Source organism: Phocoena phocoena, chromosome 8, assembly GCF_963924675.1.
Source record: "Phocoena phocoena chromosome 8, mPhoPho1.1, whole genome shotgun sequence".
Classification (NCBI taxonomy): domain Eukaryota; kingdom Metazoa; phylum Chordata; class Mammalia; order Artiodactyla; family Phocoenidae; genus Phocoena; species Phocoena phocoena.
In genome coordinates this window covers 101,279,641-101,349,874 of record NC_089226.1, presented here as the reverse complement: position 1 = coordinate 101,349,874, position 70,234 = coordinate 101,279,641, and the positions used below count along the sequence as shown (strand labels likewise).

Sequence of the window (70,234 nt, the reverse complement as noted above, 5' to 3'; positions counted from 1 at the left end):
CGCGCAGGCTCAGCGGCCATGGCTCACGGGCCCAGCCGCTCCGCGGCATGTGGGATCTTCGCAGACTGGGGCACGAACCCATGTCCCCTGCATCGGCAGGTGGACTCTCAACCACTGCGCCACCAGGGAAGCCCTCTCTTCTTTTAAGGGCACTAATCCCATCATGAGGGCCCCACCCTCATGACCTCATCTAACTCTAATTACCTCCCAAAGGCCCCACCTCCTAGTACCATCACATTGGGGGTTACAATGCAGTCTATAGCAAGTCCTGTCCTTGGAAATACCACATGTGTATCTATATGTCCCGTCATGCGTGTGAGCACTTGACTAGATAAGCCCAGAGTGGCTGCAGACGGAAGCTAGGGCTCCTCCAATCCCGACCTCCTTCTCCTTGCTCACCCTGAGTCTCTGATCCATGTCCCAACCCTGTGCCCACCAGGCAGCTTTGTCTCCTATTTAACTGAGAAAACTGCAACCGTAACTGAACATTGTCGACGTCTGCCACCATGTTTCCTAAGTTTCCCCCAATCACAGCAGAAAGTCCAGTCCTCCCACTGGGGCTCTGCATCCAGCCTCTCCCACCAGCAGCCATCTGCCTTCTCCTTGGGTCTCTGCCCCTTCCCTCTCTCCTGGCTCCTTCCCATCACCAGTTAAATAAACCCAAGTCTCTCCTATCTTAACACAAACCAACCAACCAACCTTCCTTGGAGGCCACGTCTCCTTCCAGGGCCACACTGTCTCTTTCTCCACTTCACAGCCAAACTTCACAAAGCTCCTGTCTGCCTCCCCTGCCTCCACTCTCTAACCTCATCCAAACTGCGCTCTGGCTCCCACCCTTCTCTGAAATTGTTTTCACCAACAACACTCATGAGCCCCTGTGCCATTGGTTTCTGAGCTGCCACGTGCTTACAGCTCCCTCCCACACTCTGGCTTCTCCTTCTCAGTATCCTTTGGGGTTTCCTGTAAAATGCTATGATGATCACTTTGTCCTGCACCCACACCTTCCTCAAGGGTCTACGTTCCCCAGAACCTGCTAACTGAACAGTTAACATGACCCTGCACCTCTGGTCATGACTGACTGGACCAGAGGGCACTTCAGATCCAAATCTCGTTAATCACATGTTCCCTCCGGGCTGGAATTTGGGTCATGGAGGTTCTAGTCCATCTCTTGTTTCTTGTCCTGAGAAGGCAAGTTAGCAGGAAGGTGGGCTGGCCCAGGTAAAAGTAGAGCAGAGAAAATCAGTTGCAGAGAAAGAATGAAGCAGGTGCACAGAGGGGGAAAAAAAAAAGACATGGGCTCAGATAAACAGATAAGCAAATGGTGAGACCATTTGCATTTATTCTTTTTTTTAAATTTATTTTTGGCTGCTTTGGGTCTTTGTTGCTGCGTGTGGGCTTTCTCTAGTTGTGGCGAGCAGGGAATACTCTTCATTGCAATACGCGGGCTTCCCATTGCGGTAGCCCACGCGGGCTCTTGTTGCGGAGCATGGGCTCTAGGCATGCGGGCTTCAGTAGTTGCAGCATTCAGGCTCAGTAGTTGTGGCGCACGGGCTTAGTTGCTCTGCAGCATGTGAGATCTTCCCCTACCAGGGCTCGAACCCATGTCCCCTGCATTGGCAGGCAGATTCTTAACCACTGTGCCACCAGGGAAGTCCCTGCGTTGATTCTTAATGGATTCCATGTCCCAATTCTCTCTCAGCCCTGGATGCACTTTCTGCCCCTGGGTTCTATCAACTATTTTGACTTCTCTGAATAAACTCCTTTTTCTCAAAGATAAACTCAAGTGTTTCTGTTCCTTATAACCAAACAATTCCAAAAGCAATTCCTTTATCAGCTCTTAATGATCATCTCTCAAAACTCTTCCTAGGACCTCTTCCTCTAGGATTCTTTACCAGCACTGTCCAGTGAAAATATAATGCAAGCCACTTGTGTAATTTTAAAATTCCTAGTAACTATTAAAAAGATGAAATTAGGGCTTCCCTGGTGGTGCAGTGGTTGGGAGTCCGCCTGCCGATGCAGGGGACAAGGGTTCGTGCCCTGGTCCGGGAGGATCCCACATGCCGTGGAGCGGCTGGGCCCGTGAGCCATGGCTGCTGAGCCTGTGTGTCTGGAGCCTGTGCTCCGCAACGGGAGAGGCCGCAACAGTGAGAGGCCCACGTACTGCAAAAAAAAAAAAAAAAAGATGAAATTAATTTTAATACTATAGTAATCTTTTTATTTAACCCAATATATCCATATATTACCATCCCAACATGTAATCAATAGAAAAGTTATCAATGAGATATTTTATAGCCTTTAATTCATACTGAGTCTTCAAAATCCATATGTATTTTACCCTAACAGTGTATCTCCTTTAGGATTAGCTCAGTTCAGACGCCCAGTAGTAGCTAGTGGCTACCATACTGGACAACTCAGACACACAGCGGGGCTTCAATTATCAGCCACGGAGCTAATTACTCTCAAGTTTGTATTTAGATATTTGTGAGAGAGTACTTAATAAACATGAACTAAATCATATTGCCCCCACGCTTCAATTTTTTGGTAATGTCCCATCGGGATGAAGTCTAAACTCTGTTACGGGGCCCATCGTGATCAGGCTCCAACCTGCCCCAATGGCTTCAGTTTTTAACACCCTCTACCTTGCACCCTGAAATCTAGCCTCATTTCACTTCTTTCAGTTCCTAGACTGCAACAGCTCCTCTTATGCCTGCCCCTCATCCCTGCCCGGCACCTGACTTCTCTCCATCCCACCTCCACAACATTTGACTTAGGGTCAGCTGACAATGGGACCACCAATGTCTCCCCTTGGCTTGAGTGGGTCTCAACCTGCAGGGAGAAGAATTGGGTTCAGTGAAGAACACTGGCACTCTCACCCACCCCCATCTTTCAGTTGTCCAGAATTCAGGGTGGCTCCCGAGATGTCCTAGCTCTTCCTGTGCTGTATCCAGGGGTTTACTGCAAAGACACACAGGAAGGTAAGGGAAGATGCCCAGGAAAGCAGCTCCTAGTCACATGTTCAGGACTCCTGGTGACCTGGGATGCTGGTGTCAGGTTGTACTGACCGCCCCCCCCCCCATATATGCCATTCCTCTGGCCATTCCCAACTCCCCATCTGGATTCCACCCTCTCTCCATGTCTACTCGTTCCTCCACAACTCCAGCTCCTCCCACTTTCCCTATCTGCTTCTCTCTGTCCCTGAACTGGCTCAGTGAATTGCCACCCAATGTGGAGCACCTCACTTGGGGGGCGTCCTCAAACTGAGCCACTTCATTGGTTACTAGACTCACATCCAGCCTTTAAATGGCAGTCTTTGGATTAATTTCTAACTTATATACTACTCATTGGCCGGAGTAGCCAAGCCACAAGGCATAAAGCTCAGAGTCTGGCTCCTTGCTCCGAATGTTGTAGACCTGGCAGGTGCTTGGCGTCGGCCAGACTTCTCTCCGGGTCAATCATTGCAACTCACGCTTAGGGCCTGTGATCTGAGCAAGAGTGTTTCTTTATCTGTAAACTATTTTATTTGAAAAGTCTCACAAAATAATCAACATCACAGGTAGTCACACACCTTAAATCCCACTTATTTAATGGAATAAAATTATACAAAATCTGGATGTCTCAGAAAATCTGGGATATGTGATGGCTGCTAACATAGTAGAAAAAGCAATGGAATCAAGAGGCCTGCATTCTAGATATGCTTGCTGTGTGATCCTAGACAAATCCCTTGCCTACTCTGGGCCTTGGTCTCCTCATCTGCACAATAGAAGTTTTCACCTGTGTGATGGGGTTCATCACTAATGGCACGTGGTTCTGTGGCTCTTGGCCAGTCGGAAGTCCTCAGATTTGACCCCTTCTCGGTGAGCATGCCCAGAACTTAAGTCCACATTCCAGTGAGCACAGGGGAGTCCAACTCTGGGTGTTTAATGACCCAGAATGTTCCCTAAAGGATAGTTCCCTGCTCTACAAATCATTTGCCAAGGGAGCAATTCCATCCAGAAACTCTCCATGAGCTGAGAGGCTGGTGGGGAATCCCCTCACTAACCAGATAATTCCAGGAGCCAACCACAGTTCGGTCCCTAGAGTTTCCAGTTGAGCCTTTTCCAGACTTAGGCTGGCTTGGAGCTGGTCAGACACTAGGGAGGGAGCTCTTCTCCCAGGCAGGACTGGACACAGGATCAGAGAAGAAGGGTGCTTGTAGGGGCCCACAATCTCCCCCACTGCACTTGGCACTCCACCCACTCCCCCATGAGGGCACCAAGTCCTGGCAGGAGACTGGCCCCAGAACCCCCAAGCTGTTTGTCCAGCTGTCCTCACATCCCCAGGCCACAAGGTTCTTATGTACCTTGGCCTGGAAAATGTTGTCAGGTATCTGGACACCCATGGGGTCCCAGCCCAGAACCAACACAAGGTGGGAGGAGGGAAGCTGGGCCGAGTCTCATACCTCTCTGGGCCTCCCCTATTCTCTTCTGTACATATGAGGTCACATGGTCACCAAGAGCTCTTTAGCTGGGCAGTCCACACCTCCAGAGTACCAGTTAAGAACTTGGTTGGCTTTGAAGTTAGACAGAATAGGTTTGAACTAGCGTAAGACTTTATGTACCCAGGACTTCGATAGACAATATATACTCCCCCAACTTCATACACAAAAGTGTAGTTTGTGTAAAGTGTGCAAAGCTAACAGAGCATCTTGACTCCTTACAAGAGAAGTCAGAAGTCAAACTGCTTCCCCTCAATAAGACTTGGAGATTTGTGCCCAGAAGAATTGAGAAATGCCCCTTCCCTTCACGGCCCTTGGCATCAGCTAATTTGTACAGGGCCTGGCATACCTCCTGTAAAACTATGGAACCCTAATAATCCATTGTGTTCAGACATATGCCAACATCTCTGAAGTGGGCTAGAGGAGCAGTCAATGGGTGGCAGATTACAGAGAGGGACAGCCAGAGACCCCAAATGAAAACACACCACGAAGGGCAAAAAAGAGTCTAATATGGTAACCCAAGCCCAGCGATCGAGTTAGAACATGGTGGGAAAGGGTGTTGGCCTGGACACAGGGAGACCAGGGTCTTGATTCGGCCACTCCAGTGGCAAAACTGGCTGGGTAGGCGCAGCTAGGGGAAGACTTGCAGCACTTTGGAGCCTGCAAGTCTGCTGTTATTCTGGGGAGGCAGAGGAGTTCTCATGTTCACCTTGCAAACATTTGCCCATTCACATAAGCATGTGGGGATTCTTAGAAATATGTCGGTAGGAGTCATCCGTCTGACTGCACTGCCCTTTGCCAAGCAGGTATGGGATTGATCACTATACAAAAGAAGTTTGAGGACATCTTCTAGGGTAGGGTTTCTTAGCACTATTGACATTTTAGCTCCAGAAAATTATTGGTTATGGAGACCTGTCCTGTGCACTGTAGGATGTTGGGTAGCATCCCTGGAACTCTACCCACTAGATGCCAGTGGTACCACCACCCCCAGTGGTGACAACCAAAAATGTCTACAGATGTCCCCAGGGGAAAAATCTCCCCCAATCGGGAATCACAGTTCTGAGGGTAAGATGTGCCTAGGCACATTTTCTCTCTAAAAATCAGTGTGATAGTGTCACCTTTTTACCAGAAACAAACAATAAGAACAGCTCATGATCACTGAGCCACAGGGCAGGGACCACCTTAAGATCTTTACCTGTATTTGTTCTTTTAACCCTCCAAAAACCCAATGAGGCATACACAACCGTTATCCCCATCTTGCAAACAAGAACACTGAGATACAGAAAGTTCAGCAACTTGCCCATGGCCAGCAAGTGTGGAGTGAGGATTTGGATCCAAGTAAGCTGACTCCAGAGTCCATGGTTTATATAATATACACTATGCAAAGTAAAAGCAAGAAGCTGTAATCCACTCTGTTGACCTCCCCAACCCATGATCCAACCAATCAGATCCCATAGAAACACATCCAATCAGAGCTTGGCACTGCCCTGAGCAGGAGTGAACTGGACGCAGGAACCAAACCATTGGGGAAATCAAGTGAATGTCTTAGACTTGTGGCTAAAAGTAAAACAAGTTCATGCTCATTGAGAAGAAGGAGGAGAAGGAGGAGGAGGAGAAGAAGGAGGAGGAGGAGGAGGAGGAGGAGAAGGAGGAGGAGGAGGAGGGGGAGGGGAGGAGGAGGGGGAGAAGAAGAAGAAGAAGAAGAGGAAGAGGAAAAAGGAGGAGGGGAAGGGGAGGGGGAGGAGGGGGAGGAGAAGCTATAGACAGAAGACAAGACAAAGGGAAATTTTGAATCGGGATGAGGAAGAAAGTAAAAGCTGAGATACTGGAAGACTCAGTCTACATCACATAAGATGTTGGTCTTAGGTCCCACTGCTTCAAAAGCAGCCTCTGACCTCTACTGTGTCTTCCAATTGAACAAAGCCGTGGTCCTATAAGATGTAAGCTGTCCCCAGAAGACCAAAGACCGGGGTTGCCAATTTTAGCAAATAGTACAGGATAGTGGGAAGCAGCCGCATAGCACAGGGAGATCAGCTCGGTGCTTTGTGACCACCTAGAGGGGTGGGGTAGGGAGGGTGGGAGGGAGATGCAAGAGGGAGGGTTTATGGGGATATATGTATACATATAGCTAATTCACTGTGTGATACAGCAGTAACTAACACAACAATGTAAAGCAATTATACTCCAATAAAGATGTTAAGAAAAAAACAAAAGAATACAGGAAACCCAGTTAAATTTGAATTTCAGGTCAATGAGTACTTTTTTAGTAGAAGTATGTCCCATGTAAATATTAGGGACATTCTTAACACTAAAGAAAAAAATTTATTTGATGATCTGAAATTCAAGTTAACTGGGCAACCTGTATTTTCTCTGGCAACCCCTCCCCAAGACTGTCCCTTTGGATCCTGCCCACTAAAAGGGACAGAAGCCCCACAAGAGGCCAGCACACTTCCCAGAGCCCAATCCCCTCACTAAAAGGAAGACAAAAGGTCCCACATTTTCCCCTCCTGCCCCCAGGTGCCCAGTACAATCTGCTCCCATCACCCCCACTTCAGTCCACCCTCTCCTGCCCTTTATACCCATGTGGAGAAATTCCACTGATACAAGGATACTTGGAGGGTTAATCCTTCTGATACCAAGTCACACTTTAACTCATTCCCTCCAGGCCAAGGATTAAATACTGCCCCTGTAGGGGTCAGGGCTACAGCAGACCCCAAAAGCTGAGAAACACCCCACACACTCACACCAAGTGAGGAGAGGCTGCCAAGGAAAGGGAGGGACGGAACAAGGAGAGAGAAGAAAGGAGGGGCTGCCTGGCCGGGCTGCTGTCCCCCCTACAGAGCCAGCTCAGATTCAGTTCCAGGAGCAGCTTGGCTGCGGAAGCAACGGCAGTCCCTCTCCACCAGGGAAGGGCAGCGGGCGGACCGGCACACAGACGGAGGGCCTGGGGCTGGAAGTCCTCAGCCCCCAGCCTCTCGGCCAGGCCTGACCCCATGGCCTTCAATGACCTCCTGCTGCAGGTGGGGGGCGCCGGCCGCTTCCAGCAGATCCAGGTCACTCTGGTGGTCCTCCCCCTGCTCCTGATGGCCTCCCACAACACCCTGCAGAACTTCACCGCCGCTGTCCCCACCCACCACTGCCGCCCGCCTGCCGACACCAACCTCAGCAAGGACGGAGAGCTGGACGCCTGGCTGCCCCGGGACAGGCAGGGGCGGCCCGAGTCCTGCCTCCGCTTCACCTCCCCCCAGCGGGGGCTGCCCTTTCCCAACGGCACAGAGACCAATGGCACGGGGGCCACAGAGCCCTGCACCCACGGCTGGATCTATGACAATAGCACCTTCCCTTCCACCATCGTGATGGAGGTGAGGAGACCTGGGCCCCTCTGTACACCATCCAGAGTGTGCTTTCCCCTCTGACACACACACACACACACACACACACACACACACACACACACACACACAGACTGTCTCAAATTCTCCAGAGGCCAAGATGGGAAAATGGAGAAAGGGGTTCAAGATGGGGGTCTCTGTAGGAAAGAGGGAGGTGGGAGTTGTAGGGGTAAAGAAAAGTCTCTCAGCTCCTGGGGCCAAAGAGAAGAGTCAGGGGAAGAGGGTGACACAGGCCTCAGAGGACCAGCCGGAAGGAGGGCAAGGGGCTGCCCTGCAGCCCAGGCTCGCCTTGGCCTGACCCTTGGCCCCTCTCCCCACAGTGGGACCTCGTGTGTTCTCGTAGGGCCTTACGCCAGCTGGCTCAGTCCTTGTACATGGTAGGGGTGCTTCTCGGAGCCATGGTATTCGGGCACCTGGCAGACAGGTCAGTCCTGGGCAGGGCCAAGGAGCCGGGCTGGGACTGGGGGCTCCTCAGCTGGGCTTGGGGGGCCTAGGTGGGAGGTTGGCATCACCAGCTGGGGCTCGTTTGAGGACCTATAGCACAGCCTCATGATCAGTCACGGGTCCTGCAAAGACCCCCACCCCAGGGACTCACCCAGGGCAAGCGCCCCTCTCCCAGCTTAGCCTGGCCCTGCTGGTCCTCAGGACCCCTGTTGCAGGTCTTCCTTCCCCCGACAGGCTGGGCCGCCGGAAGGTGCTCATCTTGAACTACCTGCAGACGGCTGTGTCAGGAACCTGCACCGCCTTTGCTCCCAGCTTCCCCGTCTACTGCGCCTTCCGGCTCCTCTCGGGCATGTCGCTGGCTGGCATTTCCCTCAACTGCATGACACTGAGTGAGGGAGGCCGGAAGGGCAGGGCAGGCCCCTACCCACTCCCTTCCGACCACCCAGCCCTGCAGCCCCTTTCCAGCCTCCTCTCCCAGCCCACCCCTCCTGCACTCAGCCTGTCCTGCCCTTCCAGCCAACATAACAGCCTTTTTCCCGGGGCTCACACCTTCCTGACCTCTCATTTAAACATGTGATTGCAAAGTCCATTGTTAGGGCCAGGTAATTCCCATAAATGACTGAAGCAGACAACAGGCCCTAGGCAGTGGTGAGGACTGTCTCTGAAAGATAGTCACATCCATCCAGACGGGCCACAGCCACTCAGCTGCTCCAGCCAAGAAGTCTCGGGGCTGTCAGATCTTCCCCCACCCTTTTTTATCAGTGTAAAATATCCCAATTTTTTTTAACATTTGCAATTAATTCTCATATTTTTAACATAGGGCAAGCCAGCATCATATAGACCAAACACATTTATGGACTGAGCATGGCCTGTCCATGAGTCATCAGTGTGCCTCCTTGGATAAGTCACCCCCCTTCTCCCTGTTTCTCAGATGAGGAACCTGAGGCTGGGGAGAAGGGAAAGGATTTACCCAAGCCCAGAGGGGAATCTAAGGATTTGGGATTCTCCAGACTAAAGGAATTAACCAGGACAAGGCTAGGGCTGGGGCAGGACACCTAGAGAATCCAGTCCCAAAGGCCAATCTAAGTCTTCAAGCCACTGCCCCAGCTGCCAAATCAGGAGCCCACAAGGAACGAAACTGGACCTCTTCAGACAGAAGCAGAGAGGTGGTCCTACTCCCACCTCAATTCTCCAGAGTGAGGAAAGCTACTGTCTCCTCTGAGTTGCTCTGGCCACTGAGGCTGAAATCCAGCCTAGACTGAGAAGGACCAGAGGGGCGGGTGCTGTTGAGAATGGAATGAGTGGTCAGAGATGCTCTGAAGGGAAAGAGGACCCTGGCCAGGACAGTAGGTTGGAGAGGAGCAAAAACACACAGCAGGGGAGTGGAGGGGACAAGTCCTGGGGATTCCAAACCTACCTCCCATCCCCACCTCCATCACAAGCCCCCCACTCCCTCTCCCATGGCCCCCAACCTCGTTTGATGTATCTTCCACTGAGCCTTGGGACAGACCAAGGTTTGAACAGAGAGAGGGGTCTTGGTGGGCTCCACGGGTCTCCACCCACCTGGCACCCAGTAAGTTCCACCACTCTGTTCTGACCCTCTTTTCAGATGTGGAGTGGATGCCCATCCACACGCGGGCCTGTGTGGGCACCCTGATTGGCTATGTCTACAGCCTGGGCCAGTTTCTCCTGGCTGGTGTGGCCTATGCTGTGCCCCACTGGCGCTACCTGCAGCTGCTGGTCTCCGTGCCCTTTTTTGCCTTCTTCATCTACTCCTGGTGCGTGGGGCCCAGAGGGATGCGAGGGACAAGACTTCCCCCAGGTGTCGCCCGCAGAATCAGAGAAGGTCAAACCCAGGCCAGTGACTCAGTGTGACCAATGGGGAAACTGAGGCTCTGGGGGGAAGGACTTGCCCCAGGGTGTCCGGTTCTTTGGCTTCCCCAGCTCCCCCCAGCTCTCCAGCCTACCTGACCTGCTCCCTATACCCAGCACCCAAGGGCTGAGCTCCCGTGTTGGGGAATAAGTCATCACCAAGCTGGGCACTGCCTTATGGTCCTAGAGATTGGGGTGTGGCAAAGTCCTGGGTTCCCAATCTTACATAAAGTCCCACTGCAGACCTCTGGAAAGCCCATGCCCTACCTCCAGCCCCAGTGACTGGAACTGAAGCCACGCCAACACCCACGCTCACCCCTGCTCCCAGGTTCTTCATCGAGTCGGCCCGCTGGTACTCCTCCTCTGGGAGGCTGGACCTCACCCTGAAGGCCCTGCAAAGAGTGGCCTGGATCAATGGGAAGCGGGAAGAGGGGGCCAGTCTAAGTATGGAGGTGAGACCCCTGAGACCTCCCATGACACTGCACCAGGGATCCATTCCTAAACCCAGGACTCACAGGGCTTCTCTGAGTGAGGAGCTAGGCTGGGAGGAGCTCCTATGGAAGTCCAAGCCCTGAGCCCGGTCCATCCCGGCAGGTGCTCCGGGCCAGTCTGCAGAAGGAGCTGACCCTGGGCAAGGGCCAGGCCTCGGCCATGGAGCTGCTGCGCTGTCCTGCCCTTCGCCGCCTCTTCCTCTGCCTCTCCATGCTGTGGTAGGCCCAGACAGACAGACTGATGGACAGACAGACAGACCAAGAGACTAAAGACTGGTTGGGGAAAGAGTGGACGCAGGGGATGGAAGAAGGGAGACAAGAGGGAGGAAGTCTGCAGACCAGCTATGAGAGGCAGGAATCCCCCACCAGAGAGAGTCTTAAAGAACCAGATGACCTCCAGCCTCAGTTTGCCTCCAATCCCCAAACTGGGCATCAATCTCTCCATATTCTTCTCCTTTTATCAGCTCTGTTCCAATATGGAAACACTTCATCGGTACTGATGGCCCGCAGAGTCAACAGAATTACATCACAAAGGCAGAGACAAGGCTGGCTTGCAAAACATTGAGAGACATCACTGGCCTTGTGGTGCCTGCCAGAAACACAGGCACAGGCAAAACTCATCTCTGAAAGTACACTCTGGCCAGGGTTGAGACCAGCCAAAAATCTTCCTTTCCCACTGCAACATCACCCATTACCCCTCTTACGTGCTACTCTCCCAACCCCATCATCATAGCAATCCCATGACAATTAAGAGAAACATGGTCAGAAGGAACAATCCTGCCAATGAATCCTTTGCTTCCAATTTGGGCTTTACTCCAGGTTGTGGGTTCTGTCCTACAACCTGAGCTTTATATTCTGGGCTCTTGACATCTTAAGAAGCACAACCACCATCCCAGGACCACGGACAGGTCCCGGAACACTGGCCTCTCCCAACATATTGGCCCTAAATATATGGCTTCGGATATCCACTCGTCCTCCCTCAGTCCAGTATCAATAGATAACATAAAGACTAAAACTGTGTAAATGCTACATGGCAACTGAGTGAAAAGTCCCTAATACACTGGGGACACTATCAGAAGACTGAGAAATCTGGGGTATCGGAGGACTACCCCAATACTTAAAGTGCATACTAAGTGACAGAAGAAACATTAGGCAAGGTAGATTCCAGGTTCTTAAACAGGGTAACCCATGCAGCTCACCCCTGTTCTGGATGAGCACGCCCCCGCCTTTAATCTTCCTAACAAACTCCATACCCCTCATCCCTTCCCCCCAGGTTTGCCACTAGCTTTGCCTACTATGGGCTGGTCATGGACCTGCAGGGTTTTGGGGTCAGCATCTACCTAATCCAGGTGATCTTTGGTGCTGTGGACCTGCCTGCCAAGCTTGTGGGCTTCCTTGTCATCAACTCTATGGGCCGCCGGCCTGCCCAGATGGCCTCACTGCTGCTGGCAGGCGTCTGCATCCTGATCAATGGGGTGGTACCCCAGGGTGAGCACCCATGAACATCTTGGCCCCTCATCCTTGGCCACACCCCCAGACATGACCCAACTTCTCAGCCCGCACTCCCAAGATCTGCTGACCCCCTCTCTTCTCTCTAGATCAGTCCATTGTCCGAACCTCCCTTGCTGTGCTGGGGAAGGGCTGCCTGGCCGCCTCCTTCAACTGCATCTTCCTGTACACTGGGGAGCTGTACCCCACAGTGATTCGGTGAGTGGGAGCTTAATGGGAGGGCCTTGGGGACAAGACATTCGTCCGCACACAGGTCAGACCCGGAGCACAGTCCAGTATGCCCCAGCCCAAGGCCCCGTCCCAGCACCTAACAGTGAAAGGGCTATATCAGCCGCTCAGTACACACCTAGGCTGCCCACTAACCTCTTACCTGACCTAAGGGGAAGATCTGAGCCACCAACTGGGACAGGGTTGGAGGCCAAGAAGACACATCTCAGAGGCAGTTAACTGAAGTCGCCCCCTTGATCTCCAAAGCACAAGTTAGACGCTGCCACAAAATCTAAATTCCATCTTTAACCAAGTAGTATGTCTAAAACCAAAGACCACAAACATGAAAGTAATTTTTTATCACAGAGCAACCACTTAATAACGGTGGTTCTGGGAGTCGTATGGATAAATACAGCACGGCTTTTTTGAGTGCCAACGTTTCAGGGAGGGGGTATTTTTGCATTAAGACACCAGAAACACATATCTATTTTAAGAATGGGATGCAAAACAACAACAACAAAAAATAGAATGGGGTGCAAAATTCATATGAGATGTCAAAGAAATGCCAGGCTTCCCTAGGCTACTTGGAATGAGAACCGCAAGGGGTCATGGTTACTGTCCTGTACCTTCAAAGGATTTCAGCTGAAAGAACGATAGTATAAAGTAGTACTATGTGCCAGGCACTGTCAAACTGTTTACAAATATCAACTCTTTTGGTCCTCATAACAAGCTTATGAGGTAGGTACTATGATAATTCCCATTTTCCAAATGAGAAAACTGAGCCTCAGAGAGGTTAAGTGCCTTGCCCAAGGTCACACAGCTTATAAGTCAGGAAGCTTAGATTTGAAAGCAAGTAGTTTATCTCCCTAGTCAAAGTTTTTAACCTCTGCTCTCACAGAGAATGTTCTTAACATGCAGAGTCCAGGTCCCTTCCCCTGGGGATTCTAATCCAACAGGTCTGTGTGGAGCTGGGGCAACTGTAAATCAAATCCCTCAGGTGATCTGAGAACAACTGGCCGAACTAAGCTAACTCAACAGTTCAGGAAACTGTCCAGAGAGGGCAAGAGACTTGCCCAAGGTCACAGAGCAAGTTAAAGGCAGAGGCAAAATTCAATCTCCTGATTCTCTGCCCAGAGCCTTTCCCAACCTGTTTTGGTTTTTTTTTTTTAATCTGCAAAATAAATGCCAGATTGGTTAGCTAATCAAATGGGGAACAGAGCATGCACCAGTGGGTCTCCTGGGGCTGGGCCTGAGCTGCCCTGGCCCCAAATCCAGCCAGAACCTCAGCATTCATGCCAGAACTCTAACCGGCACCCATCCCCCTGGGTCCCGCAGGCAGACAGGCTTGGGAATGGGCAGCACTCTGGCCCGAGTGGGCAGCATTGTGAGCCCGCTGGTGAGCATGACCGCCGAGATCTACCCCTCCGTGCCTCTCTTTATCTACGGCGCTGTCCCCGTGGCCGCCAGCGCTGCCACTGTCTTCCTGCCGGAGACCCTGGGCCAGCCACTGCCAGACACAGTGCAGGACGTGGAAAACAGGTGGGCCTCCACCCAGAGACAGCAGGGACTCTCCCCGGGTCACACATCCAGGCTGGGGTGGCATTAAGACTCAAACCCAGGCCTCCTCTTCCAGGCCAGGGCTCTTTGTCCCTGTGTCCCCAATTGGCTGAGAGTCTCCTGGAGTCCTTCCTGGGGCTCGCGGCTCCAGGGAGTGGTAGATGTTTGGGGCAGAGAGCTGGTAGCTGGGCACAGCTGAATGGAGAGCCCCCTGGGAGCCCCAGGCTGGCCTGGGGGCTGCATACCGAGGGCACCACTCTCCTGCCCACCCACCCACCCTGACCTGCTGCAGGAGGAGAGGAAAGAGGAGGCAGCAGCGACAGGAGCGAAAGCAGATGGTCCCGCTCCAGGCCTCAGCACAAGCGAAGGACGGACTCTGAGCGCTGAAAAGGAGCCTTACAGAACCCTAAAGGAAGACAGGGTCCTACAGGTCCTGGGCCACTCGCAGGAGAAGGGGGAAGGGGGAATGGTGGCCCAAGTGCTGGGGCTATGGTTCAGGGAGCACTCCCCAGGGACCCCCCTCTCTGAATAGACGCCACGAAGACCGCATATTAAAAGGTTTGTGTGCAGCATCTCCCTTTGTCTCTCCTGTCTCAAAAGTAACAGCCACTCCGCTTCAGCCAGCTTCCAGTCCAAAAGAGCGTACAATCCAGTCCCCCCACCCTCAATCCCCAGGACTTTACAAACCATCCCAGGCAACTGGAGAAGAACCTCTTACCTCGGCCCCCTCCCCTGGCTCTGCTTTCCTCCCTCTTCCCTCCTTCCTTCTCTAACCTATCTAAATATTGCTATTTCTGAGTTTTAAATCCCTTACACTCCACCCCTTCCCTATCAGGCTGGAAAATGACAAGGGACTAAAATGAAAGCAGCCAATCCGAGGCTTTGTTTCAGGATCCTCCCTCTCTGTGAAAGCTCCTGGGAACTTCTGGCAGCAAGGAGGAGAAAAGAGAGCAGCTGTGACGTCAGGGTGCTGATCCCTGCTCCTGTGGATTCCAGCAGGGTCTGGACTCAAAACCAGTTTGCCACTTCCAGCTGTGCACCTGGAGATTCAGCCTGCTAGTTATCCTGACCCTCCGCACTGCGCTTCCCGGCCTTTCTTTGCTGCTCTGCCTCCAGCGGGCCCTGGGTTGGTGGAGGGGAAGGAGGAGAAAAAGGGAGGGTGGAACCCAGCCAGAGAGCCACCTCTGAGTGCTAATTTGGTGCCAGGCACGGTCCTAAGCACTTTGCATGTATTAACGTATTCAGTCCTCCCAGGAGCCTTCTAGAGATAAGTGCTAGGATTATCCCCATTTTACAGGGAAGGAGATCAAGGCACAGAGTGGTTAAGTAACTTGCCCTAATTCACACAGCTTTTAAATTGCAGTCAGGGTTAGAAGCAGACCACGTGGAATGTGTGTGCCAGGACATCCCCCCTCCCCACAAAATGCCCCGGGGGCTGTGAGGCACTGAGACTTTGGCCTCTTCCACCCCCAGGGCTGTGCTTCTACTCCTCCCTCCTGAGCTGAAAAGAGACAGAGAAGGGGCGGTGGGGGGGTGGAGGAGACCGGATCACATGGTAGGAACCATGTGAAAGGAGGGCTAGAAGGCAGTTTAGGGATCACAGCCAGGAAAAGAGGAATATCCAGTCACCTGCATCAGCAAGGGAGCTCCCTTCAGGGAGGCTGGGGGTGGGGGGTTAGAGTGGGGAGGCCATGGGAAAAGATAGTCCTTTAACACCCACAGGTGGCAGGAAGGAGGGGGCCAGCAGTGCCCTCTAGTACATGTACTTTCTTAGTCATGCTTGTCTGCTGGCACACTGCCCCTTACTCTTTCCCCTGCAAGAGACCCAGCCGCCCAGACCCTCGTCCCCTGGAGAAAGTTCACACGCTCAAGCTGTACACATTGCCTTCCAGGTGGGACCCGAGGGCTCGAGCTGAGTCAGGGCAACCTGGAGAGGGAAGGTGGCCTGGAGCTCCCCTGAAAAAGCCACAAAGCCCTGGGAGAGCTCAAGGCAGCTCAGAAAGCCAGAGGACAGACAGACTGGGCAGAGCTGAAATCACCGTAACCCACCCCACATCCTGGAACATCTGAAACCTTGGTGTTCCCCGATGGTGCTGACATTCCCATGCTCCCCAAGAATTTCTTGGCCATTGTAGGACCCAGTAGATGCCAGCGCACCACCAGCCCCACCCCTGCCGCTATTACTCAGGCAGTGTTGCCCTCGTGGCTGATGAGGGGCACCTAGGATGGCATCTTCTGCTTCTGCAGATGTAGGGGTTCGGGGACCAGTGACTTGCCCTACCCCTGCCTCAAAACCCTGCTAGCAGCTCTGACATTCTGATTCCTGTAGGTCTGTCATCTCTGTGCTTAGATCACCTGGTACCTGCATCTGTCTCAACCAGAGCCAGTCCCTGGCCTGTCCCAGCTGCAAACACCCGCAACTGGTAAAGACCTGGTGCTGACTCAGGTGGCTTGCACCATCTGCACGGACTCCGTTTCCCCAGCTCCTGGCCTGAGACTTCCTGCACTCACCCCATGCCCTTGACCAAATGGAATTCTACCTTCCTCCCACTCTTAAGTCACCAGTAAGTGACTTCTGACCCGGTCTCCCCAAGGAGTCAGCCCCCAAACACTGGCTCACATCTCATCCTCTTGCCTTGGAAGGCCAAGTTCTAATACTGTCATGCACCACCCCAGTGGCCACAGATGCTGTCCCCAGTTTTAAACACAAGGTCCCATCTTCAGCCAGGGTAGGTAGAGCCTTTGAGGCCACCCTCAATTTCTCTGCCTACAGCCTTGAGCACTTCCTGGACAGGAAAGCACATTCAAGAGGCTCTTCACCTGCATGACGCTGGTAGAGGGCTCACGGGAAGCCACCTTCCCAGGGCCCCACCCTTGCATCCCAGGTCCCACCTCAACAACTCAAGCTTCAGTCCACACCCACACCAAGCTCCTCCATCAGGCTCTTCTCCCCACTTCCCAGGAGTTACGTGGCCCCTTGGAGAGCAGATGCCCAGCCAGTTAAGCTTTCATTTCAGGTGGTAGGCTGAATAATGCCCCCCAAAGATGTCCACATCCTGATCCTGGAACCTGTGAATATGTTACCTTACATGGTAAAAGGGACTTTGCAGATGTGAATAAGTTAAGGATCTTGAGATGGAGAGATTATCTTGGGTTACCTGGGTGGGCCTGGTGTGATCCCAATAGTGATTTTTTTAAAATAAATTTATTTATTTTATTTTATTTTTTGGCTGCTTTGGGCCTTTGTTGCTGTGCACGGGCTTTCTCTAGTTGCGGCACACGGGGGTTACTCTTCGTTGCAGTGCGCGGGCTTCTCTTCTTGTGGAGCACGGGCTCTAGGCATGCGGGCTTCAGTAGTTGTGTCACATGGGCTCAATAGTTGTGGTTCGTGGGCTCAGTAGCTGTGGTGCACAGGCTTAGTTGTTCCGCAGCATGTGGGATCTTCCCGGACCAGGGCTCAAACCCATGTCCCCTGAATTGACAGGCAGATTCTTAACCACTGCACCACCAGGGAAGTCCCAACACAATAGTCTTTTTAAGAGAGAGGCAGGAGATCAGAGTGGGTAGTGGGAGATGTGACAACAGAAACAAGAGGTCCTAGTGATACAGGAAGGGACCACAAGCCAAGAAGTGCAAGCAGCCTCTAGAAGATGAAAAAGGCAAAGAAATGAATTCTCCTCTGAAGCCTCAAGAAGGAATGTAGCCATGCCAACACATTGATTTTAGACTTCTGACCTCCAGAACTCTAAGAAAATTAATGTGCACTGTTTTAAGTCACTAAGTTTGTGGCAATGTGTTACAACAGCAGTAGGAAACGAATACACACCCCTTATTCTCAGACTCCTCCAAGAGTCTCAAACTGGCCCATAGAGCTTTTATTTTCCCATGCATTATGTTTTTGGCAGGGATAGGGCTATACTGTCCAAATCACCATAGGCCTCACCACTGCCTATTGTCTTACATCTGACAGATTCACATATTTAAGTTACCCTCTGACCCTTGTAGCCAGTTAAGTTTAGGACTCCTAGACCCCTCTCTGTTTAACCCCTACCTTACCTTCACATTTTTTAAATTGTTGAAGGAAAGATTTTTGTTATAGGTATAGAGAGCCAAAGGAAAACACTGGGTGGGCCCCATTGCCCCATTGTTCCTCCTCTTTCAAGAAAACCACTTAATGTTATTCTCTGAGATGTGACCATCTCCATGTAGTTCATGCCGTAATCATGGAACAGTAGCTGACTCCACTGCACGAAGCTGGAGTAATAAGCTAGATGACCTTGAGCCTCGGTTTCCCTGACCAGCTCTAGTAAGGTCTGCTCCTGCTTCTCCTAAATGTCTCCCCCAAGAGAAACCCACACCCCAGCAGCAAGTTCCATGTAAGCCACACCCAGAGAAGAAACCAAATAGCCTGTTCGGGCTAGATTAGATTTAGCTGACAGACAATGCTGAGTCTGGATGGGATGTCTGGAACCGTGGCAGCCTTCTTGTCACCCAAGAGGGAAATCAGAGCAAAGACGAAGGCAGCAACTAAGAGTAACCAAGTGGAAAGATGGAACTAACCTAGGGGGTTGATGGTGTCACTGAGCCACTGATTTAACCAATCCTGGAGCCACCTACATCTACTCTAATGGTAGAAGGTAAGAATTTAAATTTAAGTTCTCCTTAGCCTCTTGATTCTTTAAGCCATTGTAAGTTGGTTTTTCTGTGATTTGCAGCCAAAGACATGTTAACTAATATATTTTTACAGCTTTTTTGAAATATAATAGACAATTAGTTGCCCATATTTACAGTGTTAAATTTGATGAGTTTTGACAGATGCATATACCCATGAAACCAACACCAAAATCAAGACAATGAACATAGCCATTGCCACCAAACTTTCTTCATGTGCCTTTTTGTGTGGACATGGCTTCCATTTTTCTTGAGCAAACATTAAGGAGTGGAATGGCTGAGTAGTATGCAAGATGTATGTTTACGTTTTTAAGAAATAGACAATTTTCCAAAGTGGTTGTAACAATTCACATTCCCACCAAGTATGTGAGAGTTCCAGTTGCTCCACATCTTTGCCAACTCTTGGTGTGATACATATTTTAAATTTTAGCCATTGGAGGGAATGTGTAGTGGTATCTTACTGTAGTCTTAATTTACATTTCCCTAATGACTAATGATGTTAAGAAAATTTTATGTGCTTATTTCCATCTAGATCTCTTCTTTTGTATATGTTCAAAACTTTTTGCACATTTTTAATTCAGTTGATTTTTTATGATTGAGTTGGAAGCTGTTTTTTAGTGTATTCTAGAAACAAGAATGTACTCCTTTCATTTTAAATTTTTCAAAGTTGTTTTGGCTAGTTTAGATACTTTGTATTTCCACATAAATTTTAAAATCTTTTGCCAGTTATGTGTTTTGCAAATATTTTCTCTAAGTTTATAGCTTGTCTCTTCATTTTTCTGAGTGTCTTTTGAATAACAAAAGTTTTTAAATTTTAATGAAGTCCATTTTTTTTTCTTTTATAATTCTTTTAAATAAAATTCTTTAATTTTTTCTTTTATAATTTGTGTCTTATTTTTTAAATCTTTACCAAACCCAAGGACACTAACGTTTTCTCTTATGTTTTCTTATTGAAAGTTTATAGTTTTAACTCATATTCAGGTCTATGATCCATTTTGAGTTAGTTTTGTAAAGAGGGTTGTGGTTCATTGTTTTCTGCATATGGTAACCAATTATTCCAGCACTATTTGTTGAAAATTTTTCTTTTCCTCATTGAATTGCCTAGGTATCTTGGTCAAAGGTAAACTGGCTATGTGTGTGGCTCTATTTCTGGACTCTATTTCTATACCATTGATCTGTTTATGTGTCTTTACATGAATATCACACTGTCTTAATAACTATAACTTCATAACTAGTCTTGAACTCAGTGTAGATCCTTTAATTTTAACTTTTTCAAAGTTGTTTTGGCTACTCTAGATCGTATGCATTTCCATATAAATTTTTAAATCAACTTGTAAATTTTTACCTAAAAATCTACTGAAATTTTGGGCTTCCCTGGTGGCGCAGTGGTTGAGTCTGCCTGCCGATGCAGGGGACACAGGTTCGTGCCCCAGTCCGGGAAGATCTCACATGCCGCGGAGCAGCTGGGCCTGTGAGCCATGGCCGCTGAGCCTGCATGTTTGGAGCCTGTGCTCCACAATGGTAGAGGCCACAACAGTGAGAGGCCCACATAACTGCAAAAAAAAAGAAAACTGAAGGAAATGTGAAAAACTATAGTCAGCCTTTGAACAACAGGCCATGGAGATTTGTAATTTCTTTGATAATAGAAACAAATGATGTGAGACCTACCTATCATCACCCAGGCTTTCTTCCTGGAAGCAGTTTCCAGACTTTAGTGTAGAGAAGTGGACTCCAAAGAAGCCTGGCAATCTCATTGAGTTGAGGAGGACAGAAAAGTTGAGTGGCCAAGGCAGCTAGAATTTGCAGGACAAACTTCTGGAGAGGAGAGAGCTATGCAAACATAGTTCCACAAATCTGTAGTGTATATAAAGACGTTCACAACTCAATAAAAAGTAGTCAACTACTCCAATTCAAAAATGGGCAAAAAAAAAAAATTTGAACGTGCGCTTTTTTTTTTAAATTTTATTTATTCATCTTTGGCTGTATTGTGTCTTCGTTGCTGTGCACAGGCTTTCTCTAGTTGTGTCAAGCAAGGGCTTCTCATTGCGGTGGCATTGTCGTGGAACATGGGCTCTAGGCGTGCAGGCTTCAGTACTTGTGGCATACAGGCCCAGTAGTTGTGGCTCACGGGCTCTAGAGTGCAAGCTCAGGAGTTGTGGTGCACGGGCTTAGTTGCTCTGTGGCATATGGGATCTTCCTGGACCAGGAATCAAACCCATGTCCCCTGCATTGGCAGGCGGATTCTCAACAACTGTGCCACCAGGGACGTCCCTGAACATACGTTTTACCACAGAAAATAAATGGAATGGCCAATAAGCAAATGAAAAGAAGTTCACCATCATTAGTCATGCAGAAAATGCAAACTAGGCCATGAGATATTACTACACATCCTACTAAAAATGGCTAAAATTCAAAAGATGGACCATACAAAGTGTTGGAAAGAACATGAAGTAACTGGAACTTTCACACATTGCAGATGGAAATATATAATTTGGAAACTCTTTGGAAAACAATTTGACAGTTTCTGACGAACTTAAATATACACTTACCATATGACCCAGCAATTCTACCTCTAGACATTTACCCAAGAGAAATTAAAACGTATGTCCACACATTGTACACAAATGATCGAAGCAGCTTTATTTGCAGCAGCCCAAAGCTGGAAACAACACAAATGTTCATCAACAGGTGAATGAATAGACAAATTGTGGTGTGCCCACATGCTGAACCACCACTCAGCACTAAAAAGAATGAACTATTGGTACACTACAACATGGACGGATCTCAGAAACATTGGGCTCAATAAAAGAAGCCAGATGCGGACTTCCCTGGTGGCGCAGTGGTTGAGAGTCCGCCTGCCGATGCAGGGGACGCGGGTTCGTGCCCCGGTCCGGGAGGATCCCACATGCCGCGGAGCGGCTGGGCCCGTAAGCCATGGCCGCTGAGCCTGCGCGTCCGGAGCCTGCGCTCCGCAACGGGAGAGGCCACGGCAGTGAGAGGCCCGCGTACCGCAAAAAATAAAAAATAAAATAAAAGAAGCCAGTTTCATTTGAAACTCTAGAAAAGACAAATCTATTGCCTAAGACTAGGTAGAGCTATCTGGAGTATGGTACCGGGAAATTTGGAGGTGATAAAAATGTTCTATATAGTGGTTACATGGGTGTATAAATTTGTCAAAACTTGTTGAAATGAGCCCCCCAAATTGAAGCATTTTATTATATATATATATATTTTTTTGGCCGCATGTCATGCTTGTTGGATCTTAGTTCCCCACACCAGGGATTGAACCTGGCCCCCGACAGTGAAAGTGCCGAGTCCGAACCACTGGACCACCAGAGAATTCCCAGTCTTCACTCTTTGAGTGGAGGTTAAGCTGTGGCTTAGCTGAAGGCCCAGGTTCTGGGATTAACACAGAGGCAGTGCTCACAGGTTGGGGGGTGCTGACAACCACAGCACAATGGCATTTCTATGTGAGCTCTTCAGAGATTTTACCCAACTCCATGTGGCCCAAGTGGCCTTGAGAAAAGGGAATTCAGCTGGGGCTTTGTGCTCAAACCAGCCTGGGCCTCCCTCTGCTCTTTCCTATCTCCTCCAAGAAGGAGGTCGCTTGCTCTGGCCTGGGGTGGGGAGAGTCATACCACCAAACTTTGGGGCGTCACGCATATCCCTCCTTCACAAGAAGGTGGTTTCTTCCACCCCATCCAACTTTACCTGCCCTTTAGATCCCCTTGAACAAATCACTGACCCGTTGAGTCTTAATACTTGAACGTCTTACTTTCAAGTCACAGTTTAACTTGGTGCCTCGAAAAAAGTTATAAACACTAGTCTTTAGCTCAGGTGACTTAGGGCCACAGCAGACCCAGGAACTGATGAGCTGAGGAGGCAAAGGGCAGTCTGTCTCCTCCCCCTGCACCGAAAGACAGGAAACAGGTGTGGGAGGGAGAGCCCTCAGCTCCAGTGCCCCTGCGAGACCCCGCCCCATGGCTTTCAGTGACTTCCTGCTGCAGGCTGGGGCGCATGGGCCGCTTCCAGCAGATCCAGACCACTCTGTCGATCGTGACCCTGCTCCTAAAGGTTTTGCACAACACCCTGCAGAAGTTCACCACTGCCATCCCCACCCACCCCTGCCGCTCACCTGCCGACACCAACCTCAGCAAGGACGAGGAGCTGGACGCCTGGCTGCCCCGGGACGGGCAGGGGCGGCCCAAGGTCTGCCTCCTCTTCACCTCCCCCTCAGCAGGGACCATCCTTTCCCAATGGCACAGAGATCAACGGCACGGGGGCCACAGAGCCCTGCACCCACGGCTGGATCTATGACAATAGCACCTTCCCTTCTACCATCGTGACTGACGTGAGGAGACCTGGACCTCCTCCTTCCAACCCCTGTGTCCCCATCTTACCATCCCCCCCACACACACACACACGCACACAGACTGTGTGAACCTGACCTGAGTTTGTCTGAAGACCCTGGAGCTATGAAGAGCTCTGCCTAAATGCAGGTAAGAGAACATGGGTTGGAGTTGAGGTCTTCCTGGTAGAGGAGGTTATGGAACTCCTTGCAGAAAGCTGCTCCCTGCCCCTCCACCTCCACCAGAGAGAGAGATACTATTACTGGAGTTTGATATTCTACTTTGGTTTCCCTGAGAGGTTGCAATTCCACAGGGTAGGGAGGTGGGGCGGTGGTTCAGAGGAAGCTAGAAAGGAGGCATGCAGATAGTGGAGGGCAAGGAGGGTGTTCCTGAGCAGGGGATTCTGGGCTCAGAGTCCTAGAGACAAAAACAATTTCCTGACTTCATCTAGAAATAGCTCTCGGCAGCTGGGGCCAGGAGATGGAGAGCAGCCAAGGAACTAAGACGGGAAAGAGAACAGGGTTATGGGAGGGTCCTTTCATCTCTAGTGATTTAACACCCCTCCCCCGAAACACACACACAGTCGACTGTAGAGTCTCCCTGGCCTGCTAAGTGGTTCATCCGGCTGAATTCTGCACTTTGTAGCTGTCACATGGCTCGTGCTCTTAACATCTGTTCTTGTCAATGATCTTTTGGTTGCAAGGAAGAGAAGCTCTCTCAAGTCAGCTCACGAGAAAAGGGATTTCAGGGAATGCAAGGGCAGGAAGCAAAGTGTGTCCAGGCCTCATGGAAACTGGAACCAGGGATTGGAGCACCAGAGACATCCTTATACACTTACTCTGTAACTCTCTCCTCACCCCATTTCGTCTGTGTGCCCATTTGCAAGACAGCCACTGGTCCCAGCTCTGATCCGTTACCCCTCAGATTTAGGGCCTACCACCAACCAGAACATTTCTGTGAATCTTAATTCAGAAAAGGCTTCAATTGGCTCAGCTCAATACACTGGTGAGCAGCCCCATCCCCAGCCCAGCAACCGGCTCAGGTGTCCACGCTTCATCTAATCACCGTGCCAACGGACAATATAGTGGGATTACGTGGCCCCTTGTCCTTTAGTCAGGGCTCTGCAGAAAAGATGCCTTGAGAAGAGGCTGTGGTTGAGCAGGGCCCCCAAACTCGCCTGATGCAGGATCTGTCTGAAAGTGATAAAAGTTAAGCCATACTTCCCACTAGACAGACCCAAGCTGCCGAAGCAGAAGGTGACAAAGGATGGCTAGTCCTCCCTCTGGGCATGCAGGCATCACAAGCCATCCCCTCCCTGCAGAGCTGGGGAAAAACCTTCTTCATTATTCTCCAGCCTCAACCCAAATCCTGAGACATTCCCCTCCACCCACCTTCACGTGTGGCTTCCAATTCTGCTTTTCCATTTCCCTTCTTAAAACTCTACGCTCCGCTCTCCAAGTCTGACAATACTCCGGGAACTATCAACCTGGCTGCTGTTCTTCTGTTCAAAACAGCAGGCAGTTTGATCCGAAGCTCAAATTTCTCGCCCTCTGGAACAAAGAATCTGGGTACATGTGCACCTTAGCTCTCCTTCTAGATGGAGGCTTGGTAGTAATCTCATCATTTTTGGTTTCAATAACTGACAAAGCCAGATGCACACAATTTTCCTGAGTTGTGGGGAGATGCCAAGAATAATCCAATCCTCTTCCAACAGGCACTGTGAATGGGACCATTCTCCACCACCACACACGGACATAGGGCACTGAAAGGCCTATTTCATAAACACAACCGGGATACTTCTTCCTTGGGCCAATAATGCCAAAGGCTGCACCGGAGAGCATTTCATTAGGATAATAGGCAGCTTACATGCATAACCTAACGTGAGGCTGGGCCTTCTGAGTTGTGAAGCAAACGAAACGGCTCACAAGTTATCAGGGGTTGCATAAGCAAGAAGCTTAGTTGCAGTGAAGATACTCCACCCAGGCCACATGGCTGTATCTGGTAGGCACAATGGCACGGGTCACCTGAGAAAGATACGTCTCAGTCTGCCTCTTGGAAAGAACTCCCAAATGGCCCAGTATCCCAAAGGGATGCTTCTGCACTCTAAATGCAAAGCAAAAAATAAATACATATAATAAGAAAAAGACGCTACCTCTGGGTTCCAATAAAAACTCTGTCTGAGCTCTTCTTCTTTTCTTCTGAATTAAGGTATCCTTAGTAATAACCAGCAGCTTCTATCTGAACTATATTAGTCAAGACTCTTGTTTGCAAGTGGCTGCCATTCAACTCAAGCTAATCTGAGCATGAAGAGAGGGTATAAAGGCTCCCGTAACCAAACCACGAGATGAGCAGAGGCAGGGCTTGCTCTAGGAGCTGTGGGAACCAGGGCCATGCGAGCAGGACCCTTGCTGGCTCTCATCTTTACTTTCCTTCGCATGCTGGGCATGTGACTCTGCCACGGATCCTTCACAATGTGGCCATTGACCATTCTGGGCTCACTCCTAATAACTGTCTCTCCGCTTCAACTTTGAAAAATTCTAGGAAAGACTTATTTGCTGGCCTGGGTCAGGTGCCCACCCCTGGGTCCAATGACTATAGGGCAGGGAGGGCATGAGTTGTTATGAATGACCGGCCTGAGTCTCCCGTTCACTTCTGTCCTGCAGATGAACGACAGTTACCATTTCACTGCTCTAATTCCTGGTGCCACTGTCATTCGTTTTCTCTTCTTCTCTTTTTCTTTCCCCTGAGGCCAGTCTCACAGCATCTGTCGTTTATCACAGCCTTTATCAAGTTAGCAGTGCAGAGCTTTCCGAGGCAGCAGTTCTCTGAGTCTCCTTCAAATCCACCACCGCCTATTCCTAGACTATGGTTCCTGTTACTGAGAAAGTAATTCTATATACATGAGGCCCAGGAGCACACAAATATACGATCCTCAAGTCTCAGGTGCACATGAAGAGAATATATATAGTAAAAGCCAGTGCTAAACCTAAGGTGATGTAAGCCCCATCCAACTGTTGCTTTTACAGATGACAAGCTCCTTAGGGCAGAACAGAGGCAGAAAAATTCTTTCTGAGTACATATTGTATACTCATTTATCAATTTCTATTCTGGACTACACCCAGATTTCATCACCAGACTGCATACAGATTTTGTTCTCTTTGCACGCCTTGGTTCTTTTTTTTTTTTTTAACAAATCCTTATTTTTCCATTTTCTCTAAAATCGATACACCTATTTTTTAAAATTTTATTGATGTATAGTTGATATACAATGTTGTGTTAACTTCTGCTGTACGACAGAGTGATTCAGTTACACATGTGTATATTCCGTTTCATATTCTTTTCCATGATGGTTTATCACAGGTTATTGAATATCGTTCCCTGTGCTACACAGTAGGACCTTGTTGTTCATCTGTCCTCTATACAATGGTTTGCATCTGCCAATCCCACACTCCCAGTCCGTCCCTCCTCCAGCGCTCCTCTGACCTCTTACCTCTTTCCTACACCTCTTGCTTCTCATCTTTCCCTTCCTCAGTTCTGGTCTATCATATCCCTAACTCCACGCTACAGTGTGTCCCATATGCATCTCCACGGTAGTATTTCATTCACAAGTTTCCATTAAAGTACTGTTAAAAATGAATTCCCAGTCTGACACAGCCCCAAAACCTTTTTAAAATAAAAATTATATCAGATAACACAGAGAACTACAGAATAGCAGTTATTTGAATAAAGAAGCAATAAAGTCCATTGCTCTTCGGAGAAAGTGTTCAAATGCCAACCACCCAAATTTTACATCATATGGCGTGTGCACAGGGTATTAAAAGTCTGCCTGTAATAAGGCATATAAGATAAGGATTTCTCTCCAATCAAATCAAGATTATCAAGTAATTCCACTTGAAGGATGAATTCATTTGGATATATATTAACACATCTTAGGGAGCATTCCCTAAACGTCCTGGTCATCCCTGCCCCCTTTCCTTTTTCTTCTGTTAACAAAAGAAATGAGTTTTAAAATCCACTCAAAAGTATACAAAAATTCGCTTTTATGTAAAGGAAATACCACACCTAGTTGTCATTTTGATTTAAGTCACATCCTTCAAGTCACATCCGTCAGTGTGACTTTTGATTTCAGTATGATTTTCCTGCAGGCTGTGGAGCTGTTTTACTCCACCTAGAAAGGAAGTCCTTTTAAAAGGAGAATTTTTTTTCTTATATTCATTAAAAAGAGCAACAGAATTTAAACTATTAGTTGAGGTATCCAATTGCCACTTATTCAGGATTGCAAATAACTACACCCCTCTCAAATTTGCTTATGGAAAGTTAATGGAAGGATGCAAAGGTATTTCCCAGAACCCAAGGTCAAGAACTTGAGCCCAGGCTTATGAAAGACTGGGATTAGGTGGTTGAGGAAAACCAGAAGAGCTGAACTCTCTATCTTCACCTCTCGGGCACTAAGATCTCACCTCCACTTCCCTCTGACTAAATTACTGCATTCTTTTCCCCTATGCCCCTCCTTCCCTCCCCTTCCCCCCTCCCTCCTTCTCCCCCTCCCTCATCTTTTTCTCCCTCTCCCTCTCCTTCTCCCTTTCCCACTCTCTCTCTGTCTCATGATTTCTCAGCTCCCCTTCCGCGTCATTCCAAACTTGGTCCTCCCACCCCAACTTTGGGTGTCCTTACCAAGCTTGCTTCTCTGAGTCGCTTTTCCAAATTTGTAAGAAAACGAACCTGGGGACTTCCCTGGTGGTCCTGTGGCTAAGGCGCAGTGTTTCCAATGCTGGGGGCCCCGGGTTCAATCCCTGGTCAGGGAACTAGATCCCACACACCTCAACTAAGACCCGGCACAGCTAAATAAATAAATATTTTAAAAAAAAAACAAAAAACTAATTAGCTCTGTCCAGCTCCAGGGTCGGTTTTCTTCAGCTGCACCCGGGGAGGGACAGGTTAAACAGCCCTGAAAGAGGGTGAGGGGTTAGTGTTCAGAAAAGGGCGAGTAGTCTGAGCTGTCATCCCAAAAGATACCTCTGACATGTTTTGAAATAACTTGAATCATTCTCACCAGGAGAAGATGATGAGAAAGATTGTGTGACTTAGGGAGGCAAGCCCTCCTTATGTGCCTGTCCTAATCCAAGACCCTCAGCCCACCAGGAGAGAGGGAATGGGCTGCTGTGGGGCCGGCCCAACTCTCCTTGACCCCAGTTCTTCCTTCCTCACAGTGGGACCTCTTGTGCACACACAAGACCTTGCCACAGCTGAGTCAGTCCATCGTCATGGCAGGAGAACTGGTCGGAAGCTTGACGTTGGGGATCATGGCAGACAGGTCAGTGGTGAACAAAGCTGGATCAAGGAGCAAAGGCATAAGCCCTCTAGGCTGGACACAGAGGGGAGACTGGCATCCCTGAGAATCCAGAGAGGGACACAGGACGGATCCACCCAAGCCTGACCACGTCTGGAAAGTCTGTAGGAATCACACAACCGTCCATCAGCACTTTCCAGGTCTTGCCTCATTTCAATTCCTCCTCACAATACCTTGTGAAGCCAGCATGAATGGTACCATTAACTGCATTTTACCAATGAGGACACTTAGGTTCAGGGATGTTGGATAACTTGCCCAAACTGCCTAGAAGGAACCCAAGAAAATGATGTCGTTAATTCTGAGGAGTGGAATTGAAAAGAAGAGAACTTTTCACTTTTCATTACTATATTATTTGAACTTTAATGATAATTCATTACCTTTATAATTGTATAACGTAAATAGTTAATGTTTACTTTTTTAAAAAGTACAGTCACACAGCTAATAAGTGGTCAAAGCAGGACAAGAATCCCGATTTTCCGACATCCTGAAGAAGTCACCTCCCACCACTCTGCCTTGTATGTGACATGTGGGTGTCACAGAAACAAAGACCTAGGAACCAATAACAGCTAGAGACAAGTCTCAGATCAGCCACAACTGTGTGCCCATGAGGAGGTTATACAAACTCTCTTAGACTTGGTTTTTCCATCTATAAAATAGGGGTTATGGTGAGGGTTAAATTAGTAGCTGCAACTCAGTGTTAATACCCTAACCTTGATTATCTTCCAAGACCATAAAAAGATCATGGGATGAATAACAGGAGGCAATTTTCTAAAGAATAATATCTAAAAATATTATAAACGTCACAGCAGACATTTCAGCAGACACAATCGGCTTTATTATTCATAAAATACAAGCCACAATCATATGCATTTTGCAAAATTATAAGGCTTGCATAGGTTTCCCAGAAATAAAAATCACATAAACCAAGCTCATAGATACAGAGAACAGATAGGTAGTTGCTAGAGACAGGGAGTAAGGGGTGGGCAAAATGAATGAAAGGGGTCAAAAAGTCCAAATTCCAGTTATAAGCTAAATAAGTCATGGGAATATAATGTACAGCGTGGTGACTATTACTGTATTGCGTGTTTGAAAGTCGCTGAGAGAGTAGATCTTAAGTGTTCTCATCACACACACACACACAAATTGTTGTAACTACATATGGTGGTGTATTTTAAGTAGACTTACTGTGGTGATCATTTCACAATATATACAAATATAGAATCATTATGCTATATACCTAAAACTATTATACTGTTGTATGTTGATTATACCTCAATGTTTTTTAAAAAACTCACAAAAGGCTGTCTCCTAACTGGAGTCACCATCGACCAACTTTCAAACAATCAACCACACCCCAGAGCAGTAGTTCCCAAACCTTGGGAGCTTGTTAAAAATCAGGTTTCTAGGGCTTCTCCGGTGGCGCAGTGGTTGAGAGTCGGCCTGCCGATGCAGGCGATACGGGTTCGTGCCCCGGTCCGGGAAGATCCCACATGCCGCGGAGCGGCTGGGCCCGTGAGCCATGGCCGCTGAGCCTGCGCGTCCGGAGCCTGTGCTCCGCGACGGGAGAGGCCACAACAGTGAGAGGCCCACGTACCGCAAAAAAAAAAAAAAAAAAAAAAAAAAAAAAATTCAAGTTTCTAGCTTACCTTCCAGATATCCAACAGGCCTTAAGTGGGGCTCTGGTATGTGGATTGTTTTCAACACACCCTCTATGATACTGATGAAGGCGCGTGGCTCTCTCCACAGAGGTATGCTTGGATGCGTCAGGACCCTGGACAGCAGCAACCCGAGGATCCTCCCAACACCAGGTCCCCTAGATGCCAGCCCTCACCCAATTATTCCCTATCTCCCATCTCAGCATCTACCTGATGGGCACAGGTGGGCAGCCTTACAAGCAGCTGTTAGATTGCCCAGGGAACCAAGGATGAGACAGCCAGGGACATGGGGCAGGGGAGCAAGCAATGTGCTCTCCAGACCCAGGTTTCCCCTCCTTTCACAGGCTGGGCTGTCAGAAGGTGCTGATCTGGAGCTACCTGCAGTTAGCAGTCTCCGGGACCTGTGCTGCCTTCGCACTCAACTTCCCAACCTACTGCGCTTTCCATTTCCTCTCAGGCATGGCTGTCAGGCGCCAGCAGCGCTTCCATGACTTTGAGTGAGAGGGAACCCAGGAGGGCCAGGCTCGTGGGGACTCCTCAATCACAGGGATCCAGTGAACCAGCAGACCTGACAAATTTAAACCTCAGTTCCTTCCCTGAGTACAAAGTGGAGTCTACCTGTTCCAGCCGATCCTGACCTATCTGGGCCTCTCCTGGAGTAGGCAGTGCCCCGGGCAGAAAAAAAAGATAAGATCATGACCTCTTTGGTAGCTCTGATTATTGGGGGCTGGAATTCATCCTAGATATTTAGGGATCATTGTAAGGATAAACTAAATAAAGGCTCAGAGATTGGAGTGGGGTTGCTTAGAGAAGCCAGTCACACAGGGAGTCTTTAATTCAACATTTCTTTATTCAATACAGTTTTTTTTTTTTTTTTTGCGGTACGCGGGCCTCTCACTGTTGTGGCTTTTCCCGTTGCGGAGCACAGGCTCCGGACGCGCAGGCTCAGCGGCCATGGCTCATGGGCTCAGCCGCTCCGCGGCATGTGGGATCTTCCCGGACCGGGGCACGAACCCGTGTCCCCTGCATCGGCAGGCGGACTCTCAACCACTGCGCCACCAGGGAAGCCCATTCAATACAGTCTTGAAAGGCGTTTAATTTGTGTAACATCCTGCACTGGGAATACACAAGTGAACAAGAGGACACTACCCATGGCCTCAAAGAGTTAATAGTTGACTGGAGAGAGTGCCAAGCAGTTACAAATTGGTTTGCTAAAGGCTAGGATCAGGGCCATCCTGGGTGATGTGGGAGTTCAGAAGTGGAGTGTTCAATCAGGACTTGGGGAACCAGGAACTCTCCCCAGAAGAGGTGACAGCTAAGCTCAGAACTGAACGAAAAGTGAGACAGAAAGAAAGGAGTAAGGTTCTGGGGCAGAGTTCTAGACAAAAAGAATAGGGAATTCCCTGGCATTCCAGTGGTTAGGAGTCCAAGCTTCCATTGCAGGGGGCCTGGGTTTGATCCCTGGTCAGGGAACTAAGATCCCACAAGCCAAGCAGAGCGGCCAAATAAATTAATTAATTATTTTTAAAAAGAATATACAAGGCCCAGAGGCCAGAGAGTGACCCATTGGAAGAAACGACAGTGGTGCAGAATGGCCTGAGGGTAAGGCTCATTCATCTCTATTTCCCAGGTCAAGCAAAGGGCATGGCACAGAGTCGTCACCTCTAAATAACTGCTGAATTAAAATGAGTTGAAAAGGGAACACTCTTGCACTGTTGGTGAGAATGTAAATTGATACAGCCACTATGGAGAACAGTATGGAGGTTCCTTAAAAAACTAAAAATAGAACTACCGTACAACCCAGCAATCCCACTGCAGGGCATATACCCTGAGCAAACCATAATTCAAAAAGAGTCATGTACCAATATGTTCATTGCAGCTCTATGTACAATAGCCAGGACATGGAAGCAACCTAAGTGTCCATCAACAGACGAATGGATAAAGAAGATGTGGCCCATATATACAATGGAATATTACTCAGCCATAAAAAGAAATGAAATTGAGTTATTTGTAGTGAGGTGGATGGACCTAGAGTCAGTCATACAGAGTGAAGTAAGTCAGAAAGAGAAAAACAAATACCGTATGCTAACACATATATATGGAATCTAAGAAGAAAAAAAAAAAGGTCATGAAGAACCTAGGGGTAAGATGGGAATAAAGACACAGACCTACTAGAGAATGGACTTGAGGATATGCGGAGGGGGAAGGGTAAGCTGTGACAAAGTGAGAGAGAGGCATGGACATATATACACTACCAAACGTAAAATAGATAGCTAGTGGGAAGCAGCCGCATAGCACAGGGAGATCAGCTCGGTGCTTTGTGATCACCTAGAGGGGTGGGATACGGAGGTTGGGAGGGAGGGAGACGCAAGAGGGAAGAGATGTGGGAACATATGTATATGTATAACTGATTCACTTTGTTATAAAGCAGAAACTAACACACCACTGTAAAGCAATTATACTCCAATAAAGATGTTAAAAAGAAAAAAAAGAGCGTGAGAAGACAACCACAGAATGGGAGAAAACATTCGCAAATAATATATCTGAGAATGCCTTAATATGCAGAATATATGAAGAACTCTTACAGTTCAGCAACAGAAGACAATGCAATTAAAACATAGGCAAGGAACTTGAAAAGGTATTTCTCCAAATAAGATATATAAATGGTAATAAGCCCATGAAAAGATGCTCAATATCATTGGTCACTAGGGAAATGCAAATCAAAACCACAAGTTACTACTTCACACCCATTAGGATGGCTATTATAAAAAGCAAAGCAAAATGAACACAGAAACAAAACAAAACAAGAAAACAGGAAATCACAAGTGTTGACAAGGATGTGGAGGAACTGGAACCCTCATGCACTGCTAGTGGGAATGTAAAATGGTGTGGCTGCTATGGAAAACAGTTTAGCAGCTCCTCAAAGAGTTAAAGGTAGAATTACAATATGATTCAGCAATACCACTCCAACATATAAACCTGAAAGAAATGAAAGCAGGGACTCAAACAGATACTTGTACTCCAGTGTTCATAGCAGCATTACTCACAATAGCCAAAAGGTAGAAACAACTCAAGTGTTCATCAACATATGAATGGATAAACAAAAATATTATTCAGTCATAAAAAGGAATGAACGTGTGAGATATGCTATAACATGGATGAACCTTGAAAACATAATGTTAAGTAACATAATCTAGAGACAAAAGGACAAAAAGTGTATGATTCCTTGTGACCACCTAGAGGGGTGGGATAGGGAGGGTGGGAGGGAGACGCAAGAGGGAGGAGATATGGGGATATATGTATATGTATAGCTGATTCACTTTGTTATAAAGCAGAAACTAACACACCACTGTAAAGCAGTTATACTCCAATAAAGATGTTTAAAAAAAAAAAAAAATGAGTTGAAGGAGGTGCAGAGGGAGTGGCTGTAGGCCATTCAAAAGAGGTTTGGGAGAAGTGAGGAAACATGAATGTTGGGGTTGGGGACACTGAACAGGAGCATGCCTGGGAATTCGGAGTCTTCTAGCCCATTCCTGTCTCCACACACACGGAACCTAACCAGAGATCAAACCACCCTTGCTTTACCCTGTGAGGGACCTAGGGGTGCAGAGTAGGACTGAGCTCAAGAGAAGAGCCCTTCTACTCCAAAGTGAGGATCGTCCTCCTTCTGGAAGTGACAACCACCCCCAAATACACATGTACTCACACAGCCCTGACTTCAACCTAAGCTCTGCTCTTCTCCCCAGATCTGGAGTGGCTGCCCATCCGTGCCCGGCCAGGTCTGGGCCTCTTATTTGGATTTGTCCCCACTGTAGGCCAGCTCTTCCTGGCTGGCATGGCTTATGCTGTGCCCCACTGGTGCCACCTGCAGCCGTTGGTCTCTCTGCCCCTCTTTGTCATCCTCAACTACTCCAGGTGCGTGGGACCTCAGGGTAGGGTAGAGGGTTCAAAATAAGTCACAGATGGGCATAGCATCTCCTAGAACACCTAGAACACCCACTACCTTCCCCCACTAGGAGTAACCCAAACTTTCCTGGCTGGCACCCTTATCTTATACTGTTTGTGGACTATTCAGTTCCATGGACTTGTCTGTCTATTCTGGTGCCAATAATATTGTTTAATTCTTAATTCATTTCAGTGTAGCTCATATAAGATTGTCTTCTATGGACAGCTTCTCACTGTGCCCTTTACCAACCTTGAGACAGGACACTGTACCTCGGCACATCTCTAAGGAGAAAAATGCCCTAAAAAGTGTCACTAAACATTGTTGATTTTATGAAGACTCCTTGGGGGATGGAAGAGATGCTTATATCACATACCACACAGCCAAAACACTTAATAGGCATTTCTGTTGTCCCTCAAATCCATTCTTGGCTAACAGTCACTTATTCTTCTCCTCTTTCTCTCTCCTGATACTTCCTCCACATAACTGCTAAAATCTTCTCCTAGGAATTCATCTCTGGCTGTATATCTGCATACATCACTCAGCAAAGCAAAACTCTTGGCATTAATGAATGCTTCTTTCTTATAATTCATCAATTGTTACTTAAGCCTCCCCATGAGGAGGGGTCTCTCCAAAACACCCTCTCCCAGTGCAAACAACTAATCAAAGTATGCGCCTATCAAAAGCAGGTCCCTTAGGGCAGGGAATTGGAAGGAGGGGAAGAGGACCTATTGCAAGGTAAAAACATTGTTTTCTCCTAGGGGGGTTGGGGAGGAGTCCTGGAATGGAACAATGAGGTCCTAGAGCCAAAAGGTTTCCAGCCAGAAAGGACACAAAGGTCAATCAATTATTTTTTAAGGCAACAAAGGAGAACAAAAACATACAGAAATTAGAACAAATTAAAGACAAAAAGTAAGATGGTATCAATAACTCAAAATATATGTCACAACAATAGATATAAATAGATTAAACCGACCAGTTAAAAGGCAGAGATGGTCCAAGTTGATTTTATTTAAGTCTAGTTCATGAAGTTTACAAGAGACCCATTTAAAATGTTAGACCATGAAAATCTTAAATGTGGAGAAATAGAAAAGGTTATACTAGACAAATGTTAACCAGAAGAAAGGTAGATATAGAAGCCGAAATAGACTTTAAGACCAGAAAAAGTACAATGGTTAAGAATATGGCTCAGAATTCCCCAGCAGTCCAGTGGTTAGGACTCGGCGCTTTCACTGCTGGGACCCAGGTTCAATCCCTGGTTGGGGAACTAAGATCCCACAAGCCGCAGGGCATGGCCAAAAAAAAAAAAAAGAATATGGCTCTGGTATAAAAGGTAACTAGTCCAAATTCTCAGTCATCTTATCTATAAAACACAATAACAATAGTACCAGAAACAGATTAAATAGAAAACAAATGTATAAAAAAGAGGGTCAACAAAACAAAAAGTCAATCTTTGAAAATATCAGTGAAATGGACAAATGCCTAGTAATAATAATTAAAAAAATAAAAAACTGGACACAAATAAATATTAGGAATTTAAAAAAACTGAACTATAGATCTAGAGAAATTAAGATGCAAATTTTTAATTAAGTAATTAAAGACGCAAAAAACTATAAACCAGTCTATACTGATAATTTTTTTTTTTTTTTTGGCTGCATCGGGGTCCTCGTTGTGGCTCAGGCTTCTCTCTGGTTGTGGCGTGTGGGTTTTCTCTCTCTGGTTGGGCCACACAGGCTCCAGAGCATGTGGGCTCTGCAGTTTGCAGCATGCGGGCTCCCTCACTGAGACGCATTAGCTCAGTAGTTGAGGCTGTGGGCTTAGTTGCCCCATGGCATGTGGGATTCTAGTTCCCCAACCAAGGATGGAACCCGCGTTCCTTGCATTGGAAAGCGGATTCTTTACCACTGGACCACCAGGGAAGCCCTGATAAATTTTAAATTTAGATGAAATTGACAAATTCCTAAAAAAAATAATATAGGAAAACTGATTCTAGAATAAATAAAAATTCTGGGGGCTTCCCTGGTGGCACAGTGATTGAGAGTCCACCTGCCGATGCAGGGGACACAGGTTCGTGCCCCGGTACGGGAAGATCCCACATGCCATGGAGTGGCTGGGCCCGTGAGCCATGGCCGCTGAGCCTGCGCGTCCGGAGCCTGTACTCCACGACGGGAGAGGCCACAACAGTGAGAGGCCCGCGTACCGCAAAAAAAAAAAAAAAGAAAGAAAAAGAAAAAAAAATTCTGAAGAGTAAACTTTAAAATCTTGCCTCAAAGAAAACACCAGACCCAGATATTAATACAGATGAGTTCCACCACACTTTTAAGGAACAAATCTTCCAATGTTATACAAACGCTTCCCCAAAAAAGAGAAAAAGGGAAATTATGTCAAATACATTCTGTGAGGTCAGGTGACCCTGAAACCAAAAGAGGATAGTTGTGAAATAAAATTACAGGCCAATATTACTCATAAACAGATACAAAAATCTTAAACAAAATATTAGAAAAATGAATCCAGTGATGTATAAAAAATGATAATACATTATGACCAAGGAGAGCTGACTTAGGAAAGCAAGGGTAGTTTTACTTTAGAAAATATATTAATATCACAAAAACTAAAATATATTAATATAGATCTATTAATCTATATTAATAGATTATCATCCCAATAAAAACAAAAAATATTTAATAAAAATTAGCATCCATTAAAAATAGTCTTAGTAAAACAACAATAGAAGGAAATTTAAGTTGATATGGAACATCTACCAAAAATCCACAGCAAATATTATTTCTTGATGGTGAAACATTAGAAGCACTGTCTCTTTTTTTTTTGTATTTTTTAAATTTATTTTATTTATTTTTGGCTGCGTTGGGTCTTCATTGCTGCGCGCAGGCTTTCTCTAGTTGCGGAGAGCGGGGATTACTCTTCGTTGCGGTGCATGGGCTTCTCATTGCAGTGGCTTCTCTTGTTGCAGAGCACAGGCTCTGGGGTGCGTGGGCTTCAGTAGTTGTGGCACACGGGCTCAGTAGTTGTGGTTCGCAGGCTCTAGAGCGCAGGCTCAGTAGTTGTGGTGCATGGGCTTAGTTGCTCCGCGGCATGTGGGATCTTCCAGGGCCAAGGCTTGAACCCGTGTCCCCTGCATTGGCAGGCGGATTCTTTACCACTGCACCACCAGGGAAGCCCTAGAAACATTCTCTTTAAACTTGGGAATATGACCAATGTGCCTGCTGTCTCCTCCTCTATTCAACATTATCCTGGAGAGTGTGGTCAATGCCTAGGATAAGAATAACAACAGAAATAGGACTGGAAAGGGAAAATCAAAACTATCACTATTTAGAGAGGATATAACTGTCTGTATATAAAATAGATAACTAATAAGAATCTACTGTATAGCACAGGGAACTCTACTCAATACTCTGTAATGACCTATGTGGGAAAAGAATCCAAAAAAGAGTGGATATATATACAGGTATAACTTTACTGATTTACTTTGCTGTACAGCAGAAACTAACACAACATTGTAAATCAACTGCACTCCAATAAAAATTAATTTTAAAAATCTATATAAAAATCTAAAATTATTAGAAATAGTAAAGTTTGGCAAGGTGGCTAGATACAAGGTCAATAAACAAAAGATCAACTGCATTCTCTACTCTTCTAAAAATTAGACCTTTTTCAAGAAAAATTTTAAATTATATTAAAAGGTATTAAAGAAAATGTAAATAAATGTATTATGTGCATGGAGAGGAAATCTCATAATATATCAACTCATAATTGACATAAGATGATATTAAAATGTTAGTGATTCCAAGATTGATTTATAAATTCAATGCAATTTTGATCAAAATCCCAATAGATAGGACTTCCCTGGTGGTGCAGTGGTTGAGAGTCCGCCTGCCGATGCAGGGGACACGGGTTCGTGCCCCGGTCCGGGAAGATCCCACATGCCGCGGAGCGGCTGGGCCCATGAGCCATGGCCGCTGAGCCTGCGCATCCGGAGCCTGTGGTCCGCAACGGGAGAGGGCACAGCAGTGAGAGGCCAGCGTACTGAAAAAAAAAAAAAAAATCCCAACAGATATTTTCAAGAAACTAGCAAGCAAATTCTAAAATGTATATAAAAGTGCTGTGGACCAAGTATAACCAAGGTACTTTTTTAAAAAGGACAGAGGGGAAGGACTTGCCCTACCAGAAATCAAGGCATATTATAAAGTCTTATTATAAAATTGTAGTAATTAAGATAGTGGATGCTGGAGCAGGAAAGAACAAATTGTCCGATGGAAAAGAATAGCAAGCTCCAAAACAGACCCACACGTAGGAAAACTTGCAGAGGAAGCACTGCAGATGATAGAATAAAACGTGGCCTATTTAACAACTAGTACCAGGACATCTACTAACCCATTTGGGAAATAAATAAAATGCAATCATATTTCAACCTTAAAGAAAAGTTAATTTCTGCTGAAGAGGGGAGGATTTCTGAAGACATAAAGAAAAAAAGGCTAACCAAAAACGGCACATTGATAAAGTTTTCTACTTTGGATTTTTTTTTAATCCTGGTCATTTGTTTCACTATAAACAAGGTGAAAAGAGAAAAAGAAGGCATTTACAGGGATTTGTATGCAGCGTTTATAAAGAACTTCTGGAAATCTATTAGAAAAAATGGACTTCTATTTCCATTAAAATAAAAAAATAACATTGACAATAACCCCCAAAAAGTATAAAGTACTTTTAAATATCCTTAAAGTATTTTTAAATGTCCACCAAAGAGCTGGAATAAGAGTCAGGGAAAACTAGGCCAACCATCTAAGGGAAATTGGGAGCCCAGAGAGTTAAGCAGAGCACCTGAACAAACACTGTACATAATGAAGAAAGTCATGTGCATTCTCTTTGATCTTAGAATCAACTGTTTAACACAGTACTGGGGGTCCTGGACGGCACAGCTCTACTGGGAAGGAAATAAGCAGTTTAAAAGACAAGCGTTTAAAACATCATTATTTAGAGAGTATAAGATCATTGACCTAGATAAACCAATAAAATCAATAAGCAATTAAAACTAATAAAAGAGTTCAGCAGGATGCTGGATACAAAATCAAATTACCAAAATGTCAATAGCAATAATCTAGAGAAATAATCCAGAAAATAACATAGAAAATCTTTGAAAATGAAGACACCATTCAGAATAACACCAAAAGCTAGATATTATCAGGAAATTAACAGAGGACAGCCAAGACTTCCATGGAGAAAATTTCTGAAACATTTTTAAGATCACAAAGATTATTTTAGTAAGTAGAGAGACATTCCACACTCTTGTTTAGAATGACATAATAAAGATGTCCATCCTCTCGAAGTTAACTTTTAGAAATTTATAGAAATTCAACAGAATCTAATCAGAATTTCAATGAGATCATTTTTTAGGAACTCCAAAAACTTACTCTAAAATTTATATGAAAGAAAAAAGACCACAATTGCTAGTCAATTCTGAAACAGAAAAGCAAAGAAGAGAGTCTCACTCTACCATCTATTAAGACATACAACAAAGCCATGGCATGTCTATGGCTTTCTTGGTGCAAGAAGAGACAAGCAGAATTGAAGAGAGGGCTTGGAGATAGACAGATAGAGATGGAGATGCAGACGCAGATGGAGATGGAGATGGAGATGGAGGGGAGCAGGGAGCGGGGAAAGGAGGGGGAAAGAAAGGGAGAGGGAGGAAGAGGAAGAAAAAAACATGGTAGCTATATCAATTTCATTATATCAAAAAGGACTTCTGCTTATTGAAGGACACAACGGACAAATTTAAAAGACAGAGCGGAATTCCCTGGCGGTCCAGTGGTTAGGACTCGGCGCTTTCACTGCCAGGTTCCAGGTTCAATTCCTGGTCAGGAAACAGAGTGCTGAGTGAAATGAGAAATAGAATGATCTATTACCTCTACCATTTAGGTAAGTTAAAATATTTGCACACAAAACAATACACATTTTACAAGAACATATACAAATAAAAAATGCAGGGACTTCCCTGGTGGAGCAATGATTAAGAATCCGCCTGCCAGTGCAGGGGACACGGGTTTGAGCCCTGGTCCGGGAAGATCCCACATGCCTTGGAGCAACTAAGCCCGTGCACCACAACTACTGAACCCGTGTGCCGCAACTACTGAAGCCCACGTGCTTAGAGCCCGTGCTCCGCAACAAGAGAAGCCACCGCAATGAGAAGCCCGTGCACCGCAACCAAGAGTAGACAGAGCTCGCCACAACTAGAGAAAGCCCACATGCAGCAGCAAAGACCCAACACAGCTAAATAAATAAATAAATAAACCTTTAAAAAAAAATGCACATCAAACGCAATAGAATGGTTGACTTTGGCAAGGAGGGGATTAAGAGTGGGTAATGATAATAAAAGGAGTAAACAATTAAGGGGGGGGAATAAGGGAGCCTTTCAAGGACAAATGATAATAGAGGGTGAGGGTCATGAACTGAGGGTTATGAGTAACTCAACCCTCTGCCTCTGAGATCCAAAAAAAAAGTAGAAAAAGAGAGTGACTGGGTAGCTTTAGATAAGATGATCAGGGTAGGTCTCCTTGGTAAAGATCAAAGGCAAACACTAAGGAATAAATGAGGAAACAAAGGGATAGGGCACAAGATAAGAACTTGGTAGGCAAGGAGCAATCATGTAGGGATTTAGAAGGAGGTCAGATTTTATTCTAGCATGATGAGATATCACAGGATGTTTTTAAGCAGAGGGTGAAAATACCTGAGTTACAGTTTTAAAGATCACTTTGGCTTCCTCATAGAGAATAGGCTGGGGATAGAAGGGCCAAGAGTGAAAATGGGAAAACCAGTCAGGAGGCTACTGCAATAGTACTGTCAAGAGGTGAAAATGGGGACTTCCCTGGCAGTCCAATGGTTAAGACTTTGCCTTCCAATGCAGGGAGTGCGGGTTCAATCCCTAATCGGGGAGCTAAAATCCCATATGCCTCGTGGCCAAAAACAAAACAAAACATAAACCAGAAACAATATTGTAACAAATTCAATAAAAGACTTTTAAAAGGGTCCACATCCGGGCATCCCTGGCGGCACAGTGGTTAAGAATCCACCTGCCAACGCAGGGGACACGGGTTCGAGTCCTGGTCTGGGAAGATCATACGTGTCGCGGATCAACTAAGCCTGTGCGCTACAACTACTGAGCCTGGGCTCTGGAGCCCACGAGCCACGACTACTGAAGCCCACGCGCCTAGAGCCCCTGCTCCGCGACAAGAGAAGCCACCGCAACGAGGAGCCCGCGCACTGCGACGAAGAATAGCTCCCACTCGCCGCAACTAGAGAAAGCCCATGCCCAGCAACAAAGACCCAACGCAGCCAAAAATAAATAAAAATAAAATAATTTTTTTTAAAAAATGGTCCACATCCAAAAAAAAAATCTTTAAAAAAATAAATAGAGGTGAAAATGGCTTCACATGAACTGGGGGGCAGTGGTTGTAGAGATGGAGAAGAGGAACTGATTCTGAATGTGTTCTGGAAGAAGAGCCAACCAAATTCATATTTTGGATGTGGGGAAATAAGGGAACAGGAGGTATCGGGGATAATTACAGATACTTGAGCTTGAGCAACTGAGTGGTTAGAAGTGCCCTGTGCCAGGATGGGGAAATCTGAGCAAAGATTTGGAGGTAGAAACGAAAAGTTCTTGGCCATATACAATTTGAGGGGCCCTTTGGACATCCAAATTAAGGTGTTAAGTAGGAAGCTAGATATAGCATCTGGAGCTTGGGGGAGAGGTTGGTTGGGGACATGTTCAGTTATACAGCAGGTTCAAACTGGAACTGGAACCCAGGCTTCCTGGTTCCAAAACCATTTGCTTTCAACTTTCCTTTTAGCCAAGGTAAGTGCAAGCATTTGGCCGTGTACGGAATGTGAAAAAAGAAAACACCGTTGGCAGGCAGAGTTAGGGCACCCACAAGCCTCACCGGCCTCACCAAGGTGCTCTTCCTCTCCACAGGCAGAGAGGTCCGAGTGTGACAACCACCTTGGCCAACATAGGCAGCGTTCTGAGCCCACTGGTGGGCATGACCTCTGAGCTCTACCCTTCCCTGCCTCTCTTCACCTATGGAGCGGTCCTTGTGGCTACCTGCCCCATCCCTGTTCTCCTGCCAGAGATTCTGGGGCTGTCACTGCCCAACACACTGCAGGACGTGGAGAGAAGGTACGCTGCCCGCTCCCCTCCCCTCCCTACACTCAGAGCTATAAGGCCCTCACAAATCCTTGATCCAGCCCCATTTAACAAAAAAAGGCCAGACCCAGGGGAGAGCAGGGACTTACCTGGGGTCATTCAGCTGGACTCTGGTGCCAGAATCCAGGCTTCCTGCTTCCTTTGGCTCCTGGTCCTGTTCTCACAGATAGGCTGAGTCCCCTAGAATCCTTTCTGGGACTCTTGGAAACAGTGGGGGATTTGGGCATAAAATGGGACAGCTGAGCACAAACACCTAAAAAGGATCCCCCATCTCCACTCCCACACCCTGCTTCTCCTTCCCCCGTAGATGGAAAGAGAAATCGGGGCACAAGCAGCAGAGTAGCAGATGGTCCCACTCCAGTCCTCCTGAGAACTGAGAAGGGGCAGAGAGTGGCCAGAGCCCCTGCATCTCCTGTACGTCCACACCAAGTGGAGGAATGGAGAAATGGCAGCCAGGGGAAGACGGGAGGGACTTCTACTGGACCTGTGGTTCCAGAGAATACTTCCCCTGGGCCCCCCACTCCTAGCCAGATCCACGCTACCATTTCATTAAAAGTAGCTATGCACAACTTCTCCCACTGTTCCCACAGAGGCCGCTCCACTTCAGCTGACTCTGTCCAAGAACTCATGCAGCGATCGTCTATGTAGAAAATCCAATGGAATCTACACAAATGCTACCACAATGAAAACAAATTTAGCAAGGCTGTGGGCTGTCAGATCAATATCTTTAAAGAATTGTATTTCTAGGGCTTCCCTGGAGGCGCAATGGTTAAGAATGCACCTGCCAATGCAGGGGACATGGGTTCAAGCCTTGGCCCTGGAAGATCCCACATGCCATGGAGCAACTAAGCCCATGCACCACAACTACTGAGCCTGCGCTCTAGAGCCCACAAGCCACAACTTCTGAGCTCACGTGCCACAACTACTGAAGCCCGTGCACCTAGAGCCTGTGCTCCGCAACAAGAGAAGCCACTGCAATGAGAAGTCCGCGCACCACGACGAAGAGTAGCCCCCGCTCACCGCAACTAGAGAAAAGTCTGCGCGCAGCAACAAGGACCCAACACAGCCAAACATAAATAAATAAAATAAATAAATTTATTAAAAAAAAAAAAAACAGTGAGAGAGATGCCACCGCAATGAGAAGCCCACGCACCGAAACAGAGTAGCCCCCGCTCGCCGCAACTAGAGAAAAGCCTGCGCGCGGCAGCGAAGAGCCAACACGGCCAAACATAAATAAATAAATAAATTAAAAAAAAAAAAGAATTGTATTTCTATATACTAGCAATAAACAACCGGAATTTGAAATTTTAAAAAGAATACCATTTACAGTAGCATCAAAAATGTGAAATCTATGGGGCTTCCCTGGTGGCGCAGTGGTTGAGAGTCCGCCTGCCGATGCAGGGGACACGGGTTCGTGCCCCGGTCCGGGAAGATCCCACATGCCGCGGAGCGGCTGGGCACGTGAGCCATGGCCGCTGAGCCTGCGCGTCCGGAGCCTGTGCTCCACAACGGAAGAGGCCGCAAGAGTGAGAGGCCCGCGTACCGCAAAAAAAAATGTGAAATCTATGAAGACAGTAAAAACATCAGTGGTTGCTCAAGGCTCAGAGGGAGGGAAGAAGGATGAATAGGAGGGACACGGGGGATTTTTAGGGCAGGAAAACTATCCTATATGACACTATAATGTCATTATATGTGCCAAAATGCTTGATAAGCTACAAGGTAAGTAGCAGTATTATCCTTAGGCTGAGGAAGGTCGTGAGACACAGCTAAGAAACAACGGAGCCCCCACTTGGACTCGGTTGACTTGACAGCAGAAATCATGTGTGTGTACACACACACACACACACACACACACACACACCGCGCTCCCACGTTTCTCGCCAGTTTTCTCTGCTCCCTTCACGGCTTTCTTTTAGTTACACTGAAAACCTTTATGCATCTTGCTTCCCCCACCTCCCTATTCAGTCTTTCCTGGAAGCAGAGAAGGGACTAAAATGAACGCAGCCCATCAGGAGGCTGTGAAACTCTTCCCCCTCCTTGAGGCAGATGCTAACATCTGGAAACAAAGGAGAAAAGAAGAAAGGGGAGAAGAATGCTGAAGCAGGCTAGTCTCAGCCCTCCAGGCCGGATCCTGGCTGCTGGAGCAGTGTGCCTCTTACACCTGGGCTCTTGTCCAGGAAGTTCAGCCTCCCAACTCATCCAAGCTTTCCTGCTGGACTCCAGGCGCTTCTCCTCCTCTTCTCTTCCGCCTCCAGTGAGCCTTGGGTTGGCACTGATGAGGCCCAAGAAGGCAAAACACAGCAAGAGGAGTCACTGAGATCTGGTCTCATCCCTCCATCCCTCAGGCCCTTCCTCCTCAGCCTCTGCCTGCCTCTCCCGGGATGGCAGGAACCGGTACTGATGGCACTGGGAAGAGCACGTGAAAGAGGCATGGAGGATGGCATGATCTGCAGTCCAGGAGAGAACCCAGGATTCCTGGTCCTTGTACCCGCTCTGGGCTGGGGGTGGAGGCGATGAGGGGCTCTGGCAGCGGCTGCAGAGAGGCAGGAGCGGGTGGACGCAAGCTGTGGCTGCCCAGCCCGGAAAGCTAGCAGTTCATCCATGCTCAGCTGCCTACCCAAGGCCTGCTCTGGCTTCTTCCTGAGCTAATGGGATTCTACACTGGCCCAGGAAGCCTGCCTCCTGCCGCATCCACGGACAGGCACCTATTGCCCCAGCCCCAGGGAGGGGCGGAGGAGGGCCCGTGCGACCTGTACCTGGCTCTGAAGCTGCTGGCGCAAATGTGCAACCACGCATCGAAACCGCAGGTACCCACCGGAATCCCACTGGTCCTGGTCTCTGATTCTACGGACGCTTAGCCTTGGCCCTGCCCCGACCCCGGCTTCTGGCCCCACCCCCTCATCCTACCAACCCAGCCTTCAGAGCCTCAGCTGCGTCTCCGACCCTGGCCCCGCCTCTCGGCCTTGCCGCTGCCCCTGAGACCTGGCCCCAGGTTCGAGCTCGAGCTCGAGGCCTCATCACCTGGTCCCACCTCTCAGCTCCTTCACCTGCTGCACTCCTCCCTTCCTGGCCGGATGACGGTTCGGGACCGTCCTCACCTGAGTGAGCCCGGTGAGTGCCCCTTCCCCCACGCAGCCCTGCCCCTGTGCCATGCCCCACCCCTCTCTGGCCTTTACCTGCCTCCCAACCCAACCTGCACCACCACCAATGCAGGGTTTCTCTCCATTATCTCACTAATCCTCCGGGGTTCCTGCGGCACAAGACCTGCTACCCGCATTTTACAAGCCAGGAAAGTCCTGTCCAGTCCCTGGGCCGGGTCTCCGCACCTCTTTTTCTCCCTGGGCCTTCCCAGTGATATCCATGTCCAGTTCATCCTCCCAGAAGGATTTTGAGTCCACGGCTGGGACTAGGATGAAAGGCACTTGGACTCACCTCTCCTGCCTCACCCTGCCCCTGTCTTCCCTTCAAAGTTTGACATTTTGGGACTTCCCCTGTGGCACAGTGGTTAAGAATCTGCCTGCCAATGCAGGGGACATGGGTTCGAGCCCTGGTCCGGGAAGATCCCACATGCTGTGGAGCAACTAAGCCCGTGCACCACAGCTACTGAGCCTGCACTCTAGAGCCCATGAGCCACAACTCCTGAGCCCGCGTGCCGCAACTACTGAAGCCCGCGTGCCTAGCGCCCAGGCTCTGCAACAAGAGAAGCCACCGTAATGAGAAGCCCGCGCACCGCAACAAAGAGTAGCCCCCGCTCGCCGCAACTAGAGAAAGCCTGTGCGCAGCAACGAAGACGCGATGCAGCCAAAACTAAATAAATAAATTTTTTTTCAAGTTTGACATTTTGTTCATCGTAGATTTTTTTGCATTAATTTTGATTCTTTTAAATATTACGTTAAAATATTACATATTTTGATTACTGAGTTTTTTGGCACCCCTGAGATTTTGCACCTGAGGGGAGTCCAGCCCTGCCCTGCATACACCACCTTCCTTGGCTGCCCACTGCTCAGGAGGCATTCAGGGACATTCATGATCTGGCCCCTGCCAAGGTCTCTGGGTTCCTCTCTCTGTGCCCACTGCCCCAAGCCCTAGCCCTTTGTATGATCTCATTATCATCTTTATCTCACAGAAACTTGATGGTTTGTTTACTATTAACGGGCAAAGGTAACAGTAGTGCAAAGTCATCTAGTAAGGAAAGTGCTTGGCATGTTCTGGGAATAACAAGTCCCACGTGGTTGGAGCAGAGTAGCAAGGAAGCAGTAGAAGGAAATTAGATCAAGGAGGGAGAAGAAGCTGATCACACAGGGGCCTTGCAAGTACTTATAAGGCCTGGAGCTTTACTCTGAAAAAGACAAGTTGATAGAGCATCTCAAACGGTGGAGGGATGTGATTTGACTTATATGTCAAAGGGAACCTTCTGAATGCTACGTTGAGGACAGACTGTACAATGAGTCAGGACAGAAGCAGGAAGACCGGTGTGGAGGCAGTTATCCGGGTGAGAGATGACCCTGGCCGAGACCACAGTGGCTGCACCCTGGATATATTTAAGGAAGAGACAACAGGATTTTCTAATGAATTAGATTCAGGATGTGAGAGAAAGAGTAAAGTCAAGAATGACTGCAAGGTTTGAGGCCTGAGCTACTGGAAGGAGAGGGTTGCCATCTACTGAGATAAGCAAGGCTGAAGATAGAGCAGTTTTGGGTTAGGGATGAGTCATGTCTGAGATGATTCTAGATATCCAAGTGGAGCTGGCAGGCAGCAATAATGACAGCGATAACAATAATCATAGCTCCAGCCGTAGTACTAATCGGAGGCAGGCAGGCTTCCAATGCTTCACATGTCTTAACTCATTTAATCCTCATAACAACCCTGTGATGTTGAGCTATTATTATCCCCATTTTACAGATGAGGAAATATTGGATATACGAGTCTGGAGTTCAGAGGAGAGGCTGGGCTGGAGACATGAATGTGTAAGCTATCAGTGTGTGGGTGGCATAAATCACCTGTGAAGTGGGTGTGAAGGTCCAAGGACTGAGCCCAGATACTCCAAAGTTTAGGCAGTGGGAGGATGAGGAAAGTCAGCAAAGGAGTTTGAGGAACAACAGCCAGGGACGTAGCAGGAGAAAAAATGGGGGGGGGGGGCGGTCCTCAGAGGCTCTGTACAGAAAATATTTCTAGAAGGAGGAAGTGATGAAGAGAAAGCACTTTGGAAGGCGCAAATTGAGATCTCAATACAAGGAGACAATTTGGGGTTAGTCACTAGCCACTGAATGGTTACATAGCCTACCACAAGTCACAGAGCATCAGCTCCCACATCTGGAAGATGGATCTTTACACCTGTGACTGGTCCTTATCCCCTGTCCCATCCCAGGGCCACCTGCTGAGTTAGGCTTACCACCCTCATCCCTCTGCACTGACCTTCCCACCATCCCCCCACCCCTTGCCCCTTGCCTCACTAGAATGTTCTAGTTCATAATCTATATTTTTGCCTCCAAGGTGTTCCCTCATCTTGAACCAGGCTTATGATGGGGCGAGGAGGGTAATTACTTTAAATACCTGTGGGGTTCACCTCCCATCCTGCCTCTCCTCTGGGCCCTGGCTCTCCTTTGACCCTGGCTCGGGCCCAAAGACTCAAGAGATGCAGCTAGGGAGAGAGGAAGTGCTGCCCCAACTTCAACTGCCTAGAACCCAAAATCTCAGACACGGCTTTAGAGAGGAAGGCTGGGAGCCATGGGTGGGAAGTGGGACTAGGGCCGGGAGCTGAGGTTCAAGGTGCAGGGGTCTGGGGCTGGGAACCAGGAGACTTGGGGCCAGAGGCCTCATAGGGGGCTGGGGAATAAGGTCTCTTGACTGAGGACTGGAGGCTGGAGGCTGGGTGTGGGAAACTTGAGGCTGGGGCATGGGATTGGGAATCAGGGAAACACAACTTGGGGCTATGGGAAGCCATCACATTGAATCCTGCCAGGAGGGCCCAGACAGCACCCCTCAGGCCTCTGGGGACCAGAAAAGATGAGAGAAGGGGCAGCTGGATGGAGTTTGAGCTCTCCAGAGCTGAGCCAGGGAAAGTCACAGAAGGCCACGCACAAAGGACACACTAAGGTGAGCAGAGCAAGGGCCCAGAGATGGAAGTGTCCAGGAAAGACTGGGGCAAGGAGACAAGTCCTCAAAGGGGCAGGAGTCCAGGGGACTGAAAGATGAAGGGAATGCCTAAAATGATCACATACTGGACCTGGAGGGTTTCTAGATAAGCTAGTCCAGAGTGAATCAAGTATGTTCCTCAGATGCCAGTGCTAAAATATGTTCTACAGAAAAATGGTTCTGTGGTGAAGTCAGTTTGGAAAACTGCATGTTCTCTCTGCCTCTCCAAGATTTTTAGTGTACATTTGCCATTTAAAGGTTCTGATAGGTTCCTACAGTAAAGAAAGCCTAATGAACTTTCTATTTTACCATGGAAGCCTTTTTTCTTATAACTTACACCTACTAATGTCCTGCAACATAGAATTTGAGGAACAGTAGACTAGCCTCCCATCTTACTTCCAGGAAACCAAAGCTCAGAGGAGGAGAGTAATATGCCCAGGGTTTCATGACCAGGAGAGGCAGGGCTGAGTAAAACCCCAGGTGTCCCATTTTCAAAGAACATCAGAGCTGGGAAGGTCCTCTGGGACCATCTAGTGCATCTAGTCCCTTTTTGCCTTTGCCCTCAGTTCCATTTATGGATGGGTAGGTAGACTGAGGCTGGGAGAGGGGCCATGACTATTTCTCTCCCACAAGGTCCAGACTGGGCCCCCAACTTGACTCAGGCTGGTGCCCTGACAACTCTGGAACCAGATCATCCTCCCCAGCCAGGCCTACACTCACCCCACTACAGCCAGCTCCCACTGACCATCCGTCGACCTTTCTTCCCATCCTTAGGAAGTTCATGGACTCTGGTCTGCCCTGGTACCTTTCTCAGGATCATTTTATCTCCTCAGCTCATTCACTGACCCCACGGCTTCTGGGTCCTGGTTTCTCCCGTTCCCTCCCCAGTGTTGAACACAGTGCTGGGCATAGATTCCAGACTGTTCCCTCAGGATGGGGCTGCATTTTCAATCTGGAGGGAGTAGGGTATGGCATAGGCTGCGCTGTGTGGTTTTTAAACAGGAACTACTGGTTGACAGCTCTGGAGGCCTATCCCTGGAATGTAGGGCAAGGGAGCAAAAGATCCCCAGGAGGTGGGCTGAACTGGAGTGGGCTTTTATTCCTGTCTTCCCCCCACCCCAGGTGGTTTGCAGAGTCAGCCCACTGGCTGTTGGTGGCAGGAAAGCTAGAGCAGGCTGAGCGTGTGCTCAAGGAAGAGGTTCACATCCCTGGGAGAAAAACACAGAGATAAATACTCACCCCAGAAGTGAGGCAGCTTGAGGCCCAAGCAAGGCTGCTTCCCACCATCCAAATCCCAGACCCAGCCTGGCTTCCTACCCCCCTCCCTGCACTGCCGCCATTTTCTGTTGGGAGGTCTCCCTTCAGACAAGTGTTTCCTTCCTCTGATATGCACCCAATCCCTCCCTTTCTGAGTCTCTGGTCCTCTGTGGGAAGGGGAAGAAGGGCAAGAAGGGTGGGGAAGTTTGGTCCCCCACCGCTGAGGGCTGTGTGCTCCCTACCCCTGCTGGCTGGGCACATCCCCTTCTCCACCACCCCAGGGGACTCCAGCTTCAAGCAAACCACCAATGTGCCCGAGGGAAAGGCAGCTCCAGCCAGCAGGCCCCTCCCCCACCCTGGCCTCAGCCCTGGAGCTACGGGCCCTAACTCGATTGTGCACCGTTAATCACAGCGTGTGCCGGCCGGTGGAGTAAACAGGCGGCCTCTGAGGTCCACTCAAACTCATCAATCCCTGCCTTGGTCAGGCCTCCTTTGGTGCTGGGGCTGGCAGGAGGCGCCAAGGGGGCCGGGAAGGGGGGCCACGGAACCAGGGTCGTGTTAGACCCTGGCAGAACGCCCGGTTGCCCCACACTCCAGGGATATGGGTGAGGAGGAAAGGAGAGATGTGGGTACACTGACATTGACATTTGGGGGATCTTTAGGATAGGGGCAAAAGCAATGATCGGGAATCAACTGCCTAGCTCTGGGACTTAGTAGCCATTTGACCTTGACAGATTACAGAAACTCTCAGTACCTCAGCTTCCTCATCTATAAAATGGGGATAATAATTCTACCTACTTCCTCGGGTTGCTATGAAAATTAAATTAGTGAAAACAGGTACAACACTGAGAACGGTGCCCACACACAGTTGGGGCTATGTGTTTGTTAAATAAGTGGGACAACAGAATGAATGACTGGGAGAGACACCGGCTTAGCAAGTTCCGGCAATCCTCCTCCACCTTATAAATGGCCTAAAGAGTTCTTATCTAGTTAGACTGCAAAACCTGCAAACGCTGGAGGAGTCAGGAGGGCAGAATGAGTTAACCTAACCGCTCTGGGCCTCAGTTTTCTGTCGAATGGAGATCGTAACTGCGCCTATAGCACGGAGTTGTTAGGAGGATTAAGTGAGAAAGTTCATGAAAGCATTTACGAATGCGAGAGCCAGTAGCAAACGCTGCAAGGAAGGGCAGCCAGCCCTTGTTTCTTCCTAGAGCTGGATCTGCGCCATCCTTTACCCACCCCTGCCAAAGAAAGGCCCGCACTGTAGGCCATGAAGGATGAATGTGTACTATCATTTCTCTCCCTGCGAAGGAAAATGGGCGCTGGGCACCAGGCACACGCCAGCCCCTGGCACCCCGGCCTCTCGCTGCCCCGTTCCCGGGCACAGAGCTGGGCGGGCCGCTAGGGGGCGCTGCGGGAGGTGCGGAGCGCGGTGGGTACCGCTGGAGCGTCCCGGGCAGCCGGCACTGAGGAGGGGAGGACCCCGAGCCGAGCCTGGGTGGTCCGCGATGCGGCAGGCGGGAAGGGTGAGAGGCAGCCCCCTGCCCACCGACGGACGTGCTGCGCCCGCGCGGGGGCTAGGCTGTCGCCGAGAGGTTGGTGGGAGAGCGAGCCGGCGTAGGCGCCACTCGCCTGGCTCCGTCCCACTCCTCGCCTTCGTGGGCTTCGAGCTTCGGCCTCCGCCTCGGTGGGGAACTCGAAGACAAAGCGTACACGCCCACGGGAGTCGGAGGGAGGGGTGTTACCAGGAGAAGAAGCAAATTTAGCTGTGTCGGGGGCAGGGGACCCCGAAATCGGTCTGCCTCCCCCGGTCACTCCCTGGGCGCGCGGACTCAGCTACAGAGAGTTTGGGAGAAGCCTTGGGCATCCGGACCTCAGGGCCGGGATCCCGCCTGAAGTTTCCGCCCAAAGCTCCATACGATTTCTCTCCAACAGCCTCATGTCGTCCTAGTGCTGGGCCGGGGCCCCTATACCATGTGGCGGGAGACATGGGTGCCCAATGTCCACTGACAAAGCGTAGCAAAGTCGACTCTGTTAGTCAGATTTTTCGAGCTGTTTTTGGCCATAGAGATTTGAGCGAGAGGCACGGGCCTCCACAGTGCGAGGAAAAGTGCTGCTTTCCTCCATCCGGGCCGCACGTCCACAGTGCGTCCAACTCCTAGGCGGCAGCAAGTGACCTGGACTCCGAGGTCCTGTCCTCATAGGCAGGACAAAGAATGCTAACCGGCGCCCTGTGGCAACACAGTTCCGCCCCGCGGCCCAGTCCGGCCGGGATCCAGAGATTCGTCCAGGATGATTTGCCTCTGTTCTCAGCGATCACCACCACCGTCCGACCCCGGGCGTCCTGTTAATTCAGCCCCACCCGCCATAAGGACTAGGCAGCGCCTCGCTGGTTCAGGCGGCGCGAGGAGCCCCTCTCCGGGCCGCCCGAACCCATCCTTTCTTCGGAAGCGGGGCTCTTGAGGGCTCTCCACGTGCCCCGAGGCTCCCAGCACAGAGCCAGGCCGGGGAGGTGAAGCGCCCGGGAGGTGAAGGGGAGATTGTTTCTAAGAGGCTTAACTTCGGAACTAGACTCGGAAAACCCCGATTTCCTGTCCAAGATGATGCCTTTGTTGTGGCCACTTTCGCCCCGGCCTTCGGGCAGCAGGGACTGCGGGGGTCCCTTTCTAGGCCTGCTCTATCCGCAGCCCCGCCCTGGATTTTAGTTTCTCCTTTTAAATCTGGGAATTAGTCCCTCCCGGAATCCCCGCCGTCGGGAAGGTGAGACCGAGCCGGTAACGAGACTGGGGGCCTAAAGCAGTGGGGGCTGGGAGGTGGGGGGCGGGACGGGGACGGATCAAGGAAGGGTGCCCTGAGGACAACGGGCTGCCTCCCTCCTGGGGTCGGAATGGAGGTCACTTCCCACCGCGGGTGAGACCACCGACCTAGGCCCGTTCCAGAGGGCACTGAGGACCAACCAGCTCGGCTTCCTAGGTCTGGTGGGGGCCAAGAGGACAGCCCACTGCCGCCTCCTTCTCCCAGAACAGAGGAAGCAGCTCTGAGAAGCGGCAAGTTTATCTGGGTTTGAGGTCCTAAGGTGAGTTCAAGCCGAGGGTGAGGGTTAAACTGAGGGGCTGCGAGCGCGCAGCGTGAGCGCACTCACTTCCTTTCCCCACCCCCGCGCGGCATTCAGACGGGATCCCCGACCTTTTAAAAATGCTGTCACAGGTTTCTGGCATCCCTGAAACTGCAGCCTCCACGCTCCCACCCCGACCCCAGTCCCAGGATGACCCCAGGCACACTGAGCGCACCCCACACGAAACCCCCGGGGGATGCGCGCCGCTTATACATCTACTCATCTGTAAAATGGGAATAATAATAGAACCTCCCTCAGAGAGCTGTTGTGAGAAACAAACTAGTTAATGAATTAAGAGCCCTTAGCAGCGCCTGGCACGTAGTAAGTGCTCAATACGAGTTATAAATAACGATGATAATGGTTTTCACTTGTAGCAAACGCCAGTGCCAAGTTTAACCTGCAACTGATGATCAAACAGCGCTGTCAGGAAAGTAGTTCTAAGTGCCGTCACTGATAAAACAGTCGTAGAGAGGGGCACCAGCTTGCTCTGCGAGGTTCCACTGGGAAGAGGCAAACCTGGATTCGCACCCAAGGCAGCTTCTCTCTTCGCCCACGTGAGGAAGCTGAGAGAGGGGCCCAGCCACGCGGGGCGACCCCGTGTTCCCTCGGTGGCCTGGAGGAGTGACCCCTCCGCCCAGCGACCAAAAACAGCAGCCGACGGGAGCCGATGCCCAGGGGTCCTGTACCAACCGGGGTCCCACGCGGCCGGAGAGAAAAGAGAACTGGCTGGGGTCAGGCCGGGCCGCGCGAGGGCGGCTGGGGGGCGCGCGGGGGCGCGGCTGGACCCCCACGTGCGCCGCCTGCCGCTGCCTTTGTCGGGAGCAGCCGCGTTCGTGCAGCACTCGGTGGCTTAAAATAAAGACAATGTTCCCAGCCTCCCTGCGGCTAAATCTGGCGCGGGTGCGGGGGCGGTGAGAGAGCCGGGTGGGAGAGCTTCTCCCGGCCCTACCTCCCTTCTCCCTTCCTGCCTCAGTTTCCCCATCTGGTAAGGGGACCTAGCCAAGCCTGGGCCTAGAACAGCCATACAATCGGGGTTGGGGCGGGGGGCGTCAACCCCCTGCCTCCGCGGCTGCACGGACTTAAGGCGCAAAAACCTCTTGGGACAAGAGGGGCGCTCAGGAGGCGGCAAGGGAAAGCTGGACACCCTCCTCTCCCGCCTACAAAATAAGTGTTTTTATTTCTAAAGGGACGTGTGCAGAGGCGGTGGGAGAAGAGAAGGGAGACCAAGGAGACTGGGGGGAGGGGGCAAGGAGAGAGCCTGATTCAGACTCGGAAATGGATGTTGAGCGTGGAGGCCTAACACCCACACACTCAGCCACGTGTACGCGCACAAGTACACGCAGCCCCACCGCGCGCGCAAGCCGCCGCCGCAAACCGAGCACAGCCCAGCAGGGGCAGCGGGAGTCCGCGGCCACGGGCCCGGACTGGTGGAGCTCTGACCCGCCCCTGACCCGCCCGCTGACTCCGGGGTGGGAGGGGGTTGCTCAGATTCCTCTCCAAGCGGCAGCATCTCCTGGACTTCAGCAGGGAGGGGTACTGGGCTCTTGCTCTTGCCTCAGCTGGCTTCGAGAAGCAGAGATGCCCCCGCATGTACCTGCCACGTGTGCCCACCACTGGCATGATGGCTGCTGGCCACGGCCCAGGGACTCCAGTTTCTGCTCCACCAGCCTCCCTTGGCAACTGGGCTCCAGCCTGAGGAAGCCCCAGGTTACCCTCAGGCATCAGGATTGAGAGGGGGTGCTGGGTGGGGGAAAGGGCAGGGGGCAAGCGGTGGGTCAGGTCCCAACCGCCTGACCCACTCCAGAGCCGTGGGCTCAGAGCCCGGGACCTGAGTGCAGACACTTGCCAACCACGTCTTAAACACGCCTCTGCTCTTCGGTTTTCTCATCTACATCGTGGGGATGACAGTTGACCCTGGTCCTTCCCACCTTCCATCCCAGGGCTTCAGCATGGCCCAGTGAAGCAAAGGCCCAGCAGCCCAGCGGCAGCCTCCCCATGTCTGCTCCGCGGTCAGCTCCCCAGGAGGTCTCAAGGGCCAGGTGAGGGTGGGGCAGGACCCAGGTCTCTATAGCTAAAGGCCCCCAGGGGTTCTATCTCTGAGGAAACTTAACACAGAAATCCAAACCGGCCTGGGGGAGAGGGGTGCTGGCCAGGCAGTTGGGCTAAGGGATGTGGAGAGGAAGGGCAGGCTCATCGCTTCCCAGGTGCACACCTGTGAGCCCCGAGTGGGAGTCAGGGGAGACGGAGTTTGACAAGCTGGGAGGAGAGCTGTCTGTCTGCCTGTCTGTCTTCCAAGTGGAAGCTGGGGGTGGAACAGGCAGGGTGGTAGAGACTGCCTCCCTTGTCAGAATTAGCAAGTCCCACAGTTGGGCAACACTCAGACACACACCGAATACAGACACACACACACACACACACACACACGTCCCGGCTCCAGACCCACAGGGCGACACCTACATTTACACCGGCTGCGTGATGACATGCGACTCAGGGACACACGTGTGGGGCACTCAGCAACACGTGGAGCAGGCATACGGCCCCCCACTCGTCCCCGCAAACCAGACACCCGTGTGCCCTCACACCCAGCTGTGTGGCAGGGACAGAAAACAGCGCACCGCCCAGCATGCGGGCTCACCCGTTCGGCCCCGGGCGGGTGAGCCAGCCCTCTGGGTCTGTTCCAAGTTGGAGCCTCTCACGTGAGGCCCAATGTGTCATTTCCAAACAGAAGGAATCTAGCTCCTTCGCAGTAGGGAGGAAGAGCAGGGTGTGGGGCTGGGCGGGCGGGCGGGCGCGTGGGCATGTGCAGGGGGCAGGGCGTATGTGGAGGGAAACAGGCATGCGAATGCCGGGGTGTGTATGGTGGGGCATGGTGCACGCGGGTTGGGGTCTCTAAGGTTGGGTGGGGGAAGGAGCCCGGGAAACAGTATGCCTTTGTGAGGGTGTACGTGTGTGTGTGTGTGTGTGTGTGTGTGTGTGTGTGTCTGTGTGTGTGCCGCCGAGTCTGTGTGCATTGGGTGTGGGTGTTTGTCTCCCTGTATCTGCCTTCTCTCCCGTTCCGGACTTTTAGCCTTCCTGGGCTCATCTTCCTCATGCCCTACACCCTCCCTCTCAGGACTCGAATTTGGTGCCCTAGTGGAGAAGGGGGCCACACTCCAGGACCCAGTCCAACCCCAGACGCTGCCTGAGGCTTCCCTCCAGCTCCCCCTCCCTTCCTTTCCTCTCTTTTCTCCCTCCCTCTCTTTCTCTTCCTCCCTCCCCCCCCCCAGGCTGGCGTGCCAGGGGGTGGGACATGCCAATCACTAGCTGTGCTTCTCCGGCTGCCAGCACAGGGCACAGCTCCCCCCAGGAGCCAGGTGTTTGGGTCCCTGGAGACACCGTCGGCCCCCGGAGAGGCAGTGGAACTGAGGAACCTTCAGACCTCTCTCCAGCCCCATGGTGAGTACATTTGGGAGGGGCTCCACCGAGGTGGGGGCAGGAGAAGCAGGGTCCTTGAGCAACGCAAGGACCAGAACCAGAAGGAAATGGGGATGGACCCCAGACAGACGAGGGGGCCAGGGAGGGCTCTAGAGGCCAAGGGGGCTCTGTAGCTTTGGACACTGGCTGCTCCAAGTACCCCATCTCCTGGCTTTGAGTGGATACACCTAATGCTTTTCTGGGATTCAGCTGGGAAAGGAGATGGAAACCCCCTTAGGAAACTGGACCTGGAGCCCAGAAGGGATTAGGTTGCCACATAGCAGGCAGAGTCCCCAAATCCCAGAGACAGAGTGGGGAGGGCAGGGGGCCAGGGGGTAGCCCTTGCCACCAGGATCCTGTGGGAAGTTGACCCCCCCCAAACTGGGGTGCCAGTCCCAGAACCTCCTCCTCTCCTCCCTCAGGGAACCCTGAATCCCACCACCCCCATCCACCTTCAACCCCTCCAAGATGGACTGAACCAGGCTGCTGGCCCAATGGACAAGCAGGATACCAAGGTGGGTGCCGGGCCAGAAGCCAGCAGGAGACCATGTCAAGAGCTCCCGGGCTCTTGGGGCATATGAGCACATGGATGGCCATGCCAGCCAGGGAACACGGTCCCGGTGTGTGCAGCCACTCAGAGGGCCCTCCCTGTGTCCATAGCACCTTGGGCTCCCGCAGGGCAGGTCTCAACCCTAAGTCCAGATGATGCATAGTTACTAATGGGCACCCATGCCAGGTACCCATCCTAGGACCCCCAGAGCACAATGTGGGGATGGGCTGGAGGCCAGGAGCTCTGGTTCTTGCAGAGTGCCAGCTCCTGAGCTGGCAGCTGGGGACGGGTCGGGCGGCGTTCATTGGGTCACTCAGACAAATGCTGCCTGGGGGTTATCAGTGCCAGTGGACAGGGGTTCACTGCTTCCCACAAAACGTACCTGCGGACTGACCCAGGGCCTCCTGCCCAACTGGCCGGAAGCAGCCAGACAGTCTCCTGCCCCTGAGAAATCAGCTGCTCACTGAGCTGTCAGGTACGAGTTAGTTCTCTGCCCCTTGACCTCAGCCACCAGGCAAGCCATGATCGCCACTGCATTCCGGAAGGCAGGGGAGGAAATGACGAAATGGGGCTGCAGAAGGTGTGACTCTTGGCTCTTCGGCTGGGGCCTGGAGGTCTGAGAACTAGATTCCCAAGTGCAAAGAGGAGTCAGAGTGTCAAGAAGGGAGTAGGTAGAGGTCACATCAGACTTAAAAGGAGCCTCCCCATTGTACAGATGGAGAGACTGAGGCTGAGGAAGGGGAAGGGATGTGCTCATGGTCACAGAAGGGATATTTAGGGGTGCAGCTGGGGCTTGGACCCCATACTTCTCACCCTCAGCACAGCGCTGAACTCCTACCTCCCTGATCAGGATGACAGGGTGGGGGAAGCAGCGAGCTCTGTGAACGGGAGCTTGGGCTTCTGGGCGGGCGGGGGAGAGGTGGGTGAATATCTCCCTAGGTTTCCGTTCTGCTGTGATGCCATGGTGATGCCTAGAAAGATGGAGGAGGGAGGGAGGGAGGGAGGGAGAGACAAGAAAGGAAATGGGGAGGGGAGCGGGGAGGGGAGCGCAAGGAGTGAAGAGCAGGGGGCATGCGGAGCGTAGAACGAGGGGCAGGGCACTTCTGATGCCACCTGGCAGAGTGAGGTCTAGGGCCCAGCCTGCTAACTGCCGGGCTCTGACATGGTCCGGCTGAAGTTGGGCAACTGGTTAAGGTCCACCAACAGGGAGAGTATGTGGCACTGATTCTAAGGCTGACGCTCCTCTTCCGGTTCAGCCGTGCGTTTATGAAAATTTAACTGATGGCTGCTGCCCTCCACAGGGCTAGTTGGCACTCCCAGTGGTGACTGTTGAGCCTGAAAAGGTGATAACTTGTATCAGTTCACCCCTTCCTTTCCAAGGCCAGACATCAGAGGTGGAAGCTCTGTGTACCTTTAATGGTGCTACCTTCAGAGAAAAATTAAGCCCGGGGGAGAGAGCCACCTCTGACAGGCTGGCTTCTGGGTTAAGGCCCCAGCAGAAGGGACAGGTCAGTAGGCCTGGCCAGAGGAGCGCCCTCGATGCACTTGTGAGGTCCCAGGTGCCCAGCCCCACATCCCTCACCTCGTACCTCCTTCTCCCCAACATCGTCCATTCTCTCCAGCCGGGGTTCTGCCGACTTCCACGTCCAGAATCACAAGATGGCTTCACTCCCCATTCCTGAATCTCTTCCCCAGCACCCCCTCATTCTCTGCCTCCCCTTCTGCTCTCCTTGGCCAGTGGTAAGATTCAGAAAGCCCTAGTGTTCAGGAATCCCTCTCCCCGGCAATCTCTCCCCTCCCCCTTCCTCTCACCAACCAGATGCCCGGCCCCCCGGGGGATTGGTCCAGGACGCTGGCGGTCAACAGTCTGGCCTGCTCTGCTAGAGGCTCTGACCTCATCCCTTAACTCTTTGAGCCCAGGCTGAAGTTTTCCTCCCCAATGCTGACAGGCGCCATCCCATGCCCGTGCCTGTCCTGTTACCTCACTCGACTTCCCCGTAGCGGGTGAGGCAGGGTTTCCTTGGTCCATTTTACAGATAAGGATGTTCTTGGGTATTTTGCTCTCAAGCCAGGTAGGGCCTCACCGAGGGGACAGGCGCCTGGCAGGTGAAGGGATGCAGGAACTAGACAGAGCAGAGAGACCACAGTCTGCAGCCAGTTCAAACTGCCATGCCCTCACCCCCACCACCTCAGGCTCATCCAGTGCCCGAAGTCCCGAAGCCGATCAGGAGGATTCCGTGTGCACATTCATGGATTCACTCCACAGATATCTACTGAGCAACTGATGTGTACCAAGCAAAGAGCTCCAGCTGGGACACCCCCTTCCCATAGCACTGTGATCATACATCCCTAGAGAGATGACAGACACTGTCACACACATACACACACAGAGGCCAGATTCTAAAGGAAGGACTGATTCCTCCCTATTGACTGATTCAAACTAGGGTTTGGCCAATCTAGCTAGTCAAAGTGGGCAAGGAGGCTCTGCACACCCCAATCCCCGCAGCAGTTTGGGGTAGGGGCCCAAGAGGTTAGCCCCGGAGGCAGACTACCTGGGTCCAAATCCTGGCTGCATCACTGATGAGCTGTCAGGCCCTTAAGGTCTGAAAGCCTCACTGCCCCTTTTGCAAATTGAAGATAATAGAACCTACTTCCCAAGGGTTTGTAACAGGTCAATTAAATCATGTATGTAATGCTTAGAGCCATGTATGTAATGCTTAGAGCTTAGTTGCTGTGATAATATTAATAATATTATTAAGAGCTCCCCACAACCTTTCATCAGGAAGCCACAGCGCTGGGCAGAAAAGCACCGCCTGCTTCCTTCCCACCTTCCTGTACCCCAGACACCCTCAGAGGATGAGTCCCAACCCATCCTCACCAAGACTCACCCTCATCATTTCTTATTCTCACTCAGCAATGCACACACCCTCACATACAAACACTCATCCTACAGGAGGGTGACCAGGTCAGGACGATCACTTAACCAAGGTCACACAGCAAGACAAGAGCAGAGATGGGGCTTGAAGCAGAGGCAGTGCGAGGACTTCCTTGAGGAGTCTCCCCCCACAGGCCCTGCAATCCTCATTTACCAACTCCCCCAACCCCATGGATGTTTTCGCAGAATATGCCATGCAATACGGCTTCCAGCCCCCCTTTCAACCAGACGGCTAACCCTAAGCCCCTCCTTCGTAGAAATTCTGGAGCTGCGGCTGAACCCTGGCACCCTGACTTTCAGCCCAGAGCTCGTCCCCGCAGGGGAATCAGCCACAGTCACTGGAAGCCATGTTCCTTCTCAGCCATCAACTCGCTGACCCTCCAGTAGCCTTGAAGAGGCAGAGGACTGCCCCCAATAAGGAGATAAGGAGACTCACCCAAGGTCACACAGCAAGGACCAGAGCAGGAAACTTATCTGGAGCAAATTACTGTCCAAGAGGGGTTTGGGGGAGGACTCCCACTTCTGATGGTGGAGGAAGGGCAGAGTCATTGACAGCCCTGTTCTTGGGCTGAATCTCAGGGGCTCAGAAGGTCCAGGGGGTGGCAAGAACCAGGGTCCAGTTCCCCAGAACTTCTGCCCTTGTCCTTCCCTGAGCTGTCCCCTATGGGAGCCCGTAGGTGGGGCAGAGAGGGTCCACCAAGCGGAAAGAGTGCAGGCATTGGAGCCTGCAGGTCCCGGGCTGAGAGAAGCTAAGTGAGCCTTCAGCCTCTGCAGCCTCACCTCTGGGATGTGGTCCATTTCACAGATGAGGGTATTCTTGGCTATTTTTCAAGCTATTTGGAGATCTTGACGCTCTCGAGCCATCTTGAGATCTTGGTTTCAGGAGCCTGTAAAATCTCCCCAGATGTCAGCCTGGTCCAACTCCTCCACTGTACAAATGAGCAGTCTGGGGACCAGAAAGGGGCTGTGCCTGGGGTCTGGAGGGGAAGGGGCAGGTAAGAGTTCGCTGAGCAGTGGATCGGAATGAGGAGATGGGAATAATAACAGAGGCCTTTGACTGAGTGTCATTTCAGTGCCAGGCACTTTGGATACTATTATCCCCATCAGCTCAGGGATGCAGGGCTGCAGGGAAGGACAGGTTAAGTCGTTGCCGATGATCACACAGCTAGGAAGGGACAGCTTGGAGATTCGAACCTAGGGCTGTGGTCCGCAATGCAGGAATTAGGGTGAGGCAAGTGAGGTACTCGCCTTGGAGCAAGATTTCAAGGTGGGGGGCTCACAAAAATACCTCACTAGTCAAGATAAATAATATTGTAATGTAATATTTTTTTTTTTTTTTAAAGTGTTTTATTTGCAGAGAGACTATGATTTGTGGCCTCTCCCGTTGTGGAGCTCAGGCTCCGGATGCGCAGGCTCAGTGGCCATGGCTCATGGGCCCAGCCGCTCCGCGGCATGTGGGATCTTCCCGGTCCAGGGCACGAACCCGCGTCCTCTGCATCGGCAGGCGGACTCTCAAACACTGCGCCACCAGGGAAGCCCCTGTAATGTAATATTTTTAAAAATCAAATAGCAAACTACAGCCCACAGGTGGTCTGCTTTTGCACATCAAGTTTTGTCAGAACCAGGGCCAGGATTAGTGCGAGGCATGGGTGATAGGGGTGTTTGTGCAAGTGCGGGGTTGGATCCTGTCTTGGTTTAAAATTGTGTTCGTGATGGATGTTTTGCATTGATTTCTATTCTTTAAATATTTCATTAAAATGTTATTTTCTTGATTGACTGAGTTTGGGGCATCTCCTTAAATTTTGCACCCAAGGCAAGTGCCTCACTCCCCCCGCCCTAGTCCTAGCCCTGCTGTGGCATAAGGGCCATGTACAATGGCAGAACACTTGGCCACAACGCGCCCAGACAGACGGGAGGCCCCTACGTCTGTGGAGGGTACAGCCTCTCACGCCCTAAAGCTCCTCTTCTGACCCAGCCTTTGCACATCTTGGCCCAGGAAGCCGCTGGGGGCTACAGAGCTGCTCCAGGGCACCCAGGGGTTGGGGGGTGAGGCAGCACCCAGTCTAGGAATCGGGAGACCTTGAGCTACACAATGCCGCCTTCCCTTTTTTCTCTGGGCCTCAGTTGCTCGATTTCTGCAATGGGCACAAACAGCACTGAGACCAGAAGATCAAAGGGACAAGAGCTGTTCAGAGTAACCTTGTCAAGCGTGGTTCCCACCAGCGGCCTCACGGGGAAAAGCCCCAGCACCCGCAGTCTGATCTCAGCCTCCCGCCCAGCGCCTGACTTTGGTTAAGGGAGGAGGATACAACAAAACTCAGTAAGCAAGATAAATCATATTTTAATGTAATATTTCTTAGTTCAAATTGGCAAACTATGGCCCCCAGGCCGACCATCAGTTTTTATAAATAAAGTTTCATTGGAACACACTGCTTGGGCTCCAATCCTGGTTCCTACCTTAGCTGTGTGATCTTGTGCATATTCTCATGCTTTTCTCAGCCTCAGTTTCTTCATCTGTAAGATGGAGAGAAAAACAACCCCTAGGTCATAGGTTCCCCATTAAGGTTAAGTGAGATAGGGCACATAAGTGCTCTGAGCGGCGACTGGCCCTCAGGGACGCTAAATAATAGCAATGACCATTATTATTAGTTGCTGTTGTCCCAGTATTAGATCTCTTTTTTCTTCTGGCTGTGCCACTTGGCGTGCGGGATCTTAGTTGCCCGACCAGGGATCGAACCCATGGCCCCTGCAGTGGAAGTTCAGAGCCCTAACCGCTGGACCGCCAGGGAATTCCCCATAGTATTAGAAATTTTTAGTCAAAGAAGCAGACACTGGGCTTCCCTGGTGGCGCAGTGGTTGAGAGTCCGCCTGCCGATGCAGGGGACGCGGGTTCGTGCCCCGGCCCGGGAAGATCCCACATGCCGCGGAGCGGCTGGGCCCGTGAGCCATGGCCGCTGAGCCTGCGCGTCCGGAGCCTGTGCTCCGCAACGGGAGGGGCCACAACAGTGAGAGGCCCGCGTACCGCCAAAAAAAAAAAAAGAAGCAGACACTTCTAGGCAGGAGGGAGCCCTCGCTACTACCCGTGCTAAGAGTCAATGGGAACTTAGTGCTTACCATGGACCAGGGCTGTTCTAAGTACTTTATATCTGTTGACTCTTTAAGCCTCGCAATAATTCCTCGATGTATTAGCTAGGGACTAACATTATCCCCGTTTGTCAGTTGAGGAAACCGAGGCACATAACAGTTACATCGCTAGCGGAGACCACACACCCAGTACGTGGTGTAGCCTGGATTCAGATGTGGACAGTCTGACTCCAGAGTCTGGGTCCTTCAACCGGGATGTCACCTGTGCCCCCTCACGTGCAAATTGTCCCAGACACACAAGCACTGACAGCCACAGCTTTTCTTGCTTGTTCTGTCACACTTTGAATTCATGCTGAGAGTCGCTGTCACACACACTGACAGTACACCCAAGTCACACACCGCCGAGGCATCCATCACGCAGCGACCCCCTCACAGACTCTAGTCTCTCTGTCACAGACCAGGTCCCAAGAAACATCAGGGCTTGCTGGTCCCAACGTCTCTCCCTTGGAATTTTTCCAACAATACAGCCCCTGAAGCCACAGCTGCAGGTAGGAGGAGACCCCAATCTCTTCAACAGACGGAAGGATGCCGGAAGCCCAGAACAGGCAGGAAGCAGTCAAAACATACAGCAGCGAGGCCGTGGCTGAGCGGCGGAGGCCTCTGGCCGGCCAGCAGTCACTGTGGCTTTTCTCTCTCCCCACCCTGAGTGCTTGAGCTGCACTCCAGCTTCAGGAAAAGTCTGGGGCATCTTCTGGTTCCCCTTGCTGCCCTCCGCTCCGCTGGGGCCCAGGAACCGGGTGGGGAGGTAGAGGAGCCCTCCCACACCTCATCTTCTGGTTCCCCTTGCTGCCCTCCACTCCGCTGGGGCCCAGGAACCGGGTGGGGAGGTAGAGGAGCCCTCCCACACCTCATCTTCTGGTTCCCCTTGCTGCCCTCCACTCCGCTGGGGCCCAGGAACCGGGTGGGGAGGTAGAGGAGCCCTCCCACACCTCATCTTCTGGTTCCCCTTGCTGCCCTCCGCTCCGCTGGGGCCCAGGAACCGGGTGGGGAGGTAGAGGAGCCCTCCCACACCTCATCTGTCTGGTTCCCCTTGCTGCCCTCCACTCCGCTGGGGCCCAGGAACCGGGTGGGGAGGTAGAGGAGCCCTCCCACACCTCATCTTCTGGTTCCCCTTGCTGCCCTCCACTCCGCTGGGGCCCAGGAACCGGGTGGGGAGGTAGAGGAGCCCTCCCACACCTCATCTGGGGCCAGACCGCCGCTTATCTGGGAGCTGAGGCCCTCGCGCCTGCTGCCTGCTTTCACTCCGGATTGTCAACCACCGGCAGGTGTCCAGGCCCAGCACAACGTCCCCCGCTGCCCCCACTGAGGGTCCGATCCAGCCCCAAACTGCTCACAAGCACACACTCTCAGGCGTACACACGCAGCACCCCTCTGCTCCCGTTTCTTTCCCCTGTCTTCTCTGGAGCCCTCCCCTGCCTTCCCATCTCTCCTTATTTGATGGAAGAATCCCACCGGGTCTTCACGTGCTCCGAGAGTGAGCGAGGGAAGTGGGTTCTGATCACATTCACCACCTGTGTCGCCACGGCCAGGTCTTGGAGCTGCTCGGAGCCACGGTTGCCTCAGTGAAATGGGGACCATGAGAGACCTTCCTCCTGCAAATGTTCAACAATTAAATTAGGTAATTCAGTTAAGTGCTTAGTGCTGTTTCTGGCATGTAGTAACTACTCAGTAAATGAGAGCTTTAATAAAATTGAGTGAAATGCTTTGAAAATTTGGCAGTCCCGTATACAAAGCAAGTCTCCCCACTCCTGCCGCGTGATCAAGACAAGCGTTAGTAGCGATTTCCCGATGAGAAAATTGAGGCTCGGAGTCTGAATGGTGGAGTGGGAATGAGGACTCAGATCTCTGGATTCCAAAGCCATCCCCCTCCCCCTGTGCTGCTGGTAAATCCATTCAAGGCTGGGAAAGTGCATTAAAAGTGACCCGGTGCGGGCACCAGTAAGGGGGGTGTGACACTGTCTGGCCTGCAGCTCTGAGAAGGCAGAGGCTTTGCTCCCGGCACCTTCCACTCTGGACTCTGGGAGACGTCCAGCAGCCCAACCCAAGCCCGTGTCCTCTCTTTTCAGGTGATGACCGCCCCCAAGGAAGGCCTGTACTGTGACTAGAGGAAGGGGCTGCCCCCCATCGACCCCGCCCAGCCACCATGAATACCTCAGCCCCACCCGCCGTCAGCCCCAACATCACCGTCCTGGCACCGGGAAAGGGTCCCTGGCAAGTGGCCTTCATTGGGATCACCACGGGCCTCCTGTCACTGGCCACGGTGACCGGCAACCTGCTGGTACTCATCTCCTTCAAGGTCAACACGGAGCTCAAGACGGTCAACAACTACTTCCTGCTGAGCCTGGCCTGTGCCGACCTCATCATCGGCACCTTCTCCATGAACCTCTACACCACGTATCTGCTCATGGGCCACTGGGCTCTGGGCACGCTGGCCTGCGACCTCTGGCTGGCCCTGGACTACGTGGCCAGCAACGCCTCGGTCATGAATCTGCTGCTCATCAGCTTTGACCGCTACTTCTCCGTGACCCGGCCCCTGAGTTACCGCGCCAAGCGCACACCCCGCCGGGCAGCCCTGATGATCGGCCTGGCCTGGCTGGTTTCTTTCGTCCTCTGGGCCCCAGCCATCCTCTTCTGGCAGTACCTGGTAGGGGAGCGGACGGTGCTGGCCGGGCAGTGTTATATCCAGTTCCTCTCCCAGCCCATCATCACCTTTGGCACAGCCATGGCTGCCTTCTACCTCCCCGTCACGGTCATGTGCACGCTCTACTGGCGCATCTACCGGGAGACAGAGAACCGGGCCCGGGAGCTGGCGGCCCTGCAGGGCTCCGAGACGCCGGGGAAGGGGGGCGGCAGCAGCAGCAGCTCAGAGAGGTCCCAGCCAGGGGCTGACGGCTCCCCGGAGACCCCTCCAGGGCGCTGCTGCCGCTGCTGCCGGGCTCCCCGGCTGCTCCAGGCCTACAGCTGGAAAGAGGAGGAGGAGGATGAAGGCTCCATGGAGTCCCTCACGTCCTCGGAGGGTGAGGAGCCCGGCTCTGAGGTGGTGATCAAGATGCCCATGGTGGACCCCGGGGCGCAGGCCCCCCCCAAGCAGCCGCCCCGGAGCTCCCCGAATACGGTCAAGAGGCCGACCCGGAAGGGGCGTGAGCGAGCGGGCAAGGGCCAGAAGCCCCGTGGGAAGGGGCAGCTGGCCAAGCGGAAGACCTTCTCGCTGGTCAAGGAGAAGAAGGCGGCTCGGACCCTGAGCGCCATCCTGCTGGCCTTCATCCTCACCTGGACGCCGTACAACATCATGGTGCTGGTGTCCACTTTCTGCAAGGACTGTGTCCCCGAGACCCTGTGGGAGCTGGGCTACTGGCTGTGCTACGTCAACAGCACCATTAACCCCATGTGCTATGCGCTCTGCAACAAGGCCTTCCGGGACACCTTCCGCCTACTGCTCCTCTGCCGCTGGGACAAGCGTCGCTGGCGCAAGATCCCCAAGCGCCCCGGCTCTGTGCACCGCACCCCCTCCCGCCAGTGCTGAGGGCCCTCGCCTGCGTCCCTCCACCCCAGGCCCCGGTGGAAAGCGGGCAGGCGCTGTGACCTCAGACCCAGGGCCCTGCTCGGGCCCCACCAGCCTTCCCGGGCCCCTAGGTCACCTTCCTGCACAGCCCAGGGAGACCCTGCCAACTTTCCAAATTTTGCTGTTCCCAGGCAGGGAGGGGCACCCGGGGAACTGGTTTTTCTGTTCCCTGCTGGGTGGGAATGGGCCCTTCACCAGGAAGAAGGCCCAGGAGGAGGGTCCGGGCTTTGGCTTCCTTGTTTGTGTTTAGACAGGAAGTCCATCCAGAGCCAGCAGTGCGGGCCAGGAGAAAGGAGATTTAACTGTGCAGTCATCCTTGGCCCAGGGGCTGGCCTGGATTGAGCGGGAGACGGCACCCCCTGCCAGCAGGGAACTGACACCAACCACTGAGACAGAAGCTTGGCTCAAAGGGAGCCTCCCCCGCCCTCCCCGGGGACGGCCCACTCTGCCCGGCCCTAGGCACACTCTCCGGGATTATCCAGCCTCCCTACACATGTCCCCAGAGCGTCCCTAGGTGGGTCACCCCCAAGGCAAATGTCCAAGCATCAGCAGGACAATGACACCAGAGGGGACCAGCACGGTTAGTCACCCCGTCCAAGTCCCGAGGCAGCATCAGGACCAGGCGCCAGGTGTCCCAGCTGTCCCACTATGTCATTTCCCTGGGAGTGAGGGGCAGGGGTGCCTGCTGTCCAGCCCCACACCTATACCCCCTGCCCCAGAGAAACCCTCAGCCCCACCCTCCCTGGCTCACAGACGCCACCTGGATAGATCTGTTGCATCAGATCTAGCCAGGCCTCCCGCATGCTGCCTGCCTCCGGCCCCACCCCACACAGGCCTGGCCCAGCCAACAGGCTCTCTGCTGTGAGCTCCCCAATCCGACCCATGCATGGCCTCCCAGCCACCCTTATCTCCAGGCCCACGTCCCAAATGTTCTTTCCTCCTGACCTCAGCAAGTGCTGAGTCTGTGAATAAAGCCACATAACCAGCGGGCGCTAAGGGGCCTTCTTCCCTGTGTGGCTCTTTTTTTTTTTTTTTTTTTTAATTTGGCCGCACCTCGAAGCTTGCGGGATGTTAGTTCCCCACAGGGATGGAACTCCTGCCCCCTGCAGTGGAAGCGAGGAGTCCTAACCACTGGACCACCAGGGAATTCCCTCGAGGACCTGGTCTGAAGCCAGGGCAGGATGGGGCAGGGAGGGTCCAAGCACCATAAGAAATGGGTCACTGCCCTGAGAGTGGCCTCAGGAGGGGCAGTACAGAGTGGCTGGATCTACTGAAACTTGTGGGCCCAGCACCTAGGGTCCCCGGCTCAGGTGAGTAGGGCTGTAGTGGGCAGAGCTGTCTCCCGGAAGCAAAGTTGCTGAGTGATTATATTTTACTACAGCGAAAGATGCAAATTAGAGTCAGCAAAGGATGAAGGGGCACAGGCAGAGTCCAGGAGAGACCAGCTGCAAGCTTCTCCTGTCCTCTCCCAGTGGAGTTATGGGGACAGCACTTAATTCTCCCAGCAACAATGAGTCACCAACCAGGAAACACAGTTTCCAGCTGCATGAAGTATCGCCAGCCAGCAAAGCCGAGCCAAGTCTTGGTGTACAGTGTTTAACGGAGGCTCCCGACCACCCACATAGCTGACCTTACTTAGTCTCCAGCCCCTCCAGAGGCTAAACTGATATCAAGAGGCCCATGGCCCCCAGATAAGCAAAGACACTCTTACCAGGCGAGATATTCCAAGGGTTTAGGGGCTGTCTCCCAGGAGCCAGGCAAGGGCCAAACCTTTCTTTGGAATGTGTGGCATTTGGACAACCGGACCCGCTGAGTTAATCCTTCAGTGCACAGTGCTCCTGTCCAGTAGCATCAGTATCACCTGGGAGCTTCTTAGATGGATAAGTTCTCAGGGTCAGCCCAGATTTACTGAATCAGAAACTCTAGGGGTGGATGGAGCCACCTGTTTCAGCAAGCCGTCCAGGTGACCGTGATGCAGCCTCAAGTTTGAGAAATTGCTGGCCTAGAGGAATGAGGTCCCAGGTGGGGCTAAACCCTTACAGAGAAAGAGAGTGAAGATTCACCCCACACACAGCTGTCAGGACTCCCAGAACCCTTTGAAAAGGAAGCTTCCGACGCTACGGGCAGGGGCAATCCACTCAAGAGGTGGACAGGACAACCCAGCCCAGGGCTGCCAGGTACACTGCACTGTGGAGAATGACTGTAGGACACAAAGCCCATCCCCCTCTCCCACAGCACAGCTTCCTGGGTTGTCAGATCAAGACCTTGAGAGGGTCCCTCCCTGGCCACCGCTTAGCCCTGAGCCCCCTTTCGTGTTAAATGCCCTGCCCTGTGTTGAAGGCATTGGTCCTGGGACGCGGATGAGTGGTTGCAGGGGAGACTGAGGAAGCCAAGCAGAATCGGGAGAGCGGGGGTGTTGGAATCAGACTGGCTTGACCTCTACTGGAGGCCAGGACTTGGGGCGGGGGGGCGGTCAAAGCTGGTATTCGGGTGAGGAATGGGGCTAGCAGGTCACGTGTCCCTTGTCCCAGGCACAGGCCCGTGCCCCCCTCCCCTCAGGCATGTCTCTTACTTTCAGGGTCCTCAGCTCTGAAAGGGCAAGGAGCCCTCCAGGAGCCTTAAGAGGATGAGACAGACTGTAGGAAAAGCACCTGAGTGACTTTTACCATAGGACCAGGCTGCTCGCAGGTGAAGGCCAGACACCAAGTCCATTTCAGGCCCACACCTTTCCCTTCTCCTCCAGCCTGGGCTTCTAAAAGAGTCCAGAGTCCCATCACCCCAGCCCAGGGAGAAGAAACAGGGCTTGGAGAAAGGAATAGGGGTGGGGGAGAGTGTGCAATCCAAGAAGGCTTCCCAGAGATGATGTCTGTGCCCTGAAAGCCACTGAAGCAAGATTCCTGCAGAGCCAGCTGCCAGAAGTTGGAGGAGGTGGCTGGAACCCGACAGGAGAGGATGGCTGGACATGGCATCGTCCACCCCAGACACTGCACCCCCTCCCGCCTTGAGGGAATACGTCTCTGCCCCAGAAACAAGGGCGTTTTGTGCCAGAGCAGGAATTAGGGAAAGAATGGGGTGGTTTTGTGAATGCCACCTCCTCCGGCTAGGAGCAGACCTAGAGAAGCGGGCGACTTAGGAGTGTTTCTCCTCCCGCCGGCCCCCACCGGCTCCCGCTGGCCCCCACCCCTCCGTTCCCATCGTGTCGCTTTAGCGCCATCTGCAGGCAGTCAAGGGAATAGCCCTGTCAAGAAAGGAGGCCCTTAGAACCGGCCTGGACTGCTTCCCAGAGAATAGGAAGGAAAACAGGACGAATGATAGAGTAGATCGTCTTGGCCACCTCAGCTCCTACCTCCACACTTCAGCAGGAACCCTAGGTCCCCGAAAGATCAGCTCACTTGGCTGATACCACGCTGAGGCAGGCCCTGCCTCTGTCCAGTATGCCAACCTCACCAGACAACTAGAAGATGGATGAGGGGAGACTGGCATCTACGGACAACGCCATATTCTCCTGGGCCTCTCCCAGAACTGGTGCTGACCAAACTGTAAATTCTCCCAGGTAGCTGCTCACCTTTTTTTTTTTTTTTTTCTTTGGCTGCATTGGGTCTTCATTGCTACGCACGGGTTTTCTCTAGTTGTGGAGAGCGGGGGCTACTCTTTGTTGCGGTGCACAGGCTTCTCGTTGCGGTGGCTTCTCTTGTTGTGGAGCATGGGCTCTAGGCGCGTGGACTTCAGTAGTTGTGGCGTGCGGGCTCAGTAGTTGTGGCTCTCGGGCTCTAGAGCACAGGCTCAGTAGTTGTGGCGCACGGACATAGTTGCTCCGTGGCATGTGGGATCTTCCCGGACCAGGGCTCGAATCCGTGTCCCCTGCATTGGTAGGCGGATTCCCAACCACTGCGCCACCAGGGAAGTCCCCTGCTCGCCTTTATAGCACAAAAGCCTTTTGAATGCCAGGTGCCCCAC

At 51.0% G+C, this 70,234-nt stretch overlaps 2 protein-coding genes and 1 pseudogene across 6 annotated transcripts; all 3 read left to right on the top strand.

The window, feature by feature from the left end:
• The first annotated feature begins 7,181 nt into the window (after positions 1-7,181).
• On the top strand, positions 7,182-14,510 carry LOC136126268 (solute carrier family 22 member 6). Of its 5 annotated transcripts, none has more exons than XM_065881252.1 (10): positions 7,182-7,836; positions 8,187-8,290; positions 8,545-8,699; positions 9,920-10,088; positions 10,511-10,634; positions 10,777-10,892; positions 11,947-12,161; positions 12,272-12,380; positions 13,725-13,928; positions 14,239-14,510. In XM_065881252.1, the coding sequence occupies exons 1-10, from the start codon at positions 7,468-7,470 to the stop codon at positions 14,324-14,326; spliced, it is 1,653 nt and encodes a 550-aa protein (XP_065737324.1). In that variant the 5' UTR covers positions 7,182-7,467; the 3' UTR covers positions 14,327-14,510. The 5 variants fall into 5 exon arrangements, with proteins under 5 accessions (XP_065737324.1, XP_065737325.1, XP_065737323.1 ...); XM_065881253.1 differs by having other exon boundaries at positions 7,351-7,836; positions 14,242-14,326; XM_065881251.1 differs by having other exon boundaries at positions 7,351-7,836; positions 13,725-13,985; positions 14,245-14,326.
• An 8,087-nt stretch (positions 14,511-22,597) lies between these two features.
• Positions 22,598-50,988, top strand: LOC136127040 (solute carrier family 22 member 6-like; annotated as a pseudogene).
• Positions 50,989-64,858: 13,870 nt separating this feature from the next.
• On the top strand, positions 64,859-66,238 carry CHRM1 (cholinergic receptor muscarinic 1). Its single transcript, XM_065881826.1, has one exon. The coding sequence runs from the start codon at positions 64,859-64,861 to the stop codon at positions 66,236-66,238; it is 1,380 nt and encodes a 459-aa protein (XP_065737898.1).
• Positions 66,239-70,234: the final 3,996 nt, after the last annotated feature.

Bases quoted from the DNA above. Each gene is read 5' to 3' on its own strand.
- LOC136126268 (XM_065881251.1), top strand. From the start codon at position 7,468: ATGGCCTTCAATGACCTCCTGCTGCAGGTGGGGGGCGCCGGCCGCTTC. The intron at 12,162-12,271 runs GTGAGCACCCAT...TCTTCTCTCTAG, and splicing joins CAATGGGGTGGTACCCCAGG to ATCAGTCCATTGTCCGAACC. The intron at 13,986-14,244 runs GTGGCATTAAGA...CTGCAGGAGGAG, and splicing joins GGTCACACATCCAGGCTGGG to AGGAAAGAGGAGGCAGCAGC.
- CHRM1 (XM_065881826.1), top strand. From the start codon at position 64,859: ATGAATACCTCAGCCCCACCCGCCGTCAGCCCCAACATCACCGTCCTG.